Here is a 71,136-nt window from a genome sequence, read left to right as displayed (position 1 = left end):
AAAATCCAAGATGGCTTCCAAAAATGGAGTCGAAAATTGCTGTTGCTACTTAAAAAAAACGACATAGTTTGCTCAATGTCCAGAAATATGATTTTTTTTTTGTCTATACCATGGGTTAAATGGGTCAAATAATACACTGGGACAAGTTACAAGGAAAGTCAGTGGGCTGGCATGTGCAAAAATCCTCAAAGGATTCTAAAAATTGATTCTGAAATGGCTTCTAATATATAAAGCGGACATAGTTCATTTAATTTTGGCCTGGGATATTTGGTTTTGATGTCTAAACCACTGGTTTCAAGGGTCAAATAATATATTAAGATAAGTTACAAGGACAGTCAATGGTCTGATATGTCCAAAAATCGAAGATGGCGTTCAAAAATTGGTTTTAAAAATATGCTGCTGATACTTAAAGCAGACAAAGCTCATTTCATATCGGCCTGAAAATGTGATTTTGGTGTCTAAAACACTGGTTTCAAGGATCAATTAATACATTAGTGCAAGTTACAAGGACAGTCAGTGGCATGGTCGGGCAAAAAACCTAAGTTGGCTTCCAAAAATTGATTCTAAATTGACTGCTGCTACTTAAAACGGACATAGCTTCTTTCATATCGGCATGGGAGATGCGATTTTGGTGTCTAAACCACTGGTTTAAGGGCCAAAATAATACATTAGGACAGGTTTTAAGGCCAGTCAGTGGTCTGGTATGACCAAAAATCCAGTATGGCTTTCAAAACTTGATTCTAAAATGGCTGTTGATACTTAAAAGTGGCATAGCTCGTTTTGAATCCGCCTGTGAGATATGATTTCGGTGTCTAAACTATGGTTTCAAGGGTAAAATTATATATTAGGACAAGACAATGGCAGTCAGTGGTCTAGTATGTCCAAAATTACAAGATGGCTTCCAAAAATGGAGTAAAAAAATGTCTGATGTGGCTTATATAAGGACATAGTTTGTTTAATATCTGTCTGGGGAATATGAGTTTGGTGTTAAAACATGGTTTAGAAGGGTCAAGTAATACACTGGGGTAAGTTAAAAGACCAGTCAGTTGTCTGTATGTTAAAAAATCCAAGATTAATTTTGAAATGGGGTGTAAATTGACTGTTGCTGTTTAAAAGTATGCATAGTTTATTATAAATACACCTTAAAGGTATGGTTTTGCTGTCTATACTAGAGTTTACAGGGTCAAGCAATACATTGGGTTAAGTAGTGGCGCCCTTGGTTGAGTAGTGGCGCCCTTGGTTGCACACACACTGGATAGCTCCCATGATATCGCCTAATTTACCTGGAATTTGTATGAAGAAGTCAAATCCATCGAAATGGTATAGACACATCAAGATAATGACAAGTGGTCAGGTGAAGTCACCAAAGATTGATATCCCTAGTACTGATCCCTGTGACCTGAGGAGCTGTGCAGAAGAGATCAATAGGTTCTTCACTGACATACCAAAGGACATCCCAGAGTTGAACACATCTACTTTGCCATCTTATCTCCCTGCAAGCAAACCCCTTCCCTTTGTACAACCGTATCAGGTCTACAGAGAGCTGAAGAACATCAAACAGAGTAAGGCTCCCGGTCCAGATGGGATCCCAGCTAGAGTGATAAACCTCTTCGCCTACGAGTTTTGCATACCACTTTGCGATATCTTGAATTCTTCTTTTCAGCAAGCAGTGGTGCCTGAGTGCTGGAAACGGGCTTGCGTTGTTCCAGTGCCCAAAGTCCCGCAGCCCACTATTGAAAATCTACGACCTGTATCACTGACAGATCATTTTTCAAAAGTAGCTGAGAAGTTTGTTGCTAATTGGGCTCTAAAAGACATGGAAGGGTCCATCGACAAAGCTCAGTTTGGAAATAGAAAGGGTATGTCAACATCGCACTATCTGATTGATCTCCTCAATATAATACATGCTAATGTTGACAAACCAAAATCAATATGTACCCTATTGGCCACTGATTTCTCCAAGGCCTTCGATCGGATTGACCACAACCTGGCTCTATCAAAGCTCTTAGACATGAATGTTCAACCAGCATTGGTTGCATGGATATGCAACTTCTTGAAAGACCGGCAACAGTGTGTTAAGTACAGATCAGTAGTCTCAGGATGGAAGAACATACAAGCTGGTGCCCCGCAAGGAACTCGTTTAGGCCCGCTTATTTTCCTCTGCTTGATCAATGATGCATGCCAACAGAGTCCTAATCTACATTGGAAATACGTAGATGATCTCTCGATACTAGAAAGCAGGAAAACGAGCGACCCTGCCACCATCCAGAAGAGTGCGGATGAGCTTCAGCAGTGGTCTAAAGATAACAACATGAAACTCAACCCGAGTAAATGTGCTGTCATGCACATAAGCTTCATGAGAACAAGTCCACCAAATCCCACTGTTGAACTCGAAGGGCAGGAACTATCTGAAGTCCAGTTCATGAAACTACTTGGAGTTTGCATTCAGAAAGATTTGAAATGGACATATCATGTCAATGAGATCACCAAGCGCGCAAGCATGAGGCTTCATATGTTGCGCATCCTCAAGGGATTCAAACTACCCCTTGATGATTTGAAGGTAATTTATTCCTCCTATGTTCGTCCAGCATTAGAGTACTGTGCACCAGTTTGGCACTCTGGACTTGACGCATCACAGAGAAAACAAATTGAGAGGATACAAAAACGCGCATTCCGCCTCATGCTTGGGCCTGCTTACCAAGATTATGACCATGCACTAGAAGTGCTCAACCTATCTACTCTTGATAAGCGGAGAGAAGGACTATGTATGAGACTAGCAAAGGGCGTGAGTCTTCATTCCTCCCCCTTTCACGACTGGCTACCTCCAACTCGTGAGGCGGTCCACAAACGTTCACTACGTCACAGCAATATGTACACTGAAATACGCTGTAGAACAGAACGCCGTCGCAAAAGCGCTGTCCCATACATGGTCCGACTACTCAACAATCAATCGAATACGTGCCTTTTCAGTTAATACATGATACGACATCTCAACAAGCAATCAATGTGTTAACAATATCCAAATTATGCAAATAGATTTTAAACAAAACGATATTAATATGCTATCGTCTAATATGATAATATTATTATTATTATTATGATGTTTTCGTTTACTTTAAATTCTGGTTACGATTCTTTGTAGCAAAATGATAACGATAATAAAGCTTACATATTTGTGCTCAATATTACTTTTACCACATCTAGCATTGCTTGTTTTCAATGGGCATAGTTGTTTTTTCCCCATCTTGGTATAATCGTTTAATATGCTAATTCCATGTTTATACATGTACAACCAGAAATTATTTAATCAATCATTAGATTTATGATATCTCTTATTTCCTTGTAAGCCAGGTGAAATGCACCTATCTCATTGACAAAATCCCTTTAAGCAGTTTTACCAACCTTATCGTCATTTTCCCCCTTATTCCGGCACAGTTATATTTCATATTCAATTCTTTAAAGAAATGCCATTTGTTTATAATTTCTGTTACTTATTTCATTCATGCAAGCTTATGAATTACTGACTTTATCCCCACAGAATCATACTGTTGTTACAACTATCCAAGATTACTTTTATCCCATGTATAAAATTATTCTACTCTTCTCCTTTCTTAAATTTCAACATATAACATTTATTTTATTACTTTTACATGTCATTTTGTTATAGTCACTGTTATTGTATATATTTTGTATTTTACCTTGTACAGAATTTCGCAATTCAGCCTTCGGCTGCGATGAAGTTTTCTTAATAAACCATTTCAATTTCAATTTCAATTTCAAAAAAGTTGAAAGGGCAGTCAGGTGTCAGGTATGTCCAAAAATCAAAGATGGCTTTAAAAATGGGGGTCTTAAATGACTGCTGTTACTTAAAAGTGGATGTAGAACATTATAAATACACCTTGGGGATATTGTTTTGGTGTCTACACTAGGGTTTCAAGGGCCAAACAATACTTTGGGACTGGTTACCATGATATGCAGCTATCCATTTTGCCTTAAAATCCAAGTTTGCTTTAAAAATGGGTTCTAAAGTGACTACTGTTACATAAAATATCTACCTGTTAGAAATAATCTTGGTGCCTACACTTAAATGCATGGGGACAAGTAATCATATCGTTTCATGAGTTGGTAACAGCACCCATTTTAATGAAATTTTAGAATCCATCATGGATTCTTTGACAAAATGGGGTACTAACCATCCTTGTTACTTGTCCGAATGTATTATTTGACCCTTCATACCACAATTTGGACACCAACATTATTTCTTGCAGATGAATATTGTAGAACTCTGACCACTATTGAATGATATGAGTCGTTTTAGATTCCTTTTAAAAAAACCCTCTTGTGTTTTAGGCAAACTGGACAACTGCATATCAATGTAACCAGTCCAAACGTATTATTTTCCTCATGAAACCATAGTGTGGACACCGAAATCATATCTCCTAGATGGATTTTAAATGAATTATGTCCATTCTTAAAGTAACAGCAGTCATTTTAGACTCCGATTTTGGAAGCTTTCTTAGATTTTCGACATACTGGACCACTTACTGTCCTTGTAACTAATTTTCTTCCTTTGAAACCATGATATAGGCAACAAAATCATATGCCCTTGACGAATAAAACATGAACTATGTTCATTTTTAAATACCATCGCGGTTAATTAATACTATTTTTTAAGCCATCGTGGACTTTTGGACATACGTGACCACCAATCGTCTTTGTAACCTATCCCAATTTATTATTTGACCCATTTAACCAATGGTATAGGCACACAAATCATATTCCCGGATATTGAACAAACTATGTTGGGTTTTTTTAAGTAGCAACAGCATTTTTTACTCCATTTTTGGAAGCCATCTTGGATTTTTTTAACATACCGGACCACTGACTGTCCTTGTAACTTGTCCCGATGTATTATTTGAACATGGTCTAGACACCAAAATCATATCTCTCAGGTGGATGTGATATGAGCTATGTCCATTTTAAGGATTAACAGCCATTTTAAACTCAATTTTTGGAAGCCATCTTGGTTTTTTCGACACACCAGACCACTGGCAGTCCTTGTAACTTGTCCCGACGTACTACTTCATCATTAAAACAATCGAATGGAAACCAAATTAAAGCCACTTAAGTAAGTACTAGATGAATTGTGGAATTTTTAGACTAGGGCAGCCATTTTGGGCGCCATCTTGGATTTTCCTGGTAGCCTGGAGTGCTAATATGCACTCTAACTTGTATAAATAAATTATTTTACCCATTGGACCATGGAATATGTATCCAAATAGGATTCTAGGGTGAATAATGAGTGGGTCATATCCATTTTTATTGAATGACGGCCATCTTGGACGCCATCTTGAAAATAACCACTTTCCCGGATGCGGATTTTGGTAGATTTTTAGTATGTTATTCCTGAGGTCAAATAGTACAAAATACCGTTGAAAAATCATTTGTTGCAATTTGTTCCGGGTCAAACCATATATTGACCCGTCTACACCAGGTATTCTGGAATATGTGTACAAATTGAAAAATGTACCCAAATGACCTTCGTTTTCTGGTAAAACTTTTTCTTTTTTCTTTTCAAACTTACATTGGCACTCCCATATATTTATAAATATATATACATGTACATATATATGTAAAATATATATATATATATCTACATACATTGGGGTGTGGGTGTGTGTAAAGGGCATTTTTTTTCCAGAACAAAGCGACGATATATTTGGGGTCTTGAAAAGGTAGGTCTTCACTTCAGTATGTAATACATTTTCACTTTTTTTTTTTTTTTTTTTTTTTTTTTTTTTTTTTTTTTTTTGGGGGGGGGGGGGGTCTCAAAAGGAGAGAGAGAGAGAGAGGGGGGGGGGGGGGGTTAAGGCACGGGCAGGATGTACCTCCCCTGGATGTGCCACATACAGAGCGTTTGGGTCTTCTGAAGTCTCGAGAAAGTACTATCTGAAGCCATCCGATCCTCATTCAACCATTCTATTCAAAATTCATGTAAACATTTTTTTTTACTCAATCAGTACTATTTAATGACACAATACAATCAATATATTGCATATCAGTCAATTAAATCTATACAAAACTTTATATGGACCAAGCCAGGGATAACCAACTGTGTACCAGTATACCAAATGCATATTCCACATAATACCACATGTACATTCACTCAGCCAAATGAACAAAGTCAAACGATTTTGAAAAGCAAAACGAAAAAGGAAAAGTAATCTTAAATATATCAACCATGTCAACGATCAATAAAAATATTTATGTCACTTTAACATTTGAAACAACCATTTAATCAACCTTTATGAAAATTAAATGTTTATCAAACCAAATTCATTAGAGACTTATCAAACTATAGAGTAAATCACACATGACATCGTTATAACACAATTGACTGTCTGCTGGGACCTGTAACACAAAGCTTAGCAATTATCTATTTTTTTTTCTACGATTTACTGCATTTGCTACAATGTACAATAAATCGTGGAAATCAGGCATACAGTACGATAAATCGCTAACCTTTGTGTGAAGGGGACCCTGGATTTGTAACAGGACTATACAATATAGGTCGGTAGTAAAACAAAATTATAACAATAGTAAACATATTGGCACGGTGGAATAAACGTCTTAGAAGATCATACCATTTGAGTTAGTAGTAAACGTGCATGTAATATTAATTGAGAAAAACCATACTCTACCTCATGAACAATACATATCTAAGTGTTAATGATACAGTGCATATCACACCTTTTTTCAGTTGTACAGAAAGCATCAACAATGAGATTTTAAAGGAAAATGAAACTATATACTGATGGAAGCAAGGGGCACCGTCAGAAAGAAAAAAAATGGGGGAACAAGACGACCAACACGACTTAAAGGTGACATTTTTCTTCTTCATTTTTTTAAATAAAGTACAAAGCAGTTGTAGAATTGTAGAGCCAAGATTTTTAGAAATACTCCTTATTTTTCTCTCTTCTATTTCTCCTTCCCCGTTCCGCATTTCCTGCCTTTTCACCTCTTTAAAATCATATAAGGCGGTCTGGTTCCAGCCCCAACCCGACTCGTGGCACCACCCTTGAAAAACGGCGATTAGAAGTAACAAACTGCCGACCGCGTTACCGGTATATCAATTTGAAAAACAATGTAAACTGCAAAGGATTCTTTAAAACAAACGACTTCGAACCTGTCAGTGATATTGTTTAAGAAGCTAAAATTAAGGATCTTGCACGTATAATACAAAACAATATGAAATGAGACTCTTTATTTATTTTGAACAAAAATAGGGAACAGGAAAGCACAATCTTACGGAAAACGACATAATAACAAAGTTTTGTAAATATATTCGACAGGTTCTTGAGCATGGGGTGTCAGCTCTGTACTGAATCACTATCAATAGATCACCCTTTTCAATTTGAACAATACTGAGTCACGATAATGATTTATACACATCAGCACTTGCAACCTTCAGTCTTTAATAAAGATATAGGCCTAAGAAAGAAAATATGTATTGATTTTGCGCAATCTGTATTACATGTTTCAATACATGACCTGTAATTGTAAAGCTTAGATTCTCCTCTTTCATCTGGTGTAACGTACATGTAGGTAATCCCTCCTTTCCACATGTCTAAGTGATAACATTTGAAGAAATAATTTTATAAAATCATTTAGCGCCTGGTATCTTACATAAAGAAAGATTGTCTAAAATATCAATGTCTTTCATTTATAGCATAAAATGGTCGAGACATATAAAACTTCTGTTTGAGCTACAACTGTTGGGGGGTCAAGTTATGATAATAACAATAACTACTTTCTCTATAGCAAAACTATGTCTCAGCGGTTACAAACATTGAACATCGAAATACATAAATACGATACATGTACATATACAAAATGTTATAGGTAATCGACAGCTCTCTCAGTTTCGGTTTCCTCGTAAGTACGAGAAGACCGCCTTCGAAACATGATGAAATTGGTTAAAATGTTAGGACTATTATAATTTTCATCTGAATCATTTCGATACCCTTGGCGCGGATCCAATGTCAAATCTTTTAACGTGTGCGATTTTTTTTTCAAAAAAATAAGCTCCCCCCCCCCACACACACACGCAAAAATTTTCATAAAAAATACATATCTTTTGGAATTTTTAGTTAAGTCCTAAGGTGAAAAAAAAAACAAAAAAATGAATAAAAACAAGAACATCCCGGAGAGAGGGTGGTAGATGTTAGATAAGTGTTGCAAAGAGTCTAATGTTAAACAAATACAGGAAATGTACTTGTAATTATCTATATACATACATATATATATATATATATATATATATATATATATATATATATACATAGCACGTTGTTTAAGCCTGTCACTCTAACAACAAGTTGTTTAAACTCTTGTTGTAATTGTTTAAGCTTTTCAAACAACTTGTTCAAAAAGTTTAAACAGTTTTTTTTTAATCAAAACAGTAGTTGTTAGAGTGACAGGCTTAAACAACAACATGCTTAGCATTTTAAACAGCGTTTTTACAGTGTATATACAAACTTACACTGCCGTCATTTTTTACCTTTTCTCATAATTTAGGCGGGATATGAAGTGTAAATAGGGTGGAAATTATGTATTCATTGTGAAAGAAGGGGACAACTTGATTGTTATTTAATCCCGATCATATTCAGGTAATAAATAAAGACGATTTTCCAAATAGAACTCAACAATTTCAAACTGTATTATTCAGAAATAAATGCCGTAGAATGTTTTTTTTTTTTTTTTTTTTTTTTTTTTTTTTTTTTGGGGGGGGGTCTCAAAAGGAGAGAGAGAGAGGGAGGGGGGGGTTAAGGCACGGGCAGGATGTACCTCCCCTGGATGTGCCACATACAGAGCGTTTGGGTCGTCTGAAGTCTCGATAAAGTACTATCTGAAGCCATCCGATCCTCATTCAACCATTCTATTCAAAAAAAAATTTACTCAATCAGTACTATTTAATGACACAATACAATCAATATATTGCATATCAGTTAATTAAATCTATACAAAACTTTACATGGACCAAGCCAGGGATAACCAACTGTGTACCAGTAAACCAAATGCATATTCCACATAATACCACATGTACATTCACTCAGCCAAATGAACAAAGTCAAACGATTTTGAAAAGCAAAACGAAAAAGGAAAAGTAATCTTAAATATATCAACCATGTCAACGATCAATAAAAATATTTATGTCACTTTAACATTTGAAACAACCATTTAATCAACCTCTAAGAAAATTAAATGTTTATCAAACCAAATTCATTAGAGACTTATCAAACTATAGAGTAAATCATACATGACATCGTTATAACACAATTGACTGTCTGCTGGGACCTGTAACACAAAGCTTAGCAATTATCTATTTTTTTTCTACGATTTACTGCATTTGCTACAATGTACAATAAATCGTGGAAATCAGGCATACAGTACGATAAATCGCTAACCTTTGTGTGAGGGGACCCTGGATTTGTAACAGGACTATACAATATAGGTCGGTAGTAAAAAAAAATTATAATAATAGTAAACATATTGGCACGGTGGAATAAACGTCTTAGAAGATCATACCATTTGAGTTAGTAGTAAACGTGCATGTAATATTAATTGAGAAAAACCATACTCTACCTCATGAACAATACATATCTAAGTGTTAATGATACAGTGCATATCACACCTTTTTTCAGTTGTATAGAAAGCATCAACAATGAGATTTTAAAGGAAAATGAAACTATATACTGATGGAAGCAAGGGGCACCGTCAGAAAGAAAAAAAAATGGGGGAACAAGACGACCAACACGACTTAAAGGTGACATTTTTTTTCTTCATTTTTTTAAAGAAAGTACAAAGCAGTTGTAGAATTGCAGAGCCAAGATTTTTAGAAATACTCCTTATTTTTCTCTCTTCTATTTCTCCTTCCCCGTTCCGCATTTCCTGCCTTTTCACCTCTTTAAAATCATATAAGGCGGTCTGGTTCCAGCCCCAACCCGACTCGTGGCACCACCCTTGAAAAACGGCGATTAGAAGTAACAAACTGCCGACCGCGTTACCGGTATATCAATTTGAAAAACAATGTAGACTGCAAAGGATTCTTTAAAACATACGACTTCGAACCTGTCAGTGATATTGTTTAAGAAGCTAAAGTTAAAGATCTTGCACGTATAATACAAAACAATATGAAATGAGACTCTTTATTTATTTTGAACAAAAATAGGGAACAGGAAAGCACAATCTTACGGAAAACGACATAATAACAGAGTTCTGTAAATATATTCGACAGGTTCTTGAGCATGGGGTGTCAGCTCTGTACTGAATCACTATCAATAGATCACCCTTTTCAATTTGAACAATACTGAGTCACGATAATGATTTATACACATCAGCACTTGCAACCTTCAGTCTTTAATAAAGATATAGGCCTAAGAAAGAAAATATGTATTGATTTTGCGCAATCTGTATTACATGTTTCAATACATGACCTATAATTGTAAAGCTTAGAGTCTCCTCTTTCATATGGTGTAACGTACATGTAGGTAATGCCTCCTTTCCACATGTCTAAGTGATAACATTTGAAGAAATAATTTTATAAAATTATTTAGCGCCTGGTATCTTACATAAAGAAAGATTGTCTAAAATATCAATGTCTATCATTTATAGCATAAAATGGTCGAGACATATAAAACTTCTGTTTGAGCTACAACTGTTGGGGGGTCAAGTTATGATAATAACAATAACTACTTTCTCTATAGCAAAACTATGTCTCAGCGGTTACAAACATTGAACATCGAAATACATAAATACGATACATGTACATATACAAAATGTTATAGGTAATCGACAGCTCTCTCAGTTTCGGTTTCCTCGTAAGTACGAGAAGACCGCCTTTGAAACATGATGAAATTTGTTAAAATGTTAGGACTATTATAATTTTCATCTGAATCATTTCGATACCCTTGGCGCGGATCCAATGTCAAATCTTTTAACGTGTGCGACTTTTTTTTTTTTTTTAAGAGCTCCCCCCCCCCCATACACACACGCAAAATTGTCATAAAAAATACATATCTTTTGGAATTTTTAGATAAGTCCTAAGGTGAAAAAAAATAACAAAAAATGAATAAAAACAAGAACATCCCGGAGAGAGGGTGGTAGATGTTAGATAAGTGTTGCAAAGAGTCTAATGTTAAACAAATACAGGAAATGTACTTGTAATTATCTATATACATACATATATATATATTTTTTTTAATCAAAACAGTAGTTGTTAGAGTGACAGGCTTAAACAACATGCTTAGCATTTTAAAAAGCGTTTTTACAGTGTATATACAAACTTACACTGCCGTAATTTTTTACCTTTTCTCATAATTTAGGCGGGATATGAAGTGTAAATAGGGTGGAAATTATGCATTCATTGTGAAAGAAGGGGACAACTTGATTGTTATTTAGTCCCGATCATATTCAGGTAATAAATAAGGACGATTTTCCAAATAGAACTCAACAATTTTTAACTGTATTATTCAGAAATAAATGCCGTAGAATGTTCTCTGTATTAATTGAGCTATGTTATATTTATGAACATTTTACTCAGCTACATTCATTGTGCAGTTTGTACTCCTTTGAATTAATATCCAAGACCCCTTATGTAGAACCACAATTCTACTGTACTCATTTTTTATGTTTAGGACATATAAATCTCGGCAAATCAATTACTTTCATCTCGAACTTTACACTAGAAAACAAAATTTATGTACTAAATTCATATTAAAAAAAAAATCAATTCAACAATGTAAGGGCTGGAACACCTGTATCGTCGTCAATTACAACTTTTTCACTGAATCTTTGGAATCGCCATGCAAAGAGTATAATTACTAGTCCCTATGAATCTGAAAATCTTTCAAATGTAGTTTGAACTTATATACATGACTATAGCAAACTCAGGCAACGCTGGATCTTTAGCCTTTGAGTGTAATAGAATATTAGTTGACATCTTTATTTAGGTTTCATATTTCTGATTCCTTCGTTTCTTTATGAGGTCATCGACGTGAACCATAAAGGTATATAAGAAAGGGTTTATTGTTGAATTGATAGGGACGATGAGAATCACTGTCCAGGCATAGAGAGAAGGGTCAAGGGTGACGCTACCGGTCTGAGAAAGGATTCCCATGATGATGACTGGCATCCAACAGACGAGGTCAGTAGCAACGATCATCGCCATACGAACAGCCACTCTGGTCTCTTGCTTACTGGAGCTGTTTTTCCGAACTTTCGCTGAAGATCGTGAGGACTTGACGAAGATCATAATGTAACAGATCAAGATAAAGGTGAATGAAACAAGGTTGAAACCAATGAAAATTATAAGGGAAAATAGCCATGGGGGCCTGGAACTGTTGTCTGTGACCACGAAATTTACCTGATACTCAAAAAAGAAATTTCCTGTGATCTCCAATACCCCTGTGTCTGCAGCTTCGACATGAAGAGGGAGGCCAAGGCAAACGTCGGAGAGGCCATACACATCCGGTCTGTATGATGTAATGATTACCAGACTCAGACTTAACATTATAGTGAAAACCCAGACAGCACCGACAAGAATCAATGAACTATTGCGCTCAATCTTCAGATCTGGCCTAAAAGGAAACATGATGCAAATGAACCTATCAACGGTTATCAAGGTCAGGGTCAAGATCGAAGCCTCACTGGACAGAAAGCCAAGGAAACCAGCAAACCGACACAGCTGGGATCCTCGCCACTGAGGGGCGCTGAGATAAAACTCATTTCCATAGTAAACATCGGCAGAGGTGATAATAATCATGTATAGTCCCATCAGAATATCTGCCATTGCTAAGCTAGCTATAAATGTATTCTGAACTCTGGAAACCTTCTTTTTCCTATCCCTAAGTCGAATAAAGAGAACAGCGCCGTTGCCACCTAGAGCCAGCAAACCCATGACCCATCCTGCAATCCTCAAGGCCAAGTTTGGATATAACCTGCTACAGGTGTCCAAAGGACTGGTCTGTGATGTCCTTGCGCAGGTGAAATCAGCATTATCTTCTAGAAGACAACATAGACGATTGTCAGATGTAGACCTGAGTAAAATCAAAATAAAGGTGAACTCTTAAAATCTTCGGGTTGGATTGAGTATGTGTATCAGTTAGTTGGGCAACAATTAGTTCCAGGTAAAATATGAACAAGAAAAGGCTTAGAGTGATCCACACTACAGGTATTAATACCATATGCACCTTCTACACTTATATCACGGTTAGTATCTATACTGATAGAAATAAAGTTTGAAAGGTTTATCCCCCCTTTGTTAGGTCACGATGCTGGCTTCGAATTTCTTTTTCACCAGCAATTTTGCCATCGAGACACAAGCGACTATTAAAAACCACTGGTACGATAGTCTAATAAGCTAAATTAAATAAATATTGCTATCATATCCAAAAGTAGCCTTTTCCATGACAAAACAATGTCACCAACTATTAAGGGGGTGGTCAGGGGGATCTAGACACGTAGAACAAGTGCCTCGAACCTGTGGCATTTCGGATTGAGATCCATGTCACTACCATACTAGACGTAGCTTCTCGCGAGCGGGGCTGTTTTAAACATTGAATCTAGCTGCCACACTTACTTCTCCAGTCGTTCGTTATATCTATTTTACTGCAGATTAATGGAATATTTTGGGTACGTGGCGCAGCTACGGGTGTGAAGTATAGGAACAGAGGTGCTTACATAATTGGTTAAACAGTGAATAAAGTGATTTTTTGTTGGATCACGAAATAAAATATAGTGTACAAAATTAGACCCATAGTCTCGAAGCGTGAGCTCATGAATATATGTAAATACACTGAATGGTAAATAAATCACTGAATGGTGTAATATGTGCTTCCTTACATTTTCTCCAATGATGTTAGACCAGTCAGTGCATGAGGGCTAACGGCTCCAAGTTCAGTACCAAGGAAGAATCTGATTTAAAAAAAGCCAATACAAAAAAATGAGGTTCATTAGCTGATAGACAATCATGAATTTACTTCCACTACCACAACAACAACAAAATATACTACTACAACAACAACTACTACTACTACTACTACTACTACTACTACTACTACTACTACTACTACTACTACTTCTTCTACTACTATTGTTTCTACTACTTCTGATACTACTTCTACTAATACTACTACTACTACTACTGTTCCTACTACTTCTGATACTAATATTAGGCCTACTACTACTACTACTATTACTACTACTATTACTACTACTATACTTCTACTACTATTTCTACTACTTTTGATACTACTACTATACTCATACTACTGTTAATGCAACTATCATTACCTCTATTACATACTACTTCTACTCTTAGCTTTATACTTATGCTACATGTATGACTATATAATCACCACTACAACTACTACTACATATTTTTTTTTTTATATATTACTGCTACTACTAATACTACTACTACTACTACTACTTCTACTACTTCTACTACTATTACTTCTACTACTACTACTACTACTACTACTACTACTACTACTACTATTACTACTTCCACTACTACTTCTACTATAACTACTACTACTACTACTCATATTTCTGATACTACTACTACTACTACTACTACTACTTCTACTACTACTTCTGTTTCTTCTACTTCTGATACTACTACTACTTCTTCTGATACTACTACAACTAATACTACTACTATTTCTAATACTACTACTACTACTATTTCTACTACTCATGATACTACTACTACTACACTTCTGCTACTGTCGATACTACTATCTCTACCTCTACTACATACTACTGCTACTCTTAGCTTTATACTACTGCTACATGTATTACTAGTATTATTACTACTATACTGCTACTCTTACTTTTATATTACGGCTACTACCATCACTACTACTACTTCTACTTCTGCTACTACTACTACTACTACTATTACTACAACTACTACTTCTATCATTTCTACTACTACTACTACTACTACATTTAAAGGAAACCGAAACCCAAGAACATAAGGAATCTTATCAAAAAGAGTAAAATAAGCGGAACAGTTAAAAAAAGTTTCATCAAGTTATGGATGTTTAAAAAGTATAGATGTACTTTCTATGGGGATCGTCAAATAGGCAAACGTGTTTTAAAATGGCAGATTTTGTGGACAACTCTTTATTCGGTTTATACACAAATTGTCTGACATTGACATATGTGGTGTAAATCATATTTTCCCATGACATATGCTGTGCTCAGCAGGAGGCAAGATTCAATTTGAAGCATAATGAGGAAAATGTGTGTACAAAACAAGGTGAGAGTTGTCTACAAAATCAGCAATTTTGAAGCATGTTTGCCTATTTGAGGATCCTCGTAGAAAGTACAACAAAAGTTTTTAAACTTCCATAACTTGCTTATTTCATAACCAATTTTGATGAAACTTTTGTTTAATTGTTTCTCTAATTTTACTCTTTCCAATAAGATTACTTCTCTTCTTGGGTTTTGGTTTCCTATACTACTACTACAACTACAGCAACTACTACTACTACTACTACATTCAAGGCGACTACTACTACTGCTATTACCAAACACACTATATCCAATGGAAAAAATAAATGGCGGGGTAACATTACTTACATAAACTGAAGAGACGCCATATGTTCAAACGTAAAGCCATCAATGGATTGGATGTGGTTGTTTATCAAATCACTGAAAAAGGGGAAAGAAGAAACCCACATGTCGTAAAAGGAAATTGCGACGGAAATTAAAGGAAAATAATAAAAAGGAAATACAACGGCATATAAAAAAATATATATTTTTTCAATTAATAAGAAACTTCCAAGAAAGGACCCTTGTTATCTTAAATTCGCATAACGCTAGGGATGCAGAATGTATATTTTTAATTTGTTGCAAGCCTTGTGGTCGAGAAAAGTATTAATCGGCTTAAAGTCGCAACCAAAGATGACGTCATTTCGAATTGGAATTTAATTTTCATTTTCACTTTATTTTTTTCATTTCATTTATTTCCATTTCAAATATTTTTTTTCGTACAATAATTCAGATATTTAGGCAATGAAACATATCAAATTTCGACGTACAAAAATTACAGTTACGAGTATCAATATTAGCATGTTAGAAACGGAAGAGTCTGCTAAGAAAAAGCGGAGCTTCTAGGGTGCAGCCTCCTAAAACTGTTATTGTATATTGTATACATCAAAACCAAAAAACGCACAAACACACACACACACTGTCAACTTGAGCATAAAACCAGTTAGAAGTAAAAATCAGGAAAAATTAAAATAAAACATAATAAAATGGTATTCCTACAGGGAGGCTCGAAATAGACCAAAATTTCAATTTCAGCGTTTACGCCGCTTTTCCAAATTTCATAGGTTGGAATAATCATATAAAATACTATTACAATTTTTTTTTAAATGTAATCTCAACGGATCAATCACAGTGTTCCAGGCTTAAAAAAAGCATCAGCGCTTTTCACATTGAGTGATTTGCAAGCAATCAGGAGGGGGGGGGGGGGCAAGACGAAAATGAAATAATACCGAAAAAAATGAATTTATGGATATCAAGGATAAAGGAATTCGGAAGAAGGGCATACAACAAACATTATTCGGTATTCGGATAGGCCTGTCCCAACGCATTGCCGTGAATTCCTCCTTAGCTGGGGGGGGGGGGTAAGTAATATATTTAGAAGAAAATTATCATATTTTTAATTCTATTTATTAATTTCTTTTATTGTTAATCCTAATTCATTCTTTCATTCATTCATTCTTTTTTTTATTTATCATCATAATAATTACTATTATTATTATTATTTTTTTTTTTGGGGGGGGGGGCACTGAACGTCCTTCCTATATGGGGTACATAAAACGTGTACTTACATGTAATATATCATAGTAGGTAATGGTATTTAAGGCATATGCGATTTTTTTTTTTTTAGTGATGTTTGAATTGTTTTGGTGTGGTATAAACTATACTGAATTGGAGTTGGGCTGACCATTCATATCAATATGGGAGCAAGCGAAGCGTGCGAGCAAGCACACTTCTCGTAGTTGGATGTTGAAAAACGTCTCTCAAGTATGGGAGAGACTGAAAGTATTGCATGTAATTGGTGTTTCCATGCTGCCTTAGAAACGTCGATTTAATTCATTTGTACTTACAGATATGAAAGAGAGAAGAGACCAGCAAACATCCCGCGTTGCAAGTGCTGAATGGAATTAGACGACAAATTTCTGAAAAGAAGCACACAATACGCACAATTAAGGCGCATTATCAGTTGAGAGGTATTATACATTTGTTTCAAATGACGTTGATATTCGAAATATTACTTTATACTACTTAATTATTATATTGCATAAATACAGATGATTGTGAGGTATAGTTATTTTACGTAAGATAATTCATTCAGTTTCTATCACAGTCATTTGTGAATTTATTTTGTCTTTAAACAAACATTACTCTACGGTTTACCTCCATTAAAAAAAAACTTTGTTTATATATACAAGAGAACTGTGGTCTGCTAGATGCACTTTAATGTTTCCTTGTTTGGGTAATCATTCATCTAGTAATGATTCGTTTACATTTTGGATATTAACGAATTTGATAGCCAACGATTTGAATGAAATTATGCATTAGATTAAAACATTCTTAGATTAATGGTATAACATACTTTTATTCTGGAAATCGTTAATAAATTGAAAAATTACAATAGTTGAAGATTCCTTAGTTCAGAAAACGAGCCGACCTCGATCTCGCTAATGTTGTTTGATTCCATATACCTGAATGTGATGACAATAAAACAATAAAGGATGATTTGTAATATAACTCGCTGGAATACATATTACTAATAATACTACATAAAAAGAAAATCTAAATTTTCAATAATGATTCATTATTTTTCTAATATCTTAAAATTGTTGTTCAAAATTAGTATGTATAGACAACAGTAATGAACATCGTCAAACGTAGAGAAGCATCAGTCTTTGTTCTATTTGTGGGATGTGATGCATAGTAACGTCTATAATATCTCAACTGGAAAAAAAATATATTATGAATGGGTTTTGTCATCAATAGCTCAAAAAAATATTTCATATTGAATGTTTGACAAGGAGCAAGATTGATGTCCTACTTCCGTATGTAAAAAGAAAAAAAATGGAAATTAGACTTATCAATAATTTGCGAAAAAGATACAAATTGAATATATAACATTAATTTCATCAATTAGTCAATTATGTAGTTTTTCTTTAGAATCCTTTTTTTTTCGTGTCCCTAAAATTTTCTCATAAAACAACTCAATTCTAAATTAAAAACTACTATTGTATCATTGCATTTGCTCGGAACATTCATTAACTTGTTGATACTATACCGGGAAAAGAAAATTGGTCGACAGGAAAAGTAAAAGGGAAAAAAGTTGGAGTAAAACACTTACAGAAATTGTAAACTCTCCATACCATAAAAGAAACCCTGTTCGATCCGACGAATTTTGTTCTCTGAGAGACCCCTGTCAACGACATTGATATTAAAGATTAATTGATAATGCTATAATACTTTAAGGACAATCGAACAATGAATTGAATTGAATTGAATTGGACACCAAAGCCTGTAGAGAAAATTTAAAAGAAGAAGGACGTTGTTTATGTTCAGGCACACATATCCAGCATCAGATCCTATATGTCCTAAAAAGCATTTTATGGGCCTAATGGTCTCGGGAGTCGGGACAATAGTGACGAAATTATGCTTGTGCATGGGCCCTAGTTGATGCTAGATACGCTACTGATGTTACTGCATTTTTTAATTTTGTGTGATTTTGATCTTTGCGATCTACATACTATCGAGTTTAGCATCTATTTCATTCTTTAGCTGTAGCATAATTGTCAATTAAACGCCCTTAGTCACTTTATATTGTTAATCAATTTCGATAACGCACCTAATTATGACAATTAAATTACATATGATTCCTCTGAAAAGGGCCTGTCCCCTAAAGATTAAAAACAAGATTACAAAAAAAAATGTAGTAAATCATATGGAGGTGGTGGTATGTACATAGTACTGGCGCCCTAATATATTGTCGTTGGGATTGAAAATGTATTTTCTGTTTCGGAGACAGTGTATTCTCGTGCTGAAAATCAAACATCAACCTGTAATCCAGTGGATGCGAATATTGCTAGCTTATTTGTGCTATAAACATGACAAACTCAGGTAAAAGACTGCGTTCTCATGATCTCAATTTTGAATCTTAAATTTATAAACAGAATCGAGTTGATAATATTCAAGGTGGTGTTCAGTTCTAAATTAACCGTAACTAGGTTGGGGTAGTTTATTGCATCATAGACCGAGGAGGGGGGGGGGGGTGTGATCGAAGACCTCCACTTTCACAAGATATCGAAAATCTTAACGCATGTTGCTTATGTCATAGTTACGACCGATAGAACGCTACATAGTTACAATATACACACTAAGAAATAAAGGTTCAAAATTGAACGCCGAAAGGTTGATGCAAAATCAGCACCCTATGGGTTCAAAAATTGAACCCTGCGGTTGGGGTTCATTTTTGTACCCTGTGGGTTCAAAACTGCACCCTAGGGGTTCAATTTAAAATTTAGGGGTGCAGTTTTGAACCCGCAGGGTGCAAAAAATGAACCCCAACCGCAGGGTTCAATTTTTGAACCCCAAATCAGGGGTTCAATTTTTGAACCCATAAGGTGCTGATTTTGCATCAACCTTTCGGCGTTCAATTTGGAACCTTTATTTCTTAGTGTGTACGTAAAACATTGCCGCATTGTTGAATCATAGATAAACATAATTTTCATTTTGATTTCACGGGGGGGGGGGGGGGTTCCTCCCCATAGAACAAAACACAAATGAAAAAAAATCCAATAGACAAAATCTCACTTTTTAAAATGAAATTTCATTAAGAATACCACAACGTGACATTCTCAATTTCATTTTTCCTATTTCTATCCCGAGTCTCTCAGTCGCTAGGCCCGCTCGTTGAACAAAATACGACCTTCATGTGTATTTTTCAAAGCAATTTATAATTTGATATAACAAAGTGCCAAGAAGAAAATTACATAGAATGAAATAAAGATGGGATTTACAATAAAAGTCCATGGCTTGGAAGACAGTAATCTCACTTGCATTTTCAAGTTTTTTTAGATCTCCTTTTCAAATGTTTCCCCCTCAACCTACATTACCGGAAATTTTTATACAAATTAAATATAAAAATATACTTTATTGGTATCCATTAAATCGTTAAGGAACATACTAATACATTTCACTACGATGTTATAAACCAAAACAGATTTGGGAATATTCGTGTGTAATTGATCAAATAACTGGTATTGAAAGAAAGTGGTTAAACTTGAATAAAGATTTTGATAGTATCTGAAAACGGAAGAAATGTCCATATTAATGAAATCGAGATTTTGAGCTGTTGATTCAAAGGAACTAGTACAATGTTAAAATTGTTTACTATAACAAATAAAACATGAGTTTAATTACTTACAGGCTTCTGAGATTTATCAAACCGGTAAAGGCGCCAGGTTGCACACGGACTAAGCTGTTATTAGCTAATTCCCTTAAATAATAAAAAAACACGAATATAGAACTTAAAGAATTCATGACAATTTCTTGAGACTTTCATCTCGGTCAGAAAAAGGGGATGGGGAAGGGGGAAGGGGATGCATGTAGACAAGACAACACTCTCTCAAAGCTCCGTTGGAAAGGGACACACCCCACTTTACAGGCCCGTATTCAGAGCGTGTAACCCAGTTCTTAAAGGTCCTCCTTTTCAAAATTGAGTATTTAGAAAGTGCAAGATTAAATGCAGAGTTTTACCCGTGCTATTTTTTTCATCATGTTCATGGTCACAAAAAGGTACTTAGGATGTAAATTTTAAGGTAAGAATATACAATATTTCTCTAAACAGTTAAAAAGGGTCACGTATCGGATCAGAATATCAACAAGTCTTCAACCCAACGACTCGTTTATTTAGGAAGAGACCTCTTTTTGTCATTATTAAGAAAAAGTGCACAATTGTTTTTAGGTCTTAATGTGAGAAGTTTTTAGCTCGTGCTTCGCGCTCGCAACGAGATACACAAGTTGTTTTATCGGAAACGCTATGACCCACGTGCATCAACTTTATACATTACGTTGGATGTATAGATATGTACGTTTTGCTTATTAAGATCGCAACATACGTTTCAAATGAAGCTACACTCCCAATACTATACTGATTACAATGTGGACCATTCATATACCAAACATCATCAAAAGTCAATTTTTTCTTGACTTACGCCCCCCCCCCCCACACACCTCCTGAAATATCCAGGCTTCTATACTTACAAAAACAAAATACTCTTCAAGTCAGCAAACGAATCATTTTCGACAGAGATTATCCTGTTTTGTCGAAGATTTCTAGAAAAGAAACAAAGGTTAAACATGTTTAGAAATACTAAAATACACAGATACACACGCATGAAATTATATTTTTATTTGTTTCACATTATTGCCGGAAAATCAAAATTTAATAAGAATGATAATTTTACCAAATGTTGATGACAGAGCATTGAATGGATAAGAATATATCCTACTTTGGCCATAACAGCAATGCATTTTAACCTGTAAGATAAACCATTTGGTCTGGCAATGAGGGGGGGGGGGGGGGGTACCGGGTGATCCCTCCCCATTCTGATACTTTTTTAAAGAAGAAAATAAAAATAGAAATAAATAAAGGAGACAAGGTGACAGAAACTGGGAACATATACCTACAAATTACTTTGTGATATGATCATAATAGTACGATTGATCGTGATAATTTCTACCTGATTGCTATCAAGAGATGAATTATTGCAAGCAAGCAACCCGAGGACGGACGACTTAAGTCCCTCTCCGAGGGACCTGGTGATGACAATAAATGCCTTACCAAAGATACATAGGAGGTGGGGAGGGTGGTATCGAAATCATTTCAGGAGGATGGGTTGGACTTTAAACAAAATGTATTGTGTGGACTAATGAAACGCAATAAAAATCACCCTCCATCCCCGCGTATTGCTGTACAGGTAACTTAAAGGGGAATCCAACCCAAATAAAAACTTGTTTTTATAAGGAAAACAAAAATCAGACAAGTTGATAGGTAAAAGTTTGAACAATATTGGACAAACAACAAGAAAGTTATGAATTTTTAAAAGTTGTAAATATTGGTAATCACTATACCCATGGAGACTTCAAATTGGCCGCATATGGGATGTCATAGTGATGTAAGGCAAGGACTACTCTTTCATGTACTCCAATACATATTATGGCTAAAATGTCATTTTTCCCAAAAGTTTTATTTCAAATAATATTTTTCTTTCATGAGGACATAAAACAATATACTACCAGGGTTATATTTAGATTACTGCCCCAGGGGAATGGGTACTTAGGAGAAAACCACAAATCCCTGATAATGAAGTACATGGCCTATGGGAAAGTTGTCCTTGCCCCTTGTCATAATTTACTTACCCAGTTGCCAATTTGATATCTACATAGTATTAGTGATCTCAATTTTAAAGCAGCTATAACTTTCTTATTGCTTGTCCGATTTCTTTCAAACTTTCACCATTCTGTTCAATTTATTTTTCTCCTTCCCAACACAACATTTTATGGCCAAGGCTGGATTCCGATTTAACTTAGGGTGCGTTTATCCGCCACTTTTTTACCCTATAATCATGATTCCAATCATGATTCAAATCACGATTCTGCAGAATCACGATTGCGTTTAGTCGAAATTGAATATAATCATGATTAGAATCACAAACATGAACTACGAAAAAAAGGGCGTTTGGAAAGACGTTTCTGCAGAATCACGTACGAAAATGTTCGGATAAACGATATCGTGATTTGAATCATGATTATATGACGTCATTGTGTCGAGCTATTTCCGGTTCTTGCCAAGGCGCGCGCCCCACGTTGTCACATCACATGTACGTCGCCGACCTCCAATTAAGTGTCCAACGTTGACCTATACTTCCTGGGTCAAACTGCGCACTGTGATGCGCACTGGATCGGTCCGAATCCGAGGAGAAACAGCGTTGGAACGAAGGTCGTCTAAACCCTGATTCTGTAGTAATTGTGATTCATGTTTGTGATTTGAATCATGATTCCAATCATGATTCAAATCACGATTCTGGCTTGAGGTCGGATAAACGCAGCCTTACTTTGCAAGAGAGTGCATGAAGTCATGTAGATTAAAAATATGCACCATTGTATTGTCTTTTACATAATGAATTCAATACTGCCCCCCCCCCCCCCACCCCTTGCATCCTCTCCTACCCCACCAAAGTCATCTGTAAAATGTTCAGTTCACAGCCGGAACTTGAACAATTTACTGAGTGAGCACGTATTTAATATCTTATCTGTAACTCAAATCGTGAATGAGATACCGGTGCGACACTATGCACTAAGACTCAAGACTTTGTGAGATAGTAGTTCAAGCTACGACATTATGCGCTGACTGTGACATTATACGTTGGTTGATCATCGCATAATGTCATTGCTTGCGACATTGTGCATTACTAGGACATTACTATCATACCATTCATGTATATTGTTTAATCAAATTTTACTATATATATTTATTTTCGTTGGAGATGCGTAAGATTGGGAACTACAGAGGAAAATATAAAATGCAACAAGAACATAGATAATACTTGTAAATTTAACTTAAAGCAAAACATGACAATAATAATCATTCATTGCCAAAAATAACTTACAGCAATTGCAAGAGTTGTAAACCGCTGAAAGTTGTATTGTGGAGTTCTTGAATATTGTTCTCCGCTAAGACGCTATGAAAGCAGAATAAAATAATCGTAGATGTATAATTTAGGTTTCCATATATACCTTTGACTAAAAAATGCATTATTATCTATTCAAGCCAGTGCTATAAAACAAAACTAGTAATAAGCCCCCATCACACTTATTCGGAATCAGCAGGAATCAAGCAGAAGCTGGAACAAAAAAATATTTAAAAAATCTAGAAATTTTTGGGAGGAACTTATGAATTCACCAAACTGGGGTTAAAATTCAGTAAATTGACCTGGTGAATCATCATACACTAGTCAAAATGAACCGCAATGGAGTCAGATTAACAATTCGTGCTACATTCTTGGACATTCTAGGCGCATTCTTAATATTCTGACTGCATTCTGAGTCCATTCAAAATATTTTTGTCATTTCTTTTGGCCGTCCCGAAGGTTTTGGTCATGTTCAAAACATTCGAGGGGTATTTTCGAACGGTGTTCGAAGTATATTTAAATGACCGACTGGTGGTCGAACAATAGTCCTTTCATTCAGGCCAATTCTGCTTGATTCGGAATAAGTGTGATGGGGGCTTAAGAGCAAGATAGGTGGGCGGCGGAGCAGAAGATTATCCTTTGTTCATGGGGGAAATTTATTATTGCGTCTCCCCCCCCCAAAAAAAAAAACCCACACACACACACAAGATAATCCTATGCTCCACTGCACATAGTAGGATGATTTTTCCCCCTCATGATATACAGTCATGAAAGTTAAGATTTCAGTTTCAAAACGTGATACAAAAAATCAAAATCAATGTTTAGCTTGGAATGATTAATTCACGGAATGGACTGTAGTAACGTAAAACAAGTAAAAAACAAATTTATGCCCACAGTTTGATTTACAGTCAATTGGTCATTGATTTATTCAGATGAGCGCAGTCTGTGCCTTTACGAAAAGTGTAAATTGTGTGTGCCATTTTACTTTACCATATTTACTTTTTTTTCTTTTTTTTTTCAAACGTAAACTGGAAAATTCACCAGTACGACAATACACCAGACGATGGACTGTACTGTTTCCAGAAGAAGAAGAAGAAGAAAATATTGTATTTTATTTAATCTGTGTATGAGCATTTCTTATGCGAATGAAGAAGAGTTTGAATTGAATTAAATTTGAATTGAATATTATCACCAATATTTCCATTTTGATCAAAAGAATTAGATGTAGTACCTTTCGGACGGCTTATCCTAATCAGTCGGTTCGCGTGCGCGCGCAAAATCACTCGGGTTGGGATTATTGGCGATTTATTTATTTTTTTTTTTGGGGGGGGGATTTCGATGGGATTTTTTCTAACAGTGTCGTCAATGGGACAAACACGCTGGAAAAATAACATTAAATTGGAATTCGAGTTTCGGTTAAGCAGGCAAGTGCCTTAAATAATGTGTACTGGACAAATGTGTTGACACTTCAAACAAGCAAATCAGCCATGCGACCCGACTGATTAGTATAAGCCTTTACGGAGTCTTATGCATCCAGCCATACCGTATTTTCCTCCCCCTACACACAAGGCAATCATACACACATTGCTTTTCATGTAAGAAAAAATGACTATGATAATTGTAATTATTAGTACAGTGACGATAATGATAACATGGCTTCAGTTTCTTCCGATTTATTTATTCCGTGGAAGTGGTACACACTAAGGTATACTAATTCTTACAGTGTACGAAGGCTTGGAAATCCACTGAAAGTATCGTCGTCAATGTGGTGCAAATTTACACCGTACAGAACCCTGCGGAGAAAGGGAAATACGGAAAAGGGGACAATCTTGAGTTAGGAATGGCAGTCGTCATCCGATCGGTAAAGCAGGAATTATTCTGCGAATAACTTGTATGAAAAGATGAAAGTAGAAGAAAAAAATCAATAAAGGTTTGAGAAAAATGAACAAGGATTAAGGGAGTTATGGGCACTTAAATATTGACATCACTAATGATATGGACATACTCCCATTGTCAATCTGACCAATAAATATAGGTGACATCGCACTTGTACAACTCCCAATTTACTTTTTTTGCCCTTTCGGAATGTAATAGAGGTTTCGCAAGGTATATCATGGGCAAACAAGTATGCTCTTTCGTTAGAAACGCGATGTTAATGTGGTATATTTGTACCTATTACTCTCTGTTTTCCTAAATGCTAACTTGTTCCAAGGCTTTATTGAAAGCAATCTTGAAGTTCGCTGCTGTTTTCAAATTAGTAGATCGAGTGGTGCAATAACTATACTAGATAAGATGGGTAAAGATTTAAGTTAATGAATTAAATTTGTCGAAGGCAGAAAACTTGCATCTGAATGAAGTAGAGTTATTAATTTGTCTCTTGATTTTTTTTTCTTGGGGGGGGGGGCAATTCATGAATCATTAACAACCTAAAAGCACAAATTGGCAGTTTAACCACAGTTCTGATTACTTAAAGAATGGCAGCGGTTTTTTATAATTCGCTATCATATAGTTATGAAATGTTAGTTGCATCGGGTGCAAGGGGGACAGTTGCCAAAGCATGTAAATGTTTAAATGTATATTTACAAGTACAGAGGCGCATTGAGCCATAATTCTTAGGGAGCTCGACATGGCGTACTGCGTAAAATCATTAAAAAGTTGTGTTCGAACGAAGCGAGCGAGCAAAAATTTTGACATGATCATTACAAAAATGCACGTTTGTGATAGATTTCGTCATAATATTGACAGAATAACAGAGAAACAATATAATATTTTACTCTTATCCTGTTCGTTTCTCTCCTTTGCTCTTTATTTTCCTTGGACTAGCCCCCCCCCTCCCTCCCACACACATACACACATATATAAATATAACAAACACACACATAATATAATACACTGGCCATCATCTCGGATGTTACTCTTTCACGTTCTAGTTCATATATTTTTATTTATTTTTTTTTTTTACTTTAGCAAGCCCTAAAAATTCTAAAACATTTATATCTATGGAAACTGTATATCAATATTTCAACAATCTAAGCAAAATGTTATTTCAGAAGATTTATAAAGAAAAAAAATCAAGCTTTTTAGATTCGAACTTAATGCGAACTCACAAGACTGTAGCCTGGTTTTGACGGTTGTATATATGCATTGGAAGAAGACGTACTCCATCAAGGTTAGTCAGGAGAGAAGTAAGTCTATCTAGAGCAATTATAGAATCATTTTCCAAAGTAGACGATGCGTACTTCAGTTCGTTTATCGTAGTTAACAACTCTTCTATCAAACTAGGTATAGGAAGATTGGTCTGCGTATGTTCGTCTGGATTCCTGTTATCGGGAAATCAAGAAAAGTTGGTAATTATTCAAGCATCAGAGAACTTTTCATCCGACTCTAGATAAATTTTTTGATTGAATCACATCTCTACATCATTAGAATTATTGTCCCACCTAAGAACCAGCAACAAATGTTTATGCTTCAGCAGAGTCTCGCGGACAGCTGTAACCTTACTGCACTGTATTTTTTTTTTTCATTATTAATTCAAATTAATTGTTTCATTTTTCATTTTTTCATATTTATAATTATTATACAGTGGACATGGTAGCATATAATCATAGCTGAAATATACTATAAGATATTAACATACTATTACAATAGACATTGATGAATTAAATAATCCAGTAATCATTTACAATAAATGGATTTAGTCTTTTTAACGTTTATCGACCAACATGTGCATTGCAGAATATCACTTGTAAAAGAATTCCATAATTTTGGACCCATAAAAACAAATTTATGTTGAGAAATTGTTTTTTTTCAATGAATGGCAGCTATCTTGGATGCCATCTTGAAAATAACCACTTTCACATTTGTCCCACCTATTAAGAACCAGCAACAAATGTTTATGCTTCAGCAGAGTCTCGCGGACAGCTGTAACCTTACTGCACTGTATTTTTTTTTTTCATTATTAATTCAAATTAATTGTTTCATTTTTCATTTTTTCATATTTATAATTATTATACAGTGGACATGGTAGCATATAATCATAGCTGAAATATACTATAAGATATTAACATACTATTACAATAGACATTGATGAATTAAATAATCCAGTAATCATTTACAATAAATGGATTTAGTCTTTTTAACGTTTATCGACCAACATGTGCATTGCAGAATATCACTTGTAAAAGAATTCCATAATTTTGGACCCATAAAAACAAATTTATGTTGAGAAATTGTTTTTTTTCAATGAATGGCAGCTATCTTGGATGCCATCTTGAAAATAACCACTTTCACATTTGTCCCACCTATTAAGAACCAGCAACAAATGTTTATGCTTCAGCAGAGTCTCGCGGACAGCTGTAACCTTACTGCACTGTATTTTTTTTTTCATTTTTAATTCAATTCAATTGTTTCATTTTTCATTTTTTCATATTCATAATTATTATACAGTGGACATGGTAGCATATAATCATAGCTGAAATATACTACAAGATATTAACATACTATTACAATAGACATTGATGAATTAAATAATCCAGTAATCATTTATAATAAATGGATTTAGTCTTTTTTAACGTTTATCGACCAACATGTGCATTGCAGAATATCACTTGTAAAAGAATTCCATAATTTTGGACCCATAAAAACAAATTTATGTTGAGAAATTGTTTTTTTTTCAATGAATGGCAGCTATCTTGGATGCCATCTTGAAAATAACCACTTTCACATTTGTCCCACCTAAGAACCAGCAACAAATGTTTATGCTTCAGCAGAGTCTTGCGGACAGCTGTAACCTTACTGCACTGTATTTTTTTTTTTCATTTTTTAATTCAATTCAATTGTTTCATTTTTCATTTTTTCATATTTATAATTATTATACAGTGGACATGGTAGCATATAATCATAGCTGAAATATACTATAAGAGATTAACATACTATTACAATAGACATTGATGAATTAAATAATCCAGTAATCATTTATAAGAAATGGATTTAGTCTTTTTCAACATTTATCGACCAACATGTACATTGCAGAATATCACTTGTAAAAGAATTCCATAATTTTGGACCCATAAAAACAAATTTATTTTGAGAAATTGATTTTTTTTTAATGAATGGCAGCTATCTTGGATGCCATCTTGAAAAATAACCACTTTCACAGATGCAGATTTTGGTACATTTTTAGCATGTTAGTCTAAAGTTCAAATAATGCCCAAAGTAGTCGAAAACCCCTTCTTACAGTTTGTTTGTGGTAGTGGTATTTTGGGCTGTATATTGACCCGACAAAAATAGTGTTGGTAGGAAGTGTTTTATTTTACCAAGGCTAAAAGCATTACGAGCAATGATTTTGTAGACATTACCAATATGTGGTTTCCAAAATAGTTTTCATCGATGCATTGCGTCATTACAGAAAGGGGGTATTTAGTAAATGACATCTTACAAATTGCCTTTGAGTCTTTTTTTTTTACTTGTTTTCTTTTGAATTGAAGACAAATTCCTGTCCTAACAATATACAGAATCAGTCTGTTTTCGTTGTGTTTGTGCAAAACATTATACATGTAAATAAAAACGACAACATCCAAGCAGTCAATTTCATAAATGTGTTAGGAGTCTTGTTTCCATGGGACTTAGTCTCAACCTATTGTACTGAAAATTAGATATACAATTGATAAATGAACAAGAATTGATTATGCGATCTATCCTCACTCAGGTTGAGGCTCTGTTTAATCAATTTCCCCCAGTCTAACGGCTTCGTGCAAGGGGTCAAACACGGCTTGCAACGTTTAGTCGCGTTATCACGTCTTGCGTACATTCGTAAGAAACATTCCTCTTAAAAAAAAAAAAACTGTTGGGGTATGTGACCCAGCACATAGGTGAAATGCTACAAGTATTACCGAATCACCACGTAACGTTAACGAAATAAATGTAATTTGTTACAATAAGATCATAGCGTTACCCTTCCTTTTTATAATACAGGTGTGTCGACTTACATGCATCTTACTGTTGAAGGAACGGGCTTGACTGGCGTAGGTAAACATATTAAACCTGTTGATGAAATCAAGTGATAATATACGCTCTTATCCAAGATATACTGTCACGAATCACAATTGCACACGTTGTTACCACACTTGTTCGAACGCACTCAGCAAACTAACATTTGAACTATAAAATCAGTCAACTTAACTTGAGAAACTAAGATGTCATTGTCTTCATACTCAGTCTGTATGCCACTTGTTGACTGCGTTTGTTTTTTTGTTTTTTTCTTTTCGTGCACTGTAATACTTTGGTTTTATTTAGGCCGTATGTCTCCTAATAGCTTAAAGGGATGGTCCGGGCTGAAAATATTTATATTAAAAAGAGTAGAGTAAATTTCACAAAGCAAAATGCTGAAAATTTCATCAAAATCGGGTAACAAATAACAAAATTATTGATTTTTTTTTTTTTTTTGAAAACAGTTATATGGACATCGTCATGAATATTCATTATGTAGGCTGATGAAGTCACATCCCCATTTTATTTCTTCTTATTTTTTTACATGCAATAATAAATGTTTCATTTTTTCATACATGTGTACATGACGCGTATCCATTATGATAAAATAAGTTGCGGCAATAGATAACTAATGCAGTTGTCAATCTAAATGATATGCTTCTTGGTAGATAAATGTTGAATTAAGATAATTTTATACAAAAAGAACAAGTGGGGTTATGATATCAACAGCCCACCTAATGAATATTCATAAAGACATGCCTAGAACGGTTTCACTGGAACAATGCAAATCATTAAAATTCAATGAATGTGTAATTTGGAATCCAATTTTGATTAAATCTTCAGCATATTGCTCTGTGAATTTTATTTATTAAGATAAATAAATCTCCAGCCTGGACAATCAGTTTAAGCAAGTGTTTAGATGCCTGTTAAAAAAACCTACAGTTAAAGTTTATAAAAGACTATGTGCCATTGCATTTCAAATCACATAAATTTTCATGAATAACAGAATAATTACAAGTAGACCGAAGCGAGTTAATAAAACTATAGTACACGCGATAATTCTTTAGATATTGCTACACAGTGTACGGGCCACAGACAGTTATATTAACAACTTTCGGCAACTACTGCGTAGACGCTTTTTGGAGCGTTGGAAATCTATTGAAGATGCTCATCAAATCATAATGACCGGCTTAGAGGTCATCATCGAAAACAGGGACAACAGAGGGTTATGGGTTCGAATCCTAGCCAAGGCGTAAAAAAGTCCTTCATCAATAAAGTGATCCGAATTGTGTGGCGCTTGACCCACGCGGGAAGGCAAAATATAACATGGCAGGAACGTATTATCGTGCGTAAAAAGGCAAAAGCAAGATGATAATATGTTAGCTCTTTAGAAACTCATAAATACGTTAAATGTTTGACAAATAGAGAAAATGCATGAGTTCGATGGTGCGAAATTTCGCAAGAGGTGAAAAAGATGTTCTATTCAACGACGCATGTTACAGCCGATGATATGGAACAAACGCATTGTGTCGCAAATACAACATTATGTCTTGACTGTGAGAGTGACATTGTGCGTTGGATGATTTTCGCATAGCGTCACAGTCAAAGCATAATTTCGTAGCCCGAACCACTATTGCATAACGTCGCAATTCTTAACGCATAATGTCGCATCGGTATTTTCTTTTGGACTTCAGTTACAGATATATAAGATATTTTGTTACTCAGTAATTTGCTCAAGTTCTGTCATCTGAACGTTTCGAAAGTGTGTTTGATGGGACAGGCCGGGATGCAGGGGTGGGGTATTGAATTAATTGTAATAAAGAGGGGCCACTTTTGACAAATTTAATGACATTTCATCATTATTCAAGGCATTATAGTTTATATTGTTACTCGGAATGTGACGTATGAACAATAATTTTAAAGGTATAGGTCATTTACAAATTGTCCTTGGGAGAGAGGGGAGCACGTGATAATGTTTTTGTCGCTCTTCTAAGTAACGGAATCACTCCTAGCAGTGGTGGCACCAGTATTTGAAAACTAATGGGGGGCATAAGAAAAGTTTGGGAACAGATGAGGGGGGGGGGTAAGATTTATTTTGCATGTTTCACAAAACAGTGTGAATCACGATCTTTATATAGTAACTAGGGCGCTAAATCCACCTTTTGTGTCCCTGCTGGAGTCCAGGGGCCGATTGCACGAAAGGGTCTTTGTAAGAACCGTCTTTCGTGTCGCCCAATTATTATGATGCGCCATGTGAAACGCGTTTAAAATAAATTACCTGCAAACATATTCACTCATCCGTTTAAGTTAAGAAAATCTTTTTTCATAAAATGATGTGATATGTCATGAAATTGTATACAAATACCTAACGAATTTATGCTATACATTTCATATCTATCTCGCATACAGCACATCATAAAAGATGGGGGACAAGAAAAAAGGTCCTTGGAGAGACCCTTTTGTGCAATCGGCCCCAGGTGCAAAACACGCAAGTAGTGTTTCTATTACAGTATATAAAGCGATCCATATTTTGACCAGCGTATTGGCTCAGTTGGAAGAGCGTCCGTCTCACAACCGGTACGTCGGGAGTTCAAATCCCAGCCGCGTCAGACCAAAAGACGTTAAATGAGGGGAGCTGCTGCTACCCTTTTTACCCTGTTTGGCGTTCAACGATAAAAGGGGTATAGCCTTGGCGATCTTGCGCTGCACAGCGGCTGCCGGGTCCACGATCAAGAGGGCAAAACAAATTTCTGAGTATTTTCATTTTTATGTCTATTTCGAACAATAAAATATGAATTTTCATTTTTTCATCTATTTCCAAAGGAGGTGGGGGGATATTTTCATTTATCTTTCCCAGATCGGCGGCTTAACTCTAAACAGGCCGGGGGAGGAGGGTGAATCAACACCCCCCCCCCCCTCAACATTTTCTGCGATCATTTCGCCGCGCGAAATTTTTTGACCGCGCAACTCACAGAGTATATACTTTTTTATAAGTCTCGCGCACATTTTGAGACCAAATTTACGACGCCCGGGTACGCGATTCCGAAATTACGCAGCATTTCATAAATGCAAATTCAAATTCAAAAGTTTATTGATAAAAAATCCTGATATTTAAGGATCATCATCAAAAACAAAGAAACATAAGAAAAAATAATAATACAACATAAACATAATATAGTAACAACGAGGTATTCAAAATAAAAAACAAAAAAAATACAAATCTTGGATGAAATGTTAGATGCGAGATACATAAATGCATACATATACACACACATACATAATATAACTAAACATTAATACACCCATATACACATACAAAAGTATAATACCATATTTTTCTTTCAAGCATGTCAGACCAAAAATTGTTCCAAAACTTGATATTGTCTACAAAGCCAACGCAAATTGAGTTTTCTCATTTTATTTCTAAAGATATGATTATTTTATTTTAAACAGCTGAAATCAATTGATTTTAGCATAATTATGCTTTAAAAAGGTTGAGCAATAAATCTGGTAAAAAAAACAAAGAAAAACAAAAGGTTGAAAAACATAGAAATACATAAGAATTTCATAATACAATAAAATGCATAAGAAATAGATTTCCAAACCGAAGTTTTTTTCAATTGCGATTGCTAAGAATGCTACAAAGAATATTTTTACCAAAAAATTGCATTCTAGGAGCTTCATTTAGTGAATTAGATCGGCGGCTGAGATATCGGGGGGGGGGGGGGTTGAATCACCCCCCCCCCCCCCGGCCTCAGAACAGCCAAAAAAGCCCCGCCTAGTTAGGGTTAAAACGATTTCTTTGTTTTGAGTGGAGTTTTAGGTACATTTAATTAGCATTATTCTTACAAGAAAGTGTATCTCGCATGGCATAAATAGATATTGCTAGCGCGAAGCGTGAAGTCAACTTTTAGGATATGTGATGCATTTATACCAAATAAATGAACATTATTCAATATTCTTAGCAGTTTCTGGCTATATAAGATACGCGAGCAAAAATGTTGGTTATATTGATATACAAGTATTGATTATGTTCTATCATAATTATCACTATTGTTGTTAGTGCAATTACTATTACAACTATGAGTATTGTTATCCTCGTTGTCTTCGTCGTTATAGTAGCAGTAGTGCTACTAGTAGTAATAGAAGAAGTAGTAGTAGTAGTAGCAGCAGCAGCAGCAGTAGTGGTAGTAGTAGTAGTGGTAGTAGTAGTAGTAGTAGTAGTAGTAGTAGTAGTAGTAGTAGTAGTAGTAGTAATAGTAGTAGTAGTAGTAGTAGTAGTAGTAGTAGTAGTAGTAGTAGTAGTAGTAGTAGTAGTAGTAGTAGTAGTAGAAGTAACAGTGGAATTATTATGAAAATTAATCTATCTTCCTTACCTTGATACCATCCTACGGTAAAGCAAATTTCAACAGCTGATATGCACCTACTTGCTGTATGGAATTAAACATTTAAACATTTATGAAAAATATGCGATGATTGTATATCGCTTATCACAAACACATATCTAAGGGGTAAAGACAATCAGTGGAAGGAGAAAGGAATTTTAGCCAAACAAATATTTATGGTTTTTAGTTCATGTATAGATTGATGAATCACGCCCCCCCCCAAAAAAAAAAAAAAAAAAGAAATATATATATATATATTTATGTGAAGTTATACATGTACAACAGCTTTGACAACTCTTTTCTTTAAATATTGTGTGAAAGAAATGGTTGAAGAGAACAATGGTAAACAGCTCTGGGGAACCTTGATTTAAGCTACGCCTAACATTGTTCTCTCCAACTACTTCTTTTACATTATATATATATATATATATATATATTTTTTTTTTTTTTTTTTTTTTTTTTTTTTTTTTATATATTATATATATATACATACAATTAGTGGCAATGATAGATTCTTACCGTTATTCTCATCGACAAAGCAATGGCCAAGCACACACGTATCTTTCAGAGGCAAAGAAGGGGCTGAACCTGAATAAAAGTAGTTTGCAAATAAAATGTGAGATTTAAATTGTTAAATGATGACATTTTATACAACTGTCAATAGTTCATGACCTAATATTTTGAATTGTTCCTTGATTGAGTAAATTTACACACATACACACACACAGCCGCAAATCCATCCCCACACACACCCTTACGCACACACATACACACACACACACACACACACACACACACACATATACCTATAATATACAGAACATATATATAAATAAATAAATACATATTCTGAAATTGTTGTGAGCAATGGTGGATGGTGGCTGCCAAAATATAGACAGGTTGTATTTAATTGAACGGGGTACAAGTTTAAAAAGACTTGTTGGAATGTCACATTTAATGCAATTTTTAGTAGAAGTAGTAGTAGTAGTAGTAGTAACAGATGGAGTAGAAGAAGCAACAGTAGTAGCAGTAGTAGTAGTAGTAGTAGTAGTAGTAGTAGTAAAAGTAGTAGCAACAACAGTAGCAATAATAGTAGAAGTAGTAGTAGCAGTAGTAGTAGTAGTAGTAGTAGTAGTAGTCGCAGTAGTAGTAGTAGTAGTAGAAGTAGTATTATAACAGTAGTCGTAGAAGTAGTGATTTATAGGAGTAACAGTATCAGCAAAGGTCAGCAGAGGCAATGGCAGTGATGAGATATTACGCCTAGTGAAAATCTACTTTTTTTTCTGTCGAGTAAGGATTGAATCACCCTTGGTTTCCATTGTGTTAGCTACAAAATTCGCCTACCATTTTTACCAAATATATCACATTGGTTGCAGCTGCTTTGGCAAACAGGCCACACGTCTCCAGGGTAAGACTCGCACGCTCCTTGACTAGCCCACGCTATACAAAGTGGATGGACATCTCGGCAATCTGTTATATATAATAATGATGATAATAATAATAATAGGCATTTATATAGCGCCATCTATCTAGAAATATTATATTCCGAGGCGCGTTGTAATTATCGTTATTACCCCGGCTTTAGCTCGAGCTGCCTTTCAGCGCTCATGCATTCAAGGAATTAATCCTGCCGGGTACCCATTCACCTCACCTGGGTCGAGTGCAGCACGGTGTGGATAAATTTCTTGCTGAAGGAAATTACGCCATGGCCGGGATTCGAACCCACGACCCTCTGTTTCAAAGTCAGAAGACTTATCCACTGGGCCACAACTCTCCACTATATGGAAGCTATACGGAAGATAAGTTTGAGTGATGAAGGAGGGGGGGGGGGGTCACGAAAAAACAGGGTATCAAGCTTGTAATAATGATAATACTACGAAGAAGAAGAGGAAGAAGAAGAAGAAGGACAAAAGAAAAAGAAGAAAGAAGAAAAATGAAATGAAGGTTCGTATTGTGATGAATAAAATATAACTGGTTTACTTAATTCAATTATCTAAATTGATCAAACTCATTTCCAATAGTGTAAATATCATTACTTTACTGTTGTGATAATTAGTCTCATTTCATTCATTTTGACTATACTTGTCATATTAAAGTGCATAAATAATCATCACGGCACCTCGCTTTTCCATCTCTTCAGCTACATTGCTTCACGTGAAGAAAACAATGAAGTATCTACAATTTTGCAAAGGACCGTTTTACTTACCTGAACACCTCACGCCAGCCTCACGAAAACTGGACAAGCATTGCGGCTGAGGATCGGGGATATTCCTCAAACATTCCATGACGTCAGCTTCTGTCCCATCACATTGGATATTGTCAAGATGAATGTTTCCAAAACTAGGTCCAAACTCAGAAAACGATGTGGTACCTAATGCCCCGGTGAAGCCCAGAGTGCGACAAACCACAATGGCGTCGTTGAAGCTCAGGTTTTCATCACAGATCGTGCCCCAGACTCCATTGATACGAATCTCCACTCTTCCTTCTCTAGGTGTGAGTCCATTTACTATTCTTACATCTTTAAGATAAAGAAGAAATACGTAAGTTTGCTTAACTAACATAGAACACCAATTATGTGATGGTTTGCTATTGTAACTCCATTTGGGCTGGCTCCATGACACTGAAATTTCGAGTAAGTCATCGATATAAGGTGCCAACTAAGCTCTGTAGTACTTGGCAAAGGACAGTGATGTAAGATCTTTAAACATGTAACAAGTGATTTACAGTCAAAGTAATCGACAGAGCAAGAATGATATGTGGTCATCTAAAATCAACAATAAGTCGCCTTGAAGGTTTTCAGAAAATAGCTGGAGTAGTTTTTTTTCAAAGGATGGGGATGGGAAAATAACCTAATCTGAAACAATAATTCTTTTTCATACTTTCAAAAATATTAAGTTGATTAAATATGAATAAAGACCAGATACACAAATTTCTTTGACCCAGAAGAGAAGTTTCACCAAAAATACACAGGTTGGAAGTTTCACCGAGATTGCGCAGTCTACACATCTCAAGTTTCACTTAAGCATATGTTGGTCTTTATGAAGCTAAAAAACAATCTTACAATTTATTTTGTGCAAAATATGTTTGGTTTTGGCGTGGTTGGTTATACATGATATAAAAAAGAAAGTTATTTTCAAATGTACAAATCAGATACAATATAAGAGACCCATCGTTTTTAGAACATGTTTTTTTTTCCAAGAAAAGAATCATCTGTCATTCTAATATGAATGTATGGACGATCGACAATTGTGTCGGAAAATGCACGTGCAGGTACAAATCATCCAACCACCCTTAAATGGTAATTATTTTAATTTCTACCAACATGACAACAGGTTGGGCGCAATAAAGACCATTATAAAGGGCCACGGATGTGGATACATGACGTCACTCCATTTTAGTGTGTGTGAGGGGGGGGGGGAGGAACAGTCCCCCTCCCCATCCCTGAACAGTTTGCTACCTGAATTTATGCAGGACTATACCTGGATTTGAATTTTCTTCACTGGTAATTGTCCGCTGAGTCATTGTCGTTTCTGCCGGTGGAACTCGCGTTGGAACGACAGTTGCAGAATCAGTCATTCCTAAATCAGCGGTACTCATTGCTTGGTTTGACGTCGTCGCTGTTGCATTTTGCGTTGACGTTGGAACTTGCTGTGTTGAAGGTACTGGCACTTTAGTGGTACTTATGTTTGGAATGTAAACTAAAGAATTGAAGAAAAAAAAGTTTATTATTCACGGATCACCACTTCGAGCAACATCTCGTGTCACATTTTTCAAATAGTGGCGTCAAAAGTTCCAAATTTCCAAAATGTATGTACACACGCCCAAACCAACTCACACAACGACATACACCTCAACCGACTTTGCATCATCATCATCATATCGGCCTCTTACTGTATACAGGTCATGATATAAATAAATAGGTAACATAAAATGTTGGTCAGGTAAGCACATGTCTTAACAACATGAGTACTCCTAATAATAGTTTTTTACCTAAAAAAAGTCGTATCTATTTTGTAATGCTGCAGTTATCTTGCTTTCATCATCATGATAATGGATGTATAAACAATTACATCGACTTACCTTCGTAATTCATTATAAAGCCGGTTCCTGAAGATCTGCTTTCAAACCGAACCACGAATGACGAGATCGGGTCGGATATCCAAGTTCTCCTTGAAATGAATGTCTCATTATTACCCCCTGCAGAGATGGTGATGACGTCATCAACATTGATGTTAAAGGCAGGAAAGGTAATCTGAACGCGGTGCGTGGAACCAAAAGTGACCTCCCATACTTGGTGGTCGTTGGCGGCGTACTTGCCTGGGTAATCATATGACGTGATTGAACCGCTGTTATTGGTCAACATGTAACCAGTAGACCCGAGAAGAGCTGAACAAAAATAATTCAGATATGAAAAATATGATTCTTTTAGATTTGTTTTAGCTGTGGTGTAAGATTTGAATTCCTACGTTGCGATCATCCACAGCATAAGTATACACAGCCGAATGCTAAAGAATGTTTTAAATGAAAGCATAAGGAAATAATTGAACATTAAATTCTTACTCGAGTAAACGGCGCGATAGGCTCCTATTCCCCCACACAACTGGTAAGGATCGTTTCCACACAATTCAGCACAGAACGAATCATCTACAAGGGAACCGAATTCGGACAAACTATGTCCACAGCGGTGATTGTCCCCGACCGTCTTAGAAGAGCCGGCATAGTCATATCTGAAGATTCTGCAGAGTCTAACAAGGCCGTGGAGTGTTTGGGAATCGTCCGCTATCCCTACAGGAGTTGAGCTTTCGTAGCAACCTTCGTAGTAAGGAACTGGATGGTGAAGAAATACAAGTTCTTTCAAAAGCACCCGCACTCATTGTCATTCATTTGGGGGTTATTGTTAAATTTTATGAACTAATTAACAAGTATTATTACATGCTTTCTAATGTATGCCATATTTAGTGTTTAAAGTATGCGCACATTTACGTATCAATTCATGGACGGGCGCAGAGTGCAAAGCGGCCCCCCCCCTTTCCCTCCCTTATGTGAGTGCAAAAAGAAACTCGCAGTACTCTTTAGTGACCATTGTATTTATTGTTTAACAATAAAAATGTGAAATTCTCCAGTTTTCAAATCATTATGAAAGATTTATATATGTTTATATGTACATAAATCAGCTCTGGCCTCGCACGTTGTTTTTAATTAAATATCGAAATTCAGTTAACAGTAATCCCCCTTCCTCATCCAACCAAATTTAATCGCTGTAGAAGCCAGCAGGGGAAGCTGTTGATAATTAACTGCCCCTCCCACCCCCCCCCCCCCCCATTTGACAATGCTAACTTGAATCCTTAATTCTTACGTGCGCAGAACATAGCGACCTGTCTATCCATAGAGCATGTCCACTCGGACCAGGTGACATCAATGCACTCGTCGAAGTTGTTCTCATTTCCGATGCAGCTGGCGCTAGATAGGATAGTATCAAGCGAGGTGTCCAGTGTTGCGAAGCTGAAACCATCTACTTGGCCGAACCTAAGAGCACCGTGTCGAAACCCTATTAACATAAAATCAAAGGGTTTGTATAGGTGACATGATATTAGCTCCGACGACAATATATTGCCCCGGGCTTCATGTAGTATAAAATATACGGTTGCAGTATATTTTTATGTTAGGTTTAGAATAGGGTATAGTGTTTTATCATTGATTGAAGTTCGACATTCCTTTCGTATGGAATTTACAGACGAGCAATTGTCGCCGGAACAAATGTCACGGAACCTTTGTAGATACCAGGTGTATATGAAAATGGGTTTGGATTACTGAAAATATTCTAAAAAGATACCTTGAAATGAATAAACACAGGAACGTTAACTACATGCAAGAAAATAAAATTGGATTTAAGTTGTGCTTGAAAATAAAAGAATTAAACCAAATCGTGTCTATCTTTCGTTGCTTATTTTCATTGATTTATTAGTGATTAACTAATTATGTGTTATAAACAAGCCTGTCAATACCATATATTTTCTTACCAAGTTGTCTACAGACGACGTCAGCCATTTTGATATCGAATCCATCAATGCATACTGCCCAGAAGCTTTCGTTATATCTCATCTCGATCCGACCCGAGTTCGCTCCTCCACCTCTTAATCTGATTTCCCTGTCTGGAAATATTTTATACATATAGAATAAGAAGCAACAGTTTTTTTTTAAGAAAAACACAAAGAGAAGTTGTGAAAAAAGTAAGTGAAACGAGAACGAGAAAAAGGCCAAACTTTGCAGGTGTTTGAGCCACCACATTATTGTATTATCAATGATTAATAATTCAAATTATATTGAGAAGAAACTGCACTGGTTTTATCGTTTATAGTATTAAGTGAATCATTCCGGGAATTAAGTATCATCCTTCATAAATTTCAAAATATAGGTTTTCTTTTTGAATAAAACGGGAATTAATATATTTGCTGCATTGTGTCCATAATTCACTAATATATTGCATAGCAATTCAGGTACAACGTGGAGAAGGTTTCCGGTTCACGATGTGTAACATGTGTAACATGAAGAAGGGAAAGGAAATACCGGCAAAAAAATTGAAATGGAAAGACGAGAGAGGATGGAAAGATGAATTTAGAGGTATTCCTTTCTTGAAAGTGAGTGAAGTCATGAAAAGGACTGTAAACCAGATGAGATGAGCTGAATGTGGCTTGAGTAGCGCTAGATTGAGAAGAAGCAGGATGAAATCATGGAAGTGAAAAGAGGTTACTGGACGTTTCGGGCAGGTTGACTGTCTGTCTTCACTCATCATTATCATTTGTATAACGTGGAGAAGGTTTACGGTTCACCATGAGTGATATGAAGAAGGTGAGAAAATACAGGCAGAAAGATTGAAATGGAAAGACGAGAAAGGATGACAAGAGGAAATTAAAAATATTCTTTTCTTGAAAGAGAGTGAAGTCCTGAAAAGGACTGTAAACTAGATGAGCTGAGCTGAATATCGCTTGAGTAGCAATGGTTTGAGTAGTAGCAGAATGAAGTGAATAGAGGTTACTCGACGTTTGACTGTTATTTGATTCATGACAATGATCATGTGGGGCAACTTATTTGCATAGACATTATTAGCATAGCGACAAAAGCAACACCAATACTACTACTAATGATAATACTATTAATTGTAATGATAATGTTAATAATAATTACAGTAATAACAATACAGATACTAGCAACACCAATCCAAACACAAAAATAACATTCAATACATATACAAAAACAAAATCTGTATCAATGTATTATTATCAGCACTAAGCAGATGTAACAATACAATAAAAATTCACCCCATATCAAGTATATGTTTATCACTGCTGTTAACATTTCGTGCCCATGACGTAAAAAGCTTCATAGGGGGTTACTAGTTGGGGATTTCCCTCCTTTTAACATGCCTTTGCAAACAATGCAAATAGGTTGCCCGACATGATCATTGTCATAAATAGGATAACTGGGTGTGGGTCAAAAAGAGTGTGAACGGGAAATGACAAGAGGGTTTCACGGGTGTTTCCTTGCATTCAAGTTTTTGATGATTTCATAAGAAACTCCGGGTGATGGAATCACAGCTTCAAATTTAATCATATTTATACTCTACACAAATGATGCATATTCTATTAATGAATCTGTTGAATCTTTCTTCCTCGCGGGCGAATAAAAAAAAAGACTTAAAGGTCATTTACTAAAAGAAAATAGAATGCTTTCTAACTACTTTCTCACTACGCTACTGGTCTGAATGATCATGCATATCTTCACAAAGCGAAATGAAGCCCAAAGGAAACTTTGTAAATGATAAATACCTATTTATGGTCATTCTGTTAAAAAAAAAATGACGGGGATCTGAATAATAAAAATTGAATAATATGGTTTGGGGCTACTTTTAGTGTATTTCCCCCGATATTATCAACAAGATCTGATATTTCTATTTCCTGTACGGGCAGAGCTCAACCTAATGCTTAAATCATAGTTGCTTAAGGGGAGGGGGGGGGGGCAGAATACCAAATAAAGGAAAAAAAATGAACATCTCTAGTTGTGAATCCTACCCTTAATGCTCCCTTGTATGTTTTTATGGAAAACAGATAAAGGAGACCCCCCTGGGATTCCATTTAATAATGATGCACTGACCTAATAAGATGTGCTTAGAATCCATCCATTGCCGTCGTTACAATGTTGTTAAACAGTTCCGTCGTTCATTGTTGTGAATACAATTAAAAACGAGCTGGGGTGTAGGAAACATGACCCCCCCCCCCTCCCCCAGCCCTTCCCGTGGTCTAACTATACAGCTTCGGATGCAGGTTAACCGCACAGTAGTCGTTTAAACATGTTAAACAAGTGTTTAAAATCCTTAACAATTGAATTATATTTAATTATCAATCATCTTAGCAAGGATGTTTAGGAATGTAAACGCTTGTTTAAACTGTTTAAACAACTACTGTTGGGGTAATACCCCCATCTCACTAGGAAGGCGATCGTGGCGACCATGGCGATATGTGTAAATCCCGCAAATCGTAGCAGAATCTTCCTCGAATTCTATTTTTAGCCTGCGAGACGATTGCACTGCAACTTCTATGCGACCGACCTGCGCTGAAGGCGATGTTAATACGCTGAAAGTACGACGATGCCACTTTCTTGCGACGATTCGAGGCAGATGTGATGCGCTGCTTCTGCGATCAAAGCGATCGTACAACGAGGCTCATACGCTAATTAGGACCTCGGTACGGTGGTGCTACGAATGAAGCGATTATGTTACGTTCATGATGGGCTCTTGAAGCGATTTCAAGCAATCGGCATACTAATCGCGGCACATGACACATTTTTCAGTCGATTGCCAACCTCCGACCAACATGGATGTCCAGAATTTGGTTGGACTTATACATCTTGGCATTCTAAAAGAACATCAGTTAAAAGTTGAATGCGAGGACAGGAGAAGGAGGGGGCCAAAAAGATACAGGGTCCGATCCTGGCTGTCACCTAAGTCATAACATACAATATTTTTAAAATTTCATTCAAAAGATGTCGATGAGCCTAATAGTTAATATGAGGGATGCATCCAGAATTTCATAAAAGAGCATAAAAATCTTTGATATTCTGTTTATTTTTTTCCACAAAGTTTGTCACTCAAAAATATTTGGTAAATTCCTTTCAAATTTGCTGACAAGAAGTAGTCTACTGATGTGAGAGCACTCATAAAAAGGGAGGGGGAGGGGGACACTATGCCAGAATCTCCCTAAAGATTGCCTTTCCCAATCAATACATTAGTGATCGTTAGTGATCGAATCATTAACAAAATTTGATGTTGTCTACTGTCACTGTGGTTAGAATTCAATTTATTTTCAAAACATAGTCAATTTATTTATTTCTGCAGAGGTAACCCATTTCGTCATCAAGACATGTGAGCGTCTTTTTTTCTCTTTCCAGCTGGCTCAGCAGTAAGATTTTCATCCTCCTCCTGTACCCCCTCCTCCTCCTCCTCTACCTCCTCCTCCTCTACCACCACCATAATCCCTTGATCTTCCTCTTCGACCGCCGGCCTAAGAGGGGTAGCTTGGGCAGCTTTCCCTTTTCTGGTCCTTTTTCTGGGAGGTATGTTTGAAAACGCCGTGGTATCGCCTCGTAATCTGTTGCAAATATGATAATCCGCCACCATCGGCACGGCGTTTTATAGCAGCGCGGACTGTTGTTGCGCAATCGCTGCCCAGTCATCAGCGGCGCAGCAAAAGCGCAACGCGAACGCCTGTAGCGGGCTGAGAACGTGTGCCACATGCCACCCAAAGAAGGAAGCGTCGTGGTGGAAGCTGTGTGAAGCGTGTCGAGCGCAAGGCAGTCGCCTTGTAAACGGAAGTAGCGTAGCAGAATTGTCTTGGGAACGGGCCTGAAAACCACGGGCGATCGGTGCCGCTTTTAATGCGCTTATACTACGCTTTATGCGTTGGGGCTCCGTTACAGCTACGAATATGTCGTTTGTAATACGATCATGACTCGATTGTGATGCGCTTTAGCACCTCCGCGATCTCGCTACGTAAGTTTTGAACATGCTCAAAATTTTGTGGCGACCATAAAGATGGTGGCGATCCTTGCCGCTTCAGAAAAGATCAAGGTACGACGGAGAAGATTGAAAAGATCAAGGCACGATCAAGCTACGTTATACCACGCTTTGTCGATTTTTGACGATCGCAGTGGAATCGCCATCTAGTGAGATGGGGGTATAAGGGTTGGCGAGGACAATAACGTAATCTTCATTCTTTGTGATTGGAGGTGTCGCGCGCGTAAAACATTCCCCATAGACTTGTGTGTTAAAATGGCACTTTTGAAAAATTCATAAAAAATAAATGTGAAATTAGAGGGTGGAATGTTTACTACCAATGGATAGGATATATATCTGACATTCCAAATCTGACCAGGAAAGGGTACCGTAGCCAGCTCATTTTAAAAATAAATCGCCATTTATGAAGATAACTATGAATCGATCGAATTCATCAACTGAAACAGTAAAATAGCCCTAATTATTCCGCCAGTCAAAAAATAGTTCCAAGTCACTTATTTATCTTCCCAATTTGGGCGAAGTAAGTTCAGTAGTTACCATTTCTAGAATCAGTGTTAGATTTTGAATCACATTCATACATTTTTGTCAATCAGCAATATCAAATTGACAAAAATTCGAATGGGTTGGGTCGAACGAATATCTTTAGCCCTCCTGATGTAATTAGGCTCGTGGGACCTGGAAAGTATATTATGAAGCTTCCATCGATTGTTGAATTGTCGGTGTTATTGGTGTGATTATGACATGAATGATGTTGGGCGTGTTATCTTCTTTGTTTGTTTGCTCCATTTCCAGTGCAAGGACATAAACCAAGTGGAAAATTTCATTTCAACAATGGGAATTATGTATTTGACTTTGAAAACAGAACAATGCACAGTAGCATTTCCCACGTAATCTTCATTCTTTGTGATTGGAAAGTATATTATGAAGCTTCCATCGATTGTTGAATTGTCGGTGTTATTGGTGTGATTATGACATGAATGACGTTGAGCTTGTTATCTTCTTCGTTTGTTTGCTCCATTTCCAGTGCAAGAACATAAACCAAGTGGAAAATTTCACTTCAACAATGGGAATTATGTATTTGACTTTGAAAACAGAACAATGCACAGTAGCATTTTCCCACGGGCTGAGGTAAAAAAGGAAGTTGTTTAAAAGTGTTCCATATCTTGGTCAATATAGTTATGAAACATTTCAATACACCTGTATGTATATCTTCTTTTTATTGTATATATATTGTTTTTCTTAAAGTTGAGGGGAGGGGTGGCAGACACACACACACACATATATCATTTTCATCCCTATGCTTGCTGGAAACAAAATTTAACATTTTCTTTGAAGGCCAAGTCCACCCCAATGAAAATTGATTTGTATAAAAAGAGAAAAATCCAACATGCATGACAATTAGTGTTTCATTAAAATCAGATGTAAAATAAGAAATTGATGGCATTTTAAAGTTTAGCCTTATTTAAAAAAAAAAAAAAAAAAAGGTTTACGCACACACTGGTCGGTATGCAAATGAGGAGACTGATGACATCATCCACTCACTATTTCCTTTTTAATTTTATTTTATGAATTATAAAATGCTTTTATTTTCTTATCATTGTCACGTGAAACAACGATCATTTTTTCCCTGAACATGTGGAATCAGCATTGCCTAATACTATATGGTTCAGTCAAATTGGTTCTTATTGTCAAGTCTGTAAACAAAATTAACGACTGTAAAATCAAACAGTAAAAAAAAAAGGGGGAGTAATGGACTTTATTGACTCATATGAGTTGTTCATATCACATGAAAAAATAGCGAAACTTTAAAATGTCATAACTTTCTTTTTTGATGAATTCCAGCGTTATGCTAGTTTGATTTTTCTCTCTTTATTCAAATCAACATTTCTCTGGGGTGAACTTGACGTTTAATGAAGCAGTAATGTGAAGGTTTCGCGATTTTTTTTTGTAGTACTCTGGGTTTTGTTTATATTTTTACAAGTGGAATAAAATGGCTGAAAATAATAATATTTAAATAAAATCCATTGAAAGTCAGTCTGCAAAACGAGCAAATGACCAAGATTTATCCAAGTCCTCTCGTGGCTGAAATTATATCCCTGCAAAATCCCGTGAATTGTGACAGTTTCTTTCTCAAAGAATTTAACAATTGTCTCCCTGAGAATTGATTATTTCTGTACCATAGGAAAAAGTAAACGTTACTCTTTTATATTACTTATTTCTTTTGAATTAGATATTTGAAAAAAGTGAATTTCAGGCCTGAAAAGATGCCTCAAACGGAATTTTCTTCTTCTGTTTTTTCCCTTGCAAATTGTGCAAGTTGTGTGATTTAGGCACAAACATTATTTATATTATCAGAAAGCTCAAACTCGATATTTTCTTACAATGTCACCTTTAACATGTGACACCTTTTAGATTAGTCAGCAGCCAGCTTTTTTTCTTTAAGACTTTAAGATGCAAGACAAGATTTTTGAAATTTCTGAGTAGCATACAATATAGAGATTAAAAAAAAACATGAAATTTGGTCAATATCTAGAGCAGCAATTGCCGAATAAAAAGAGGTATTTTAAAAATGCAAAAACCATCTAGTGATGAAAATCACCCGGATAAAAGAAGCTACTTTTTGTGGGCTTGCCGATAGAATGTTGAGTAAAATGCTGAAAATGTAATAAAAATCTAATAACAAACAAGTCATTGAATTTTCTAAACTGAGCAATATTTTGTGAAAACCGTTATCATAAATATGAATTGGGTGGGCTGAAGATGTCATATCTCCACTATCTTTTTTAATGTTTTTACATTGAATCATAATTATTTCATATGTCCATAAATGTGTGTATGATATGACTTGTCTTTTTTATAACAAAATAAGTTGCAGCAATGACTAAGGCATCACTCAAATAAGTTCCTTATCCACATTTTGTTTCTATTAGTGGATTAAAAACGTTCAATAAACGTAATTTAGTATAATACAATACAAAAGAACAAGTAGGGATATAACCTTATAAGCTTGCCCATCCTTATTCATGAAGACATGCAGAAAACTGTTTCACCGAAATAATGCAAATCTTCCAAATGCTATAAATTTGTTATTCCGTGTCTGATTTTTAAATCAAATTATCGGCGTTTTCCTTGTCTGACTTTTATTTACCTGTTCAAAACATATATTTTTTTTAGCATAGAGTATCAATTTTAAGATAAAATTAAATGGCGAAAACCATATGATGGCGATGAAATCATGATGATTCAAAGTCACTTGGTCTACAAACAGTTAGTCTTCTCCTCAGATAAAGACCAAACCTCTTTGGTCTACTGTCTATTTGGTCTAAAAGCACTTTGCGTTACACACCATTGCCCGTATTTTGAAATCAGGTTAAAATTAGACCAAGTTCTAACTCTGTGCTAAAACTATAAGAAGCCACACATGTCAAAATGTGTTCATATGGTATATTTCTTATGTTTACTGTACTCTTTCGTAATTATTTAATGGTGAAGACAATTATTGTATCTATCCTCCCCAGACAGTTAAGCATGTTATATGAGAGTTAAATGAGCTGTTACTGTGACCCTCTACTGCTAGGTATTTAGGTTACATTCGGTGTCCATAGTTAAAGCACAACTTTAGACCATGGTTTAAATTAAATACGGGCCTATGCCATCATAGTCTAAATCCTATGTAAATGTAATCTAATGCTCAATGGTTCTGTAAATTTCAGGGCGTCTACATATTTTTTATAAGCCCTTTTAGATAATAATAATAATTGGCATTTATATAGCGCTTTAACAATCTCCCACTGCTCAAATCGCTTCACAATTATCATTACCCGGTCACTGGATTCATAGCATTTCAAGCAGCTTAGGCGCACACTTGCTAAACCCTCCACAATGACGGTTGTTTCCTACCCGTACCTAATTAGAACCTGGGTGAGAGTGACAAAGTGTGGATTGACGCCTTGCCAAAGGACGTTAGGCCATGGTGGGATTCGAACATACGACCGTCTGATTACAAGGCGAGAGTCAGAACCGCTACACCACGCCGCTTCAAAGTGGATGTTACACAAAATTAGTAATGGAGAACTATTGCAAAAAGGTAAATGGATAAAATGACAATTAGACATAATACTTTGCAGACGAACTAGATTTAGAGAAAGTGGGAACTAGACCAAGTGGTATGAGACCTAGCCGAAAATAGACAGAGCGGGATTAACCCTATTGGCAATTCACGCAAAATACACGTTCAAGAAAACCATAATGGGCAATACTTATAACAATGATAGACTGATCAACCTTTATTTCCACATGGTTAATATCAAACACAATACTTTGTGGTAAAAGGGAGATAAATCAGCCGGCATAACCGATTAATAAAACCGATACCAAGACAAAAATTAAACATATATATGAAAAAGGGGGAAGATAAAAAGTCCCCGTAAATCAAATGAAGACGGAAATGTAAAATTACAAGAAACTTTTAAGTTCTTAAAACCAGATTAGAAATGGAAAATTGAAATTCATCAGATATTAATTACGCTGTATTGTGTGAATGACTTAGTAAAGAAAAATAAAAATTGTGAAAAGGATATATCTTTTAGTTTAATGTATAAACAAATGATTGAGAATTCAGGAAAATGAACATCTGAAAATATCATTAATTCAAATGGTTTCTAATTGCCTTACAACTATAAAATTTTAATGAAAAAGTATGAAATTAAACGTACTTGTTTCTTGACAAAATGTTATCCTGGTTAAGATCCCAATGAAAATTTTGAGCAAAAACATTTTCAAAAATTCGGCCATGTTTTCCTCCTCTTTCTTTCGTGTGTACCAGAAACAAGATAAACATGTTTGATAAACGATGCCTGTGGGGGGAGGGAACTGCATGGATCAGCACTTGTCAATACGGAACTTACCATTGGGGAAATTGCAATCATGTGCTAGATGGCGCCCTACGGGGTTCAGATATTTGAAAAGCAAAAGCTAGGTAGGCCTACAATTCAGTTCCTGGAACGTATTAATCAACTACCACGAAATCACAGTTAAAAAATAAATAATATTTTTAGCAACTTTTTACATTGTCGATAAATTCACAATTTGCTCGTTTTTATATAAAGCTTTGATTATTTTGTTTTAACAATTTATAAAATGTTTCTTGTAGTATTGAATCGAAAAACAATAAATCATGCCAATATAACCCTACAAACAATGAGCTAGTGGGCGTAATTTTAAATGTCAATCCGAGTTTTAAAAGACGGAAAAGGAAACATAACGGATATAATATCTCCTTAGTAGCAATGAAAAATACAAGTTATTTTTTATTATAAGTAATAGTTAAAGGGGAACGGATGCCTTGACACGACTTGAAATTAGAAGGAAAGATTGCACGTTGAATGCCAATATCGCTGATGGTATACATAATATACATCCCGTTTTTGGCAATCAGATTAAGATGTGCGATGATGATAAAAAATGTCCCTACTAAATAAACAAATGTATATATATATATATATATATATATATATATATATATATATATATATATATATGTATATATATGTATATATGTATATATATATATATATATATATATATATAAAAGGAAGAGGGCCCTTTGCACAACGTGTATTGCAGCGCGTCATGCTCTACGTATAGGCGTAAATAAATCAAGCATTAACGCTAGACGTAGCTTCCAAGTATCTCTTTTATTGCGAGCTTTCGGCCAGTGTATATATATATATATATATATATATATATATATACATATATACATATATGCATATATATATATATATATATATACATGTATATATGTTTCTTTAAGTTTCACGTATTGGCTTCGGTAAGGTAACACAATAATTCTGATGAAAATGCTTTGATTGCCAATAAATTTTTTATTAGTTGTTATTAATAAAAACTTTATTGGCAATCAAATCATTATCATCAGCATTATTTTGTCAAACACACACACATACACACACCCACACACACACACATATATATACATATATATATTATTATTATTATTATTATTTATTCGGCATAATCAAATACATAAACAACATATACAAACAATAGGAATAGGAGAGTCACATGGATGCCGGGAAAGGAAAAAGATTAACTAAATAATTATAACCCGAAGGTCTTCCTTTCCAATCCATGTGACTTTACAAAGATAACATACATACATGTACTACAAAATAGTAAAATACAACTATATAGTTGTTGGAGATGACAACAAATTAAATTAGAATCAAATAAAGAATTAAAAAGAAGAAGTGTCAACCTGGGTAGAAGTAGAGCTCACGAGAAAAAAAAAATTATTTCGAATAATAATTAAATGTGAGCACGTGCCCAGATTGACACAATCTGAATGAAGAGGGCGCTGTGCAATAAATGATTTAGCATGCATGTATACAAAATTATTGGCATATAAATTAAGTTTGATTAGACCCTATACATGTAGGCTGAAAAGCCAACACTATGATTGAGACAAGAGATTACTGCCCCCCCCCCCCCCCCGCAATATATGACCAAAAGCAAGTTTTACAAATTCATTGATGTAAACTGAGAATAATTATGATCAATGTAAGGAATTTGGAACAATTAATTCAGAAAAAAAAACACACGTCAGAGTCTCATGTACACTGCACAACATAAAGCTTACATAAATCTGGAAAGCTGTCAGAGCTTAAATTTAAATTAGTTGAAAAATAAAATGAGTTTACATTCAACCGGTTGATAATACATGTTGTTTTAATTTATTAAGCCATATATACCCCTTATGGAACAAACACAGTGTTGCTACAGTGTATTCACATAGTTGAATATGTGTAAATTGTTTGTTCAATATGTAGTAACAGTGTTGTCACAGTGTGGGACTTTAGATCACATGATAAACCACATCATTATTCTTATAGTTGGCATTCCGAACACAGAGATGCACGAATATAACACGGTGTGTTATGCATTGAACTATGTGTAAACCATGTGTTCATAGTGTTGCCAAAGTGTGTTCACATAGTTGACCGTCGCAATTGTGTGGAAACTATGTGGTCACAGTGTGGGACCTCAGACCCCCTTTTTAACCACCTATTCACCCACATATGTGTGCACCCTGTGTTCATAGTGTTGTTACACTGTGAGAGTTCAGATAATGAATTTACCACATATTATACCCACAGATTTGGCATCCTGAACACACAGTGATTCGTGCGCTTACCACAGTGTAATTATGAGCTATTTTCAAACCTTGCATGCGTTCATAGTGTTATCACAGTGTAGGGTTTCATATCATTAATTGATTTACCATATCATTATGACGTAATTAAGACGTCATTTATTTATATATCTAGGACGAGTTAATTTGCATCGATACTTTTGAATTGATTATTTATTGATTAATCAACGACGTAAATGTTCAGTTCTATCGCAGTAACCAGATTACATGATATTTACCGAAAAATCACATTTCCAGAATATTCCTCAAACGTTTTCTTTATGTATTTCCTTTATGGCCCTAGGGGTTGGGGTGCTTTCTTTGGGGATGCTGCGTGTATTATTCTCAAGAGGCAGCACCCCAGTTATTCTGGAATATGTGTAAACATTGAAAAATGCACAAAAATGACCTTCGTATTCTGGTGAAACTTTTGATTTCGCTTTTCAAATTTACATCGGTACCCCCATATATTTATAAATATATCGATATATATATATATATATTACCATATATCCTACGTTAAGCCATTGTCTTCTACCTTGTATTGTTTATCAGGTCTGCTGAAATGTATCCATTTTACTTTATTTTTCTGTAAGCCTCTTTGCTCGTTGTTAATACATTTTACTTTGCAAATAACACACCCACTGTAGACAACACAACGATACTTTAGAAGAATTTGCCATGACCCATTTCAGGTACTTTTTTACTTTACTTTTCCTTTCTGCTGGGTATGATCCTTTGGTATTCCGTGTAATTACCATAAAATTTAGCATATTTGTTTTGGTTTTGCTTAAATTTACTATTGTTTACCATTATGTTCGTTCTACTATTGGTTAGCAAATTAAAACTGAAGAAGGCCTGAGCCGAAAGCTGTAGTACGTAGTGTATACTTCCTTCTTCCTTGATTATACTCTTCACACATATATTATAAACCACGATCAGAGCGATTGGTACAAATATTCACGCCTCTCTCGTTGTATATATGTACACACATACACACACATACACATACAACATATATATATATGGATTGAGCTTTAAGAACATTAAAAAAAAAAAACTGGGTCATCTTAACCACCTCTTCCGTGAACTTGAATATCCGTAATATATGCAACTACCAGTATCATCCGCTTACGTTTGATTACTACTTTGAACATACCTGTTCATATGGTATTCGATGACAGTCATTGAGTGGATAGGCCTCAATTAAAGTTTCCGTCAAGTCGTGGTATCTACATGTACGTCGTAATAGAGAAGCCGGGTTTTTATCGAAAATAAACAGGAGAAACATCATGGCCAAGGTTAATGTTCTACATCGACTATTCTCCGTCTGGATCTTGACAAGAATAGTATTCAGCCAAGCAGCAAGTATGTTTATTTGATTGAGTGAATGTATTGATATATTTTTTCCAATTTCAACTTTAAAAAAAATTGCAAAGTAAAGCACATAATGAAATACAGAAATGAAAGAAAACAAAGAACGCACTTGAAAGCAAAGTTTCTCTATGTGAATACCCTTTGATAAACAACTGATTGAAGTTTCATTTTCCTTCATTTAAATGTTGTTTGTAACTAACACGGTTCAATAAAGAGTTTAATACGAGTGCCAATGGGGTCAAGACTTTTAGCGTTTTAGCCTATACACTGCGAAAATCAAAGCAAAATAAAAAAACCCTAGTACAGCAATAAATTGTGTTGCCAAATTTCATATGTCAAATTGATGTTATATTATCCTGTTTATGATCATGTTTGCGGTAAGAATATTATTTAACGTTCTAAAGAATCCAAGGTGTCGGGTTGTTGCGTAGTGATTCCATACTGGAGTTCTATTTTTCATTACCATTAGAAAAAAAAATTGTATTTAGAAGGAAGGTCATGCCCTTGGTGGGTGAAGGAGTCCGATTAATACACCTAATGAATCGCGTACTTTACCTTTTTAGGCTTTATTCATTATGTTATTTCAGGTATAGCACGGCTACATTATTCCCCTCGTGATTAAATTCCTTCAAGGAATTTAATCACGATTTTAATCACAAGTTGTCATTTTAGAAAATTACTGATTATCGTTGTACAGCTTTTATTCGTATGTTTATATATAGAGTATTTTCTACGGCGAATGCTAAAAATAATTGTTACTTCGCCATGCAATTATCAAATTGTGGAATAAGCAAAAGGGAATTTAAAGCAAAATAATATGTCTCATCATCCTCGGAAATTCATTCAGCGCGCTATAAGATAAGAAGACAAAAAATATGTTTCAAATTAGCGTGAAAAAAATAGCAAGACTTGAAACTAGGCGTTGTGCAATACCACTTGATTTAGTTAAGTTATTATGAATGTAGCGCAGATATAACGTATATAGGATTGTATCAAAGTCTTAAAAGTTGATTCATTCTAAATTCTGGTTCCATATCATGTACTTAATTATTTTACAAACCAGCCAGGCCACGGCTGGTCTCCAAAACACGATTTTGAGATGATCGCAATACAAGTTTGGATGCTTTTTCAGACGCTCATAACTTTGCGCTTTGAAAGAAACCAAGGCAACTTGAAATTAACATGAAAATCCAACTTTCAAAATGTTTGCATCATTACGGTCATCACAATCCATGTTTTATGATAATGTAGTGAACTAAAGTCGGATTGCACAATGTCATTAATCCAATCCGTTTGGGTCTTTTTAGGGCCATTTAAAACATATAATTTGTTTTCTTTTCTTAATTTATTGTGTGCTGAATTAATTGTCAGGGAATTATACTGACATACATTACTGGTGTGATTTTCATAACGCATCCGGCTTTATTTATGCTGGTATGGAAAGACCTCGACCGACGAGTAACCATCTAAGGATGTACACCTCAACATAATTGTTTTATTGATGAAATTAAAGCTTACACACTGCAAAAACAACGGTGTTGATTTAACACCAACCGGGTATAAATATCGGAAAACACCAGAGAAGCGTTGAAACAACATTATTTAAGAAACGAACCAGCATTGGTTTAGCACTGATTTGGTGTTGTTCAAATGCCAAATTGGTGTTAGTCTAACGCTAAACCGGTGTTGGTTTAACACCTCTCTCGTGTGGACATAATTTTTCATTCACGCTTGAGTGAGCAAAACCAATTTGAAGAGGGGATACCAAAAAGTCACTTGGCGGGCTGTATTTGGGTTTGACTAGGTCACTTGTCTATTTTATTTGTGATTAAGTTATGATAAATCTCGGTTTCGTTTTTTTTCTGGAACGCACTGTATATCAGGCTGGTGTAATTTGAAAACCGGGATTCTTGCAGTGACGGTTTCCTTTATATTGTATTCAGTGAATTGATACGACTAGCATTAAAGTGGTACTCCTGGTTGAAAATAATTGTTTTTAGTTGAATAAAGTTAACTTCACCGAGTAAAATGCTAAAAACCTCATCCAAATCTGATAATGAATGATGAAATTATTAAATTTTACAGTTTTACAATATTATATGCACGTCATCATGAATATTTAGTAGATGGAGCGATGATGACACATCCACACTTTAATATTTAACTTGCCATTTCATGTAATCATAACTTTTATTTTTTATATAGATGCAAATTATGTGTCTCCGTTGTTGTTATCAAATAAGGTGCAGAAATGATAAATCAATGAATTAAATCAGTTGTTGATACATTGATTTAGTTCTTGGAGGAAAACGAAATGACCAATCATCATTTCATGTAATAGACATTGTAATAAAAAAAAAAATAATAATAACAATCATGCATAAGATTGTTGTCTCAAATATTTCCAAGATGTCAGACTTAAGAATGGACTTACCCCAAGAGAGGGAAGAGTCGAGGTTCGCATTAATGGAACTTGGGGTACACTCTGTGACGACAGCTTTGACATCAACGACGCCCATGCCATCTGCAGGAGCCTGGGCTTCACTGGGGCACTTGGTACCACATCACTTTCGGAGTTTGGGCCGAGTTCTTTAAAGGTTCACCCACTTGAGCTGCGGTGTAACGGGGATGAATCTAGCTTCATGGAATGTCCCAGGGGTGTCTTAGAGCTCCATTCAGTGGGGTGCGGCTCTAATCTTAATGAGGCTGGCGTTAGATGCTCAGGTACGTTGGAAGCACTTCACATTTTGCTAAAAAGATGAAATTATTTTCTTCGATGGCATTATGATAACGATAATGATGGCATACTTGTTACTGTTAATAAAGATGGTGGTGATGATGATGATGATGATGACGATGATAAGGAGGACAACTATAACTAATGAAACAAATAATTCACATATTAACAAGTGAAATCCATAGGACATGCTATTATTTTCGAAGCAAATTTGTTAAACCCTTCTGTATAAATGAAAGCTATAAAACTGCTCATTCACATCATACAATAATCATGATAATATTTGGCAACTAAATTTGGAATAGTCTCCAACCTGGTTTTAATACCTTCCAGTTTAATTTACTCATTTAAACGTAACTTCAAAATGTGCTTCCTAAACTCATACCTGAATAATAATCCAACAGCCCCCTAAAAGTTCCTGTTCAAACATCACCAATCCACCCTAATCTCTTATATCTCCTTTTCCCTTTCTCTCTTCAATGCATTTACTTCTCTTTTCTCCCCCCCCCCCTCTCTCTCTCTCTTTAATTTCTATGTAAATACCTATGACCAATTATTAATAGAGAAACTACAAAATGCAAGCTCTGCTTTTGAATATTTTTCTCCTTTATGTTCTAATTTTTTTTGTTTGAGTCTCCAACCAAACTTCATTTGCAAATACTATTACCATAGTTTTATGTATATTTAATTATTTTATTGTACTTTTTCATTATTAATGTTACCCTTTTTCTTGTTTATTTTGTGAGATTTATGATAAATAAGTCAACATAAAACTGTAACTGAAGAAACTATTCCTTGGGCTGAATTAAAGATAAGTAATTCTTGGTATCATCATCACTCTAAAAAAAAGGGTTTACCCATATTGGGTAAAAAGGCAACATGCATGTTGGTTGGGTAAATTTTACGCAATGTTCCGTTGAAATAGCCCAATATGGGGTAAGAAAAATACCCAGCAAACATGCATGTTCCCTTTTTACCCAATATTGGGTAAAAAATATTCTCAGTGTTTTTAGAGTGCATAGACCTGCATTGTATTACAAATCAGGAACCGATTTTGGGGGGCAAGGGAGCCTTGGCCGAGTCTTAAACCCCATAGTTCCCACCAGGCATTGTGATGTAAACATGTACATTGGTTCAGGGTTGAAGATGATTGCAACTATGTCATACTGTTTTCCAATCAGTATAATCAACCCTCTTTTTTAAAACCCAGATTGCCAAGACGTCAATCCTAATTGCGAACAATGGGCCAGTCAAGGGGCCTGTGAATCTTACCCTGGAGAAATATTACCCGTCTGTCAGAGTAGTTGCGACCAGTGTACCCTTCTCAGCATAAATGGTAAGTAGAAGAATGCTGATGTAATACATGTACTATTGTAGCATCATGACAAGATCCGCGTTGCACGTTTGCGCAATGGTGTACATATCGGACGAATACCAACGTTAGGCTCCTTTCCTGAGATAATAGGTTTCTTGTCTTAGATGCAAATGTGTGTGTTAGTTAATTTCAAATAAAACAATCAACCGACACTGATAAATTTTCAAATACTTGCATTCTTTCTTCCTTTTTAATTTTTTATACCAACCAGACGCAGAATTCCCTCGCACGCGCTTGCGCTAACGGCAATATTGTCAGCCATACCTGGGCCCTGTCTTACAAAGAGTTACAATTGATCAGATCAATCGCAACTATGGACGGCCAGCAACGTCAACATATATTATGCATGTTTGCTCAAAAAATTTATATGATATATGTTCATGCATTCATTGTTTTCTTGAAAATTCACTGCGCTTCCCTTTGCATACAAAGGACATTGTGCAATTTTTTGTAGAAAAAAATTATGACACTGATGGATTTCCATAGAGTTACGATTATCGGATCAATCGTTACTCTTTGTAAGACAGGACCCTGGATCGAATGTCGCTGTGTGTGCACCCCCCCCCCCTTCAACCCAGCAAGCAAACAAATTTCTTTCTACATTCGATTCAGATGAAGATTAGAGACTTTAAGGCCCCACACACCTAACCGAATTGCCTGAAATATGCCTTGCGATGGCTGGCGAAAGGCATTTTTTTTAATCGTGTTTAATGGTAACTAATGGTAAATCATATTTACCCTTCGTGTTTGGGTTCGTACATCTTCTGAACTGACAGCTGCGATTATTCAAAATCGTTGGTCATCTGTTTGAATTCGCATCTCTTTTTTAGTCTGCGGTAATCGTTCATTTATCGTTCGTGTGTTTTTGTCGCGCATAGTCCCTCTTCGCGTTTTGCCAAAGTGGACCGATCTCGAAAGAACCCGTAACGAAGCAACACGATGACACAACGAACAAGATTACCTGATCTATTCCCTCGACTTCGTTTCTAATCGCACGCCATATCAAACCATTGCTCACTGTTCCTTCGTCTTATTAGGTTATATCAACCCTTCGATCGCCGTCAGCAGCAATTTTCTCAAAGAGGTGAACCGAAAAATCAATATCCTTTGCATGTCATATTTATCCTCCCCTTACCGTTCTTTGATAAAATTTTATTTGAATTCGTTGAATTTGCGTGTATTTCGTTCATTTCTCGATTTGCACCCTTCGTCCGCCTACATTCGGTCAGGTGTGAGGGGGCTCTAAAGGCTATGATGTAGATCTTGTACCGGCCTTGCTCCACGTTCTTTTGACCTCAACTATAATATAATTACGAAATATAATCTTTCATGTAAACCACTGATGCTGATCACATCTAAACAGGAATATGGTGAGTGTGGCACAGCTATATTAACATCGATGAAGAGAGAAATACATATATGCAGAAAGAAAGAAAGAAAGAGCGAGAGAGAGATGGCAGTGAGTGAGATTGGCTGATGGAAATACACGCCTAAAAAAACACATTTGACGCCATTTTGAAGAAAGAAATATTTTATCTTAAATAAACAAAAACGTGTTTTAAATCGATGTCTTTACAGATTCATTGTCATTGCTTCCGGAAGAGGAAAAGTGCGTAACAGGACATTGCTTTCTTGATTCCAATAATGGTAAGACTTCAGTTATAAATCATTTTAACACGAAATAAAGAGCTTGATCCCAAAGGGGGCTAAATCTACTTATACCAATTTGTTTTGGTATATCAATAGAAGTATCGTACACGTGGAAAACAAATGCATCGTATCGCTTATTTTTTTTTTTTTTGGGGGGGGGGGTTGGTAAAACAATATAATGCAAATTTTATTTTTTTCCAAAATGAACTAAATCCAAAACAGTTTTAAATTCCCAAAGAAACTGAATCAATGATATGTTTATTCAAAATGTGTTAATATTGCTACTTTCCATAAGTTGTGCATATTATTGATATCATTGTGGATGCAAGTTCTAATAATCAGTGCAATTTCTTTTGACAATAAGACAGATTTATTATTTTTTCCGAATATTTTTTTACTTTTTTTAATCAGATATCGAAACATCTACATCCTTAGAACAGATGAAAAATATATTTTTGGTACTTTTTAATGAGTAAACGTCATAAAAGATATGAAATATACTTTCCTAGCAATATTTACGTGTTTCGTGTTCAATTTCCTATATTAAACATGTTTCAATTGACATAAACTGACAATCTCCTAATGTTCTGTTCCAAAAGAGGCTTAATCCATGAAAAGTTTTTTTTCAATATCCTTAAAAACTGCATTTACTGATTTCTAAGAAAATTATTTAGTTTATTTAGAGTGAAAGCACTGCGATGTATATATAGATTTTTAAAAACAGCGGTGGATCAGAGAAAGTGGTTAATAAAAAAAAAATGAAATTTACAGAAAAAATGCCAAGTGAATTTAGCTCATTTTTGAATAAAACTCTTCAAATACACAATAAGTTAATTTGAATGAATTAGAGTAATATCTTAGATTAAGTAAAAGTGTACAAATAAAATATTGATTAATAGTAAACGAGGAAACGTCGTCCACTCTCATTTGCATATCACACCGTAATGCATATAACTGTTATTTTTTTTAGTATATTTGTAAAATGTCACAACTTATTTTACTTCCAATTCTACATTTCAAGTGGTATGCTTCTATGATGTTTATATATTCACTCAAACCCTTTTTGTGGACTTCCAATACTACTAAAAGTGAATACAATTCCCATCCCGCATAATGATAATGCATCGCGAAAATAGTCAGCTTGACAAAAGTATTCCACCTTATCGCGTGTTAAAAACGAATGAAATCGGACTTCTGTGGTGTCAATAAAGGCAACCCGATAACTCCGTTTCTTTTTTAATTATTAAATGCCTTGATATTACACTTTTTTATTTTTATTCTCTTTGCTGATAATGGAAACGTATATAAAAAACCTGTCAGGGAAATGCCAGCTAAAATGAAAAGTAAAGTCCCTTCCCATATTACAATCATTAGAGGGGTTCACTCTCCTTACCAAGCCATTGTCGCCTTTTAAGGTAGAGGAAATCTGAACAACATCCGACTAAATAGGATTCTGGTATATTTCTGTTCATTTTAATGGCTTATTTCTTTCCTGCAAGGCAGAATTTTTTTCTAAGGACTTGATGATCACATCCTGATCCAGCGAATAAGAGCCATGCACTAACCTTCCGCTTCCGCGAAAAAAAATCCCTAAAAACTGTTACGCTTAAAGAGAAATTCCAGTAGTTGCAGTAAACACTGATTTCATGAGAAAGTCTGTATTAAAAACAAGGCTTAATTGTCAGTATATCATCGAGGATATAGATCTGGTACAGTTACATAAACTAAACTTCGTGAAATCTTGAAATGTACGCTGAAAAATGTTCAGACTGAAGATCCCCAACACACGTGGGACAGTGTATAATTATTGCTTTGAATGTCGGGCCCGACGCTCTACCCGAATCCTGTGCTTATTTGCTGATTTCTCAGCAATTACACAATTTCTTCCTGAATCCTTTGGCACATACATTTTATTTATACAAACGAAAACTTTGGTGGTCATTTCATTGGATTCTGTACGAACTCATTTTGTTATCTTTACCAAAACTAACATTTACCTTTAAAGTGGTGTTGCTTGGTAGAACTTTCTCTTGATTTGATTCAGTGCCAGACATTATGTAGGCCATAATATGAATGGAAAACCAAATGAAAGATATTTCCACGAAATATATGTCTATACGGTATTATTCTTCTTAAAGTGATTGGTTAACATTGGTTTGACTTTTAAAAAATCTGAGCTAGAAGGTCACACTTGTCACCTGTGTCTGTGATATGTTACAAAAATAAAGCCCAGAAAAAATTGCGTTCGAAAATAATTATTCAGTGCTTCAAAAATTGAAATATAAAGCGACCGGAAACACCATCTTAATTTCATCCCATACACTTATGTGTACTATCTAGGCGTCTATAAGACGCCTATTTACAAAATCGGGGTTTGCCTTGTAGTTTTAGCTTTTCATTCTCAATAATGGTTGTTTTCAGGGTTTATTAGTTCTAATACATGCACTTGTACACATGTTTCATCTTGGTTTGAGAATTTTTTAAATCGATTGCTCACAAAGTTAAACAATACCTTTAACAATAAATAAAGCATATCGTTCTCACGAATTTGTAACATTTTCTGTTGTTCCCATTATTATCATCATGAAGAATATTACATTTTTTTTTTCAATCCTAAACCACAACACAGAAACAAAGTGCATACCAGCTGTTGATATCTGCGTGACTGCGGGATGGTATCAAGGTAAATATAAACAAAAATGTTTGACTCACTTCATTTTATTCCAAACACGTTTGTCCCACTGTGCGTTTATGTCACCCTCTGAAACCCAGTTGAGGGATAGCGATCTCAAAATAAGTTTGAATAGCTTCCGAAAATGTGAGCATTTTATTCCCAGTTAAGTGTGTTCTGATTTATGTATTTTATTTATTTATTATTATTTTGGGGGGTCATATATTAAACGGCGCGATTAAACGGTCTAATCTATTATTAATTTCTTACACGGAAAAAAACGCCGGTGTTATCAAACACTAGACCAAAAGCTTCATTCTCTGTATTTTGGTTGTTCCGCTGAACTGCGTTGGCTTCACTCACCAATACATAGACTGAAGAGCTTGGAGGCCCGTACGTACAGACAACGTCTTAGCAGTAACGTTAGATCTAACATTCGTCGGAAACCCAATTTTCCGATCGTTTTTTTTTGTGCATAAAATGTCACATTATGAAAAAGAAATCACATCCATATTTACGAAAAAAAAGTTTAAATTCAGAAATATCGTACCTTAGACCGCAGTTACCGCTAATTCCTTTCAAATGATGATCAAAACATCGTCATCTTCGATCATTTCGTTGGTCAACGTAAGTTGCCATCTTGGATGATGTCATCATCCTTACAGACGTATTTACCAGTCGCTATATATCGCGATTTGTGCCGCTGCTTTACGCTTGTACATGTAGACGTGCGTGCGTTCGGAACTTGTCGCTCGCATTGATTGGCCAAGATATTGAAAATTTAATCGGAAAACCTTGATAAAAGAATAACTTGTTGACGGCTGCCATACACACACACACGCCATATTTTCCTCACCGGCAGAAAATTAAGAAATAAGGAATAACCCGGGGAATAACTCATCGGTAACGTATATTTTCGATATTTTATATATTTTACATAGTATCAAAAGAAAGATTAGAGTATAAAGAAAATAGTGGGCCTTCGTTCAGGATAATATAATGTCATTTAGAATCTAAAAGAAATAAAAAATCTGGACAAACCCTCCCTCCGAATTGTCGACCCATATTTATACATGCAGGCTGGCACTGACACACTACCGTCGGTGAATGGGGATTATAGTAAAATGTCAGAAATTGTTGAATAAATCCCCAGAAACGACGGTTATTCCTGTCAAATCAAACACCAGTTTGTTTGTGACGGGTATGTAACTGTAATTCGTATAGTCAGTAGAACAGACTATGACTACGAATTAAGACTAATGTTACCTAGGAAGAAAATGTGTGCTTTCATGAGCAGATGTTGGCTAGGCTGGAACTAGTAAATATAAGGCCAAAATCATCTGTCGGGCCGTAACAGGTATCTATACTGGTCCACACAGAAAGGTGCTGTAACAACACCGGTTTGGCGTTAAAGCCCCCTCACACCTGACCAAACGTAGGCGGACAAAGGGTGACGAATAGGAAAAATGCATGAAATGCACGAAAATTCAACGAATTTAAATAAAATTTCCGTCAAATCATGCGAACAGTAAGTATTGCCAATTTGTATCAACGAACAGTAAGCGAAGAATAATTATGACGTGCGAAGGACATCGATTTTTTTCCCGTTCACCTCTTTGAGCAAATTCCAGCCGAAGGCGAGCGAAGGGTTGATATAACCCAATAAGACAAACGAACAGTGAGCAATGGTTTAATACTGCGTGCGATAAGAAACAAAGACGAGGGAATATATCAGATGCGGATCTTGTACGTTTGTCTCATCGTGTTGCTTCGTTGAGGGTTCTTTCGAGATCGGTCCACTTTGGCAATAGCGCGATGAGGGACTATGCGCGACAATAAAACACGAACGATAAACCGTGGACACTACCCAAAAAAAAAGAACAATTACTGCAGACTAAATAAGAGATGCGAATTCAAACAGATGACCAACGATTTTTTTTTATTTGTCAGGAATGAACCCGATAAGACAACAAACAGTCCTCAGCTCATGCATTTACAGGTACATCAATCGGTTGCATCAGTCAGAAAAAAGAGGAAAAACGTCTCCTAATATTATGCTTCACTTATACCCTCGGTCAGAAAAATGTTCATTTACCCTTTTAGTCAACGGAATACATTAAAAGTAAATTGCGAAATGTGAACTAACTTTATTGCTTAGCAAAGACACAATGTTCCTTCCCCATGTTTAAGATCTGACCGTTAAACACTGACCTTTATAATGCTCGTTAAACTCACCAATACATTATTATACTTTTATCATCCAATTGCAGGAGTGCTGTGTGTACCGACTCCGATTGCACCAACTCCATCATCTGTGCGATGTATGTAAGTTAGCTCACCCAGCTGCGAATAATAGGGGGTGGGGGGGGGCAAGAACCATAGCCTTTTTAAAAGTTCTACGACTGAGAAAAAGGGAACATGAAAAAAAAATGCAAATGGAAATATTTTCACGTTATATTTTTTCCTGTAATAAAATTTGAGTTTAAAATCACTTAACTCGATCTCCTCTTTTTAAAAGATCTTTTGCTCCTCCGCCATATCTGGTGCCTGTTTCATAAAGGACTTGCAACTTTGTCACAATATGACAACTATATCATAGTTACAGGGCTCAGCAGCCAATCAACATCAAAGTTACCATGGTAGTTGTCAATGTGACTCTTTATAAAACGGGTCCCTGGTCTCCTCACAGAGCAGCCAATAGTTTTGCTCATATATACTATCGTTTTGCCATTGTCTTTATCCTTTCCGTACTTTCCCAACATGCCTGGCGCAGGAATTTATCCAATGAACGCACCAGGACCTCGCTATCTGCTTTCGGCCTGACGGAAACATTGAGAGACAGATTGGAGGGACTCGCCCATACAACAATGGCAGTAGATCAAGATATAGACAAGGCTCTAAAACAGCTTGCCGGTCTCTACACATACATTCAGCTTCACAATCTAGAACTCCATCCCGAACACATATTGAGCAGACAGAGTCAGGCTACTCTCTTGTAAGTTTGTCCCCCTTCTCCCAAGTATCGAGTCAAAATAAATTACAACTTTATTAAAGAAAACTGTCAAAAAACAACGATGCATCCACGTAAAATATATATTCAAATGGTATGCACACGTAGACCCACACCCCCCCAAAAAAAAATGCAAAGGAAATGGAATATATATTCATCATGAAAGTAATAAGCATATATCAGAAAAGTTTAACAAACTGTTGCTTGCTTCGTCTAAATATATATCCATCATGACTGAATAGAACGGGGTTAACCCCACCTTACTGTTTGGCATTTGATCGTACAGAAAAAAATCTATACGATTGTTCCTTAATCCTGATTGATAATAACGTTGCATTTTGCTCAGAACTTTTTCTGCTGTACTACAGAATGTCCGGTCATTACAGCATCAATTACACATATTAAATATTAGCTATTAAATTCATGAGAGCTTTCTTCTCCTTCTTCTTTTTTCTTTCTTCTTCATCATCTTCTTCTTTTTCTTCTTCTTTTTATACTTCTTCTTCTCCTCCTCCTTCTTCTTTTTCTTATTCTTCTTCTACTACTTCTTCTTTATATTCTTCTACTTCTCTTTCCAGTGTAAGTGCTGCTTTAAGATGATGAAAATAACTGTACTGGTTGTGTATGTGTATACATTTAATAATTTCTTTCTGATATACAGATTCCTATTCGATATGTATTTACTGTCCATTGAAGACAATGCCTTCATTGGATTTCCAAGGCTTCAAACACTGTGAGTTCGAGTTAATTACTTCAATAAACCTTTTTCACTTGGTCTAGATGAATCAAGTCCCGTTTCCTTAAAAGTGGATATGTTTGTAGACGACTCCGAAATAAGTTTTCTTCATGTTTCCCCCCTCCCAATTTCATTGCTGATAAAGCGTTCGAAAATGACGGGTAACAAGTTTATAGTTACTTGAATATTGGTAACAGAGAAAACTATTACTATGAATGAAGATTGCATTTGACCTTATATTATAAGTTATTCTAATCAACTGGCTCAAGCCTCGGCTGGTCTCCAAACATGATTTCGAGCTAATCCTGCTCAAAGTTTGGATGTTTTTCAGACGCTCAAACAGTAAGCGCTTTGAAAGAAGCCAGATCAATTATTCATACCAATTAAAAAGGATTAATTCTTTTTTTTTTGGTAATAAAACAAAATTTTGTCTGCCATTCGTATTCATTCTTTCAATTTTTAAAATGCGTCGCATGTATGCATTTCAGAAGCTGCTAGTTTTCTCCAAAAACAGGGGGTTTGAGACAGTTCGTAAAACCATGTGCACTGTTTTCTAGCGGCCCAAACCACGGATAGAGTCAGCTCGTAAAATCATTCACGCCACGCGCACGATTTTAAGAGGCACAAACCCAACGAAAACCAACTTTGACCGCATACTGGTCTTTGGCCTGTGCGCGCCATTCCAGAAACCGTATTGTACACATATAAAGATTTGAACCAGTTCGTTCAATCAAAGCAGAGCCGGTTCGTAAAAAAAATGATATATGCCCTTATTTTTATCTGAAATCTGAAACTTGGCTATATCAATAAAGTGAATGACGGGCTTTCAAACCATGCGAAAAAAATAATGATTTCGAAAATTTGACCACAAATCACGTTTTTGAGCCGGTTCGTAAAATCACTGACCATATATAGTCCGGTACAATTATTTATAGCCTCTTCGAGGCGTTCAAGTGCTGTATTTACAAGACTATCCATTTGTTACCTTTCATATGCGGTGTTGAAATAAAACCAATTATTAATAGGTTATTTATTTTCTTTTCCCAATCAAGAATTACCATTATACAGTACTGTTATAAGCTGATAGCAATATCACTTCTACGCTGTGAAAAGAATGTATTCATTTCCCCCTTACAAATTCATATTGGAGTCATTTCAACTTATTAATGTGCATTTGAATTAACGCGTTATCGTTTTCCCAGAGATATCGGTTATTCAAGCTTTTAAATCAGACAATGGTAGTAATTTAAAGATTCTATAATTCATTTCTAATCATTCATATATGATTTAATGTTCAATGGTGCCTCAATGGTAGAGCGTCCGCCTCATGAACGGGAGGTCGTGGGTTCGATCCTCGGCCGAGTCATACCAAAGACATATACAAATGTGACCTTCTGCCTTCTTGCTAAACGCTCAGCATTTAGATTGGAGAAGGTAAATGATAACATATTATGTTATGCAGGGCCCGCTGGAAGAGCAGTTTCCTAACTGAAGTGGCTACCCTGGGTAAATAAAACGTTATTATTATTATTATTATCGTTTCAATATTATGTGCATTTGATTTCATTCTACAGCAAAACAGATTCGTTAGTCGTCTACCAAATTAAGGAATGTACTTTTTTAATTTGGGGGAAATGCAATTCTGGAATTGCGCATTCAATTTGATTAACAATGACCGATGCGATTGCATAAACAACCAATTCAAGGTTTGACAGTTCCCATTTTTAATGCGTAATCCGTTTGTTTTGCATGACATGTTTATCTATACGCAAGTTATGTACAAACATATTTATAATAGAATCATAATTGTCAAGCATTGTGGCAAAATTAGATATTGATTTGATGCTCAAATTGAATGCTCTATATAAGAAAAATACTTGACTCACTTAAATAATGTTTTGCAGAGATAATAAACCCGCATGCGGGAAATTGGAGATGCTTCCGCATACATTAAATTGCATGTTGTTTATTTAAATTCTGTTGACCTATTTGATAATTATTTTGCCAGGAAAATAAAGTGGCAAATAATGAAATACAATTTAAAAAAAATTGCAGAGGCGACCACGGCTATTGCGAAAGTGAAAGGTCATAACATCAAATTAAATGAATTCAATGCCAGTGAAAATGAGCCAGTAAACCTACATTGAATAGGTCGAATTATGTTGATGGAAAGGGAAAGAGAAGAAAATATTGGAGTGAATTCTAAATATCATGATGATATCATGCATGTATTTTTCTACAGAATCTTGGGGACAAACAATATACGGGAAATCAGAAACACGGCGTTCACCGGTTTAGAGCAATTGCAATATCTGTAAGTTATGATTTAAAGAAAATGAACGGCGGGTCGGAAATTGATTGGGTTGCAAACGACAAAAGCTCGTATGCATTCTTTCCACTCCCCCCCCCCCCCTTTATGATACACGTTTTTAGGGGGAGATGATAATTCATGTGTGTTTGTGTATGCGTTCATGGGGGCATATAGGTGTGTGTGTGTGCCTGTATGCATATTATGTTTGTCTATGCATACATTATATACACACAAATATATCGTGAGAAAAAAATGTTTGACAATGCTACTGTTCACGTATATTTTTTCACACTAATATACATGAATATTATATGTGCATGTGTACGTGTGTGTGTGTGTGTATGTGTGTGTGTAAAAAGTAATATTATTCGGGTCTAGGTCATGTCAATTAATGATTGATTCCATTGATATCGTTGGTGTTATAACTACTATCAGTATTATCTTTGCCATCGTTGTCATCGTTGTACTTCAGTTACTATCACAGTTTTTATCAGTAATATTGTTGGTAATTTCTGCTGACGTGCGTTATTTTTACTCAGTTATTTATCATTATTGTGAATGAAATACCACCTCTGTTCATATAAACTTCGACAGTGAAAATGGTATGCACCTTAAAAGTCTTCATTTTGAATTTCGAATGTCATTCAACGAAAATAACCCCTTCGATTATGGGATGCTCTCATATCTATTCAATAGTTTGGAGCCCTATGCCGGTATCCATATTCTTTGACCAAACTAATTATACACATTTTTCACCTTATTCTTAATTGTCCAGGAATCTTCGACATAACGAGATATCTTCCATTGAGAACGGCACGTTCACACATTTGAACAATCTGTTCTTCTTGTGAGTATAGAATCTCCTCGAATTATAAAGCAATATGCATGATAAACGTACATATCGTCTTAAGCATTATTTAGCGCCATCTACAGGACTCCGAAAGGATTAAAAAAATAAGACGACTTGTACATTAGGTACTATTTCTTATTATAAGAAGGAGGCCTGGTTGAAATCTTTAGATGTCACGTCCACTCTAAAAAGTTGAATGGAATGAATATGAAAATAAAACAGAAGAAACAGAAACAAATTTATTTTTAAAAATGGATGAAAAACAAATAGGTAATATATTTCTCTCACTAAATAAACAATGATAAATACATTAAAAGCCGTTTGCAAATGAGGGTGGGGAGTGAGATACACTCTAAAAAAGGAGTAGTCAAATATGACTGATATCTAGTCAAATCTGACTGGGCGAAAGGGTCAGCTGGGAGCAACTGATAATCAGTCATTTTGACTGATAATTATTAGTTATATTTATTTGACTAGATAATCAGTTAAAAATTCTTACTGAATTTCTAGTAATTTTCACTACTTTTCCAAGTCAGTTTTGACTACGTATATAGTTATCACACTTCCACTGATATTCCAATCATTTCACTATTCATTTCTAGTCACTTTTCACTCTTTTTATCAGTCAGTATTGACAATAAATATAGTCATTCCACTTTCACTGATATTCTAGTAGATTTTCACCATTCAGTCACAGCATACACATGCATTCTTTCATGCACCTCCTTGGTCTTTGGTGTTTGTGTCATCACAGTTCAATCATGCTGTAAGATCAAATCAAATCAAAGACATTGCAATCGCAAACCATCTTATACATACATTCAAGGCAACATGCAAATGTACACTGTGAATTTGATTTAATAGTTTAATGAGAAAAAAAAATTAATCAAAGTATTTTGAGAACATTCATTTACATATATTACATGAGCGTCAATCCATGAAACAATGTGAAAATCATTATTTTCAACTCACTTAACCGTAAAAATACTGGGCTATTTTGACCCCCAGGCTTTTTAGAGTTGACCCTAATAGACCGAGCATGAGATCTTGGCTGTAGAAAAATTGGCAAGTATGTCACCCATGACATAACCTACAATAATGTTAGTTACTTTTTCAAAAAATTATATTTCATTAATTATGCTAATTTACGCATAATATAAATTATGCTGGAACTGGAATAAAAGTTTTTGCTCCAAATCAATTAAGGAAGGTCAAAAACAATATGATGTTCAATTATTATGGTCATACGTGCAGGGGAGGGGGGGGGGCAATTGCCCCTCCCCCTTAAATTTTTGAAACCTTACATGTTTTAAATGAAAATTTCACCAAAAATGTGCACGAAATTCTTCAATTTCAATTTAGAAAAGGCAAAAGGCGCCCCATTGAAAATCACGTCGTTACGCTCCCTCGCTTTTGAATTTCTTTTAAAAATATACACCCTAGCTGTCTGCCCCCAAAAAATTATTTTGCCCCCTACTTTAAAAATTCTGGTGCCGCCACTTTTTTCTTTTCATTTTGATGTTTTTTTCTTAGCATTGAACAATCCTTCATAATTAAAAATAAATAAATAAATAAAAATAGTCGACCCAATTAAGGGGATTTGCATTTTTAATGAGGAGAGCTAGTAATTAATCATTTAATTGTGTGCAACAAGGGTAATGGTGTCTTTGAACATGTTAAATTGACTGCATTTTTGTTTGTTCTTCTTTCTTATGAAGGAATATTCAATACTGAAAGATAAGACAAAAACAAGTAAATAATAATTTTCTAAATGAAACTTTGGAAGCATTATTAGAAAATAATGGCAAAGATAATAAAAATGAAGACATTTGAAAGCGACGGAGCAAAGTGACTGTGTTGTCATGACCCCCTTGGTGCCTCCACTGAAAGAAAACAACCAATTCAAGTAAATAAGTAGCTTTGTAAATGAATTTTGAAATCAGTATTAAAAATTATAGCAAGAAGTGTGATGATCATATATATAATTTTCTGTCATTTTGACGCTAGCCTTTTTTCCAACTCCCTACAAAAACGTTCCGTGTTCACTCAAGCATGTACGAAACATATTTTTTTAATGGCATTTGAAAAATAAGACTTTAGAGCATCTATTAACATAAAGATATATACATCATAATTTGAAACAAGATTTTGACAGACTTTTCAAAACTCCCGTTTTTTATACACACTGTATTAGGCGCCATTTGTAGAACAACTACGGTATATAGATGATTTATATGTTATATATAATCATATGAGCGCCGCGTTCAACATTAATTTTGCACCATTCGTAAAAGCATCAGGACAACAGGTTTAGAAATTGACGCTAAATACCTGATTCTCGCTTTAGAATTGAATATCATTGAAAAAAGGCGACAGACAAGGTATGATACTTCTAACTCAAGCCAGAGCAAGTGTTTGTTATTTGCAATGGTGCTGCCTTATTGGACCTATTTCATCCCGCTTCGAGTCTTGTGGATTTGCAAATATGGAATACTGCCTTTAAGATCGCCTAGGACTCTATGATGAAAGAGATGTAAGCCCTAAGGAAAATGGTACTAGATGGCGTTGTGGTCTTGCAGTTGGGGTTTCCAGCATCCATCTTGTAAATGACTTTCTGCAGAAAGTCATAAGTGTTGGCTGCCTCCCAAGGATAATTTACCCATAGAATATGGATGGCCTTACAGCAAAGGTCCACTCCGTGAATGAGGGACACTTCCAAGGCAGCACCATCACAAATAACGAACACTTGCGCTGGCTTGAGGATGTCCCCAAGGGCGAGCACAAAAGGTTGCTTTTGCTGGAAGTTCTCTAGGTACTCTGGAAGGTTTATCCCAACCTGAAAGAAAGAGAAAATGATGGTGCTCTATCACTTTTCAAATCATATTATTACAATTACAAATTCTTATAACATGAAGAAGCAGTGAAGAGTATTTGACAAATACAATATGAAATGTTATTTATTTTTC

The 71,136-nt window shown here is 35.4% G+C and overlaps 2 protein-coding genes across 2 annotated transcripts; one reads left to right on the top strand and one right to left on the bottom strand.

Annotated features, from left to right (window-relative positions):
- Positions 1–11,261: 11,261 nt before the first annotated feature.
- LOC129267823 (uncharacterized) lies at positions 11,262–49,088 on the bottom strand. Its single transcript, XM_064104590.1, has 22 exons — positions 48,959–49,088; positions 40,195–40,326; positions 39,531–39,722; positions 38,735–39,001; positions 38,255–38,560; positions 37,654–37,872; positions 36,381–36,692; positions 35,519–35,644; positions 34,694–34,762; positions 34,166–34,219; positions 29,789–29,843; positions 26,909–27,121; positions 25,523–25,594; positions 23,781–23,852; positions 21,373–21,444; positions 20,534–20,605; positions 18,458–18,529; positions 17,736–17,807; positions 17,190–17,261; positions 15,652–15,723; positions 13,903–13,974; positions 11,262–13,097 (listed from the first exon to the last, which is right to left on the bottom strand). Exons 1-22 carry the CDS (start codon positions 49,035–49,037, stop codon positions 12,008–12,010), a joined length of 3,762 nt encoding a protein of 1,253 aa, XP_063960660.1. The 5' UTR covers positions 49,038–49,088; the 3' UTR covers positions 11,262–12,007.
- A 3,532-nt stretch (positions 49,089–52,620) lies between these two features.
- On the top strand, positions 52,621–68,171 carry LOC129267826 (T-cell differentiation antigen CD6-like). Its single transcript, XM_064105044.1, has 10 exons — positions 52,621–52,821; positions 55,240–55,554; positions 56,778–56,903; positions 58,521–58,589; positions 61,222–61,275; positions 63,534–63,588; positions 64,037–64,258; positions 64,935–65,006; positions 67,252–67,323; positions 68,096–68,171. The coding sequence occupies exons 1-10, from the start codon at positions 52,746–52,748 to the stop codon at positions 68,169–68,171; spliced, it is 1,137 nt and encodes a 378-aa protein (XP_063961114.1). The 5' UTR covers positions 52,621–52,745.
- Positions 68,172–71,136: the final 2,965 nt, after the last annotated feature.

The sequence above is a fragment of the Lytechinus pictus genome, chromosome 9, assembly GCF_037042905.1.
Source record: "Lytechinus pictus isolate F3 Inbred chromosome 9, Lp3.0, whole genome shotgun sequence".
NCBI classification, from domain to species: Eukaryota; Metazoa; Echinodermata; class Echinoidea; order Temnopleuroida; family Toxopneustidae; genus Lytechinus; species Lytechinus pictus.
The sequence above is the reverse complement of the archived record's forward strand: the minus strand, read 5'-3'. Positions and strand labels throughout refer to the sequence as shown.

What these genes read in the sequence shown, in the direction of transcription:
- LOC129267826 (XM_064105044.1), top strand. Translation starts at nt 52,746, where the DNA reads ATGGCCAAGGTTAATGTTCTACATCGACTATTCTCCGTCTGGATCTTG. An exon ending in AGTATTCAGCCAAGCAGCAA is followed by an intron (nt 52,822 to 55,239) that starts GTATGTTTATTT and finishes AATATTTCCAAG; the next exon opens with ATGTCAGACTTAAGAATGGA. An exon ending in CAGAGTCAGGCTACTCTCTT is followed by an intron (nt 64,259 to 64,934) that starts GTAAGTTTGTCC and finishes TCTGATATACAG; the next exon opens with ATTCCTATTCGATATGTATT.
- LOC129267823 (XM_064104590.1), bottom strand. Translation starts at nt 49,037, where the DNA reads ATGGCCGAATTTTTGAAAATGTTTTTGCTCAAAATTTTCATTGGGATC. An exon ending in TTACAACTCTTGCAATTGCT is followed by an intron (nt 21,445 to 23,780) that starts GTAAGTTATTTT and finishes TTTCTTTTCTAG; the next exon opens with AAATCTTCGACAAAACAGGA. An exon ending in TTGAAGAGTATTTTGTTTTT is followed by an intron (nt 20,606 to 21,372) that starts GTAAGTATAGAA and finishes TTATTATTTAAG; the next exon opens with GGAATTAGCTAATAACAGCT.